Raw genomic sequence first — 72,089 nt, forward strand, 5'->3', positions numbered from 1 at the left:
GTTTAGGTACTCAAGTAAAGCTCAGCACGGCATTCCATCCGCAAACTGATGGGCAAGCCGAACGTACTATTTAGACCTTGGAAGATATGCTACGGGCATGTGTACTAGATTTCGGTGGTAGTTGGGATGACCACTTACCTCTTATTGAGTTTGCATACAACAATAGCTACCATTCCAGTATCCAAATGGCTCCGTATGAAGCTTTATATGGAAGAAAGTGTAGATCCCCTATTGATTGGTTTGAAACAGGAGAAGTATAGCTAATAGGCCCTGAGTTGATTCAGCAAGCGGTAGAAAAAGTCAAGGTGATCCGAGATCGATTATTGACAGCCCAAAGTCGCCAAAAATCTTATGCGAACAACCGCCGGAGAGACTTAGAATTTCAAGTTGATGATTGGGTATTCTTAAAGGTGTCACCAATGAAAGGTGTGATGAGATTTGTCAAGAAAGGAAAGCTAAGTCCTCGATACATTGGACCCTATAAGATTATCCGCAAGGTGAGTCAAGTAGCTTACGAATTGGACTTGCCTCCAGAACTTGAATCAGTCCATCCAGTTTTCCATGTCTCAATGCTCCGCAAGTGTGTTGGAGACCCTACAAGGTTTGTTTTATAGATGATGTCCAAGTGACATAAAAGCTAGTCTATGAAGAAGTGTCCATTGCCATATTAGACAGGCAAATACGAAGACTTCGAAATAAGGAAGTAGCCTCAGTTAAAGTTATATGGAGAAATAACAACTGAGAAGAAACAACTTGGGAAGCAGAAGAGAGTATGAAATCCAAATACCCCCACTTATTTCATCCCTCAGAAGAGATCCACGATGAAACATCGAGATTGTGAGGTATGTATGTTTCTTTTTATGCATTTGGGTCGTGTGTGGCCAACTTATATTGTTATTGTGTTATGGCCCTGTGAGGCAATGTTAGTATGGGCTGTTGTGACAAGGATGGTAGTGCCATATTACAAGGGAAACTCTGGCGAAATTTTCGTAGAATTCCCGAGTGCATAACATTCGAGGACGAATGTTCTAAAAGGGGGGAAGAGTGTTACACCTTGGAAATTTCATGTCGTCGTGTAGTGAATGAACCAATGCGAGCTTAAGGATAATAGGAAGTTCTTAAGACTATAAGACGGAAATTTAGTAGTCTTAGAATGCATACGTTAAGATTTTGAAGTCATATGAATTGACGAAATAAGGATTTATAAGGACAAGTGGAGTAGAAGTGGGGTTTAGGAAAGGTTTCATAAATTATTGCGTTAAGAATTGTTTGGTAAGGCCTTGAGGGCGAGTTATAGGTATTTTTAGATCATTAATGAAGTATTAAACAAGTGTTAAGAAGGTTGTGTAAGGATTGGAGATCAAACGAAACGACGAGGACAACTTCGGAAAAGCTCTGAGTTACACGACCACCTTACACGGACCGTGGAATTTTATACGGACCGTATAACCCAACAGCAAGAATTGTTTCCCTGGTGGTGAACCACGGACACTTATATGGACCGTACAATGTTATACGGACCGTATAAGTGGTCCGTATAATGCCCGACGGACTGATTAGTTGCAAGTATAAATACATGTTCCCACATTTATTTTCTCATTATTTCCACTTCTCCACTTCTCACCAAACTTCTAGCCTATTCTATACACATCTTCAACATAAAATCAAGGGAAACCAAAGATCAAACACCAATATTCAAGGGAAATCAAGCATATGGAAGCTTGCTAGGGTTATGGAAGTTAGAAATTTCCTTTGGAATTGAAGCAAGGTTTTCTCCAAGTGAAGCAACCTCAACCAAAACCCATTCCTGCACATTCAAAGGTGAGTTTTATGATTATTCCATGTTGTTTAAGGTATTGAAAAGTTAAAACACTTGGATTATGGAAGAAGATGGAAAATGGGTTACAAAATATGAGATTAGTGGCAATTGTGAATAGTAGATTAATATGAATCATGATTATTGATATGTTGTGATTGTAATTACGTTATGAATGATGTTAAGAGCATGAGAGAAACATTAGATGAGAATTAATGTAATGTTGTATTATGATCATGATTATGGATGACCTTGAGAGGAAATTGTGGGGATTGGGTAATGATGAATTTGACAAAAGTTATTGATGATGATATTATGAATGTTATTATTGACGTTTAGGAGTTGATATATGGTATGGAGAAAGTAGTGGAAACAAAGGAGATGCTGCCAAATTTTCTATAGCTTTAGTACAAACACGCTTGTATTATCGATTATCTAATATGAGTATGAACTCTCTTGAAGGTAGAAACGTGAATATTGGAGAGGAACGTTCAAGCGATAGAGTAGCTAAACGAAAAGGTATGTAAGGCTAGTCCCTTCCTTCTAAGGCATGATTCTTATGACATGATATTCCCTATCTCTTCGTGACTTTCCTACATCCCGAAAATTATGAGTCAATCTTAATAAAGAGCTTCATATGAGATAAGATAAGAGATATGTTACAAGCATGATAATGATGATGATGAGTCTAAGTCTAAAGAGTCTAAGGCCCATGATATTATGTTTCTACAAAGCTAATGATTCTTATTATGATCCATTGATGTTGTTCATTGTATACACTCACCTTATATGCTAATTCCTTCAAGGTGAGGCAGAATACTTATGCGTGCTCCATAACGGAATCGGGGGTTCACGACCTTATGTCACCTCGATAGATGTACAGTCTGTCTTGAGTCTTATGCATGATTCATGATAAGTATGTGATGATGATATTACACCGTGCCTACATGGCCAGGCATACACCACTAAGGCGGGCAGCGTATACACCATGTCTAGATAGCATGGGCAGACACCACTAGTAGGCGGCATGAGATGGTACCCCGGACGCGGGAGGCCTGGACGCGGGCTAATGATTATCACACCGTACCTATATGGTCGGGCTGCTTATACATATATGCATACATCATATGATGATGAATATGGAGTAAGCCAGCATGCATTATTTCTTTTATAATTGATAGTCAGTTACAGGTTGTTCCTCATTTGATGCTTCATTATTTCATTGATGTGTTGTTATTGTTGATGTCTTACATACTCAGTACAATGTTCGTACTGACGTCCGTTTTCTTTGGACACTGTGTTCATGCCCACAGGTAGACAGGGAGGTGATCCAGACTCATAGGAACTACTAGCTGACTTGAGAGCACTACATTGTTCCGGAGGTGCCGTTGACTTATTATTTTGTGTGTGTGTATATATATATATATATATATATATATATATATATATATATATATATATATATATATGTATTTTGGGCACGACGGGGTCCTGTCCTGTCCATATGTCTAGTACTCTAGTAGAGGCTCGTAGATACGTATGTGTGGGTATTATGGTCTCACGATGTCCTTATTGTATATATGTATATATTATTTTGAAAGCCGAAGGGCTTATGTATAAAGATAATTATGTTTCAAATGAAAATGGTTTTCCTATGATTATGAGCACAAGAATAACGAAGAATCGTATAATGAGTATGATGAGTAATAGGATGAGTAGTGCTCGGTGGTCAGCTCTCAATTTTAAGGGATACAAGCATTCCTTTAATAAGTATTCATTGTTTTCTAAATGCAAAGGGACTAATATCACAATCTTGGTTGTCTGTGTTGACTACATTGTTTTAACAGGTAATGATATGGAAGAAATACATGCTATTATGGGTTTTTTGGATGCTGAGTTTAAAATTAAAGACCTTGGACACTTACATTATTTCTTGGGGATGGAGGTGGTTTGTGAATCTCATGGTCTGATCTTGACTCAGCGCAAAGAGGTGCTATCAGAATTTCAATGCCTTGATCTTCGTCCAGTATCCTCCCTTAGATCCTTCACACAAATTGAAAATAGTGGATGATGAATTGATGGAGGATGAAGCATGTCGACCTCGACTGCTATTTTGTTTGGCAACAATTTTTAGCTGATTTAATCTCTCTTTCTTTTGTTCCCTCACACTCTCAACTAGCAGATCTCTTTACCAAATCACTTGGCTGACCCTCTCACTGGAAAATATTAGACAAACTGGGTCTGCTTTTATCACCCTCCACCTTGACGAGGGGTACTAGACAAAAGTATGGAACAAATGTTTGTATCTCCGATGAAGGTGAAGAAGATGGAACTCAAAGAAGAGAGGTGGAAAATTCAAAGAAGGATAAAGGCCAATAAGATCAGGCCCAAGCATGCAATCAACGAATTGGGCCTCATATGGAACGTTTGCACAAGAGGGCCCAAACGAATTCCTCTTCAGTCGCAACACAAGTTCAACCTGATGGCTCACAAATATTAGAAGCTTCCAATATTCCTTTATGTACAACTCAATGTAGTTTGTTAGAGGCAACAAGTAATTATTAGACAAGTTTACAAATTGGTTAGTATTTATTTCTATATAAACATTGCATTTGTACACCTGCAAGATTCATTCAATACACAGCAGAAAATCTAAAATTATATTTTGCTCTTCTTTATTTCCAATATGAAACAAGAGTTATATTCGCCAATAAATATTTTATTATAAGTAAGGACTACAAACTCAAAGTCGGATCCAAAATTTTGAGTTTATAGATTCTAGATTCAAGAAAAGGCAGGCTACTGGATTGAAGATAATTTATTTATACATATTAAGTAGATTTTTAACACAAATACAGAATTTCTGCCAAAGCTATTGGGTTCTGCCGAACCTATAACCGATACTCTAGCTCTGTATCTGCTTAAACCCTCTTCCTGATAACGAAGAAGGAAACAAGCAAACAAAGGATGCTGATGAGTGCCACTGGAGAAGAATTGACATAAGCCAAATTAGTCATTGGAGTAGGGCCATCAGCCATGCCAGGCATATTCGGCATGCCAGTACTGCTACCAGGATCATCGCCATATTGGGCTGCAACAGTAATAATTAAAATTGCTAAACATGCAACAAACACAGCAAGTGAGAAATGTAGAGCCATTATGACCAATTCTGAATTCAAGTGCTTTGGATAAAGATCGAGAAGATGCTTTCTTGTTTTTGCTTGAACGTTATGGCAACTTTGCTATGTATTTATATTGTAAAGATTTTTTATTTCTGATGTTGAAACAATGCGGTCGTTGGTTTTAATGTTGGAGAACCTAGACGATGTTTTGTTGTCGATGTTTGTCACGAATTTTTTATTTATATGTATATAGCTAGCTAGCAAAATGATTGAACGATGAATTCGATGTGAAATGTGAAAATAGCTCGCTGTTTGCAATTGGCGGTTTTACTTTCATAAGCGTTATTACTTTGTTTAGGCATAGACGACAAGGACTAAAATGTTAAACATTGTCAAACAAATGAAGGAATGATGTAAAATCAACCTAAAAGAGTTAGTACAATATATTAAAAGATGAAAGCAAGAACAATAAAGAGATAAGAGAGGAGACCATTTCTTATTCTCTTCCAAGCATCAAGTATATGTACCTCATCTATCATACCTAGGGATGTGAAAAACCAGTTTTAACCGATAAACTGAATCAATAAAAACGCGATTGGTTTACCGATATCAGGTTATTGGGTTAATGATTTGTAAACGGTTTTGTATTTTTTTTTATTGGGTTATCCATTCGGTCTCCGATTTAAGGGTTTAGTTAAGGGTTAAATCGATAACCCAACAAGCTTATATTAAAGTTACATTTTCATCCCTAATTATATATTAGTGGCTTTAAATTTTAATTTTTAAATACAAATCCTATTTCTAAGTTACTTACCGCAGGCACGCTTATTCTAATTAATATTCTCTCAATTCTCAATCCTCATATGAACTAGGGCTTGCGATGCCTCTCGCCCTCACTTCTTAAACGAAACTAGGGCTTGTGAGATCTCTCAGTTTTGAATCTTTTATAGTTTGTCTTGTTGCTGGTGTTTTCCTACTAAAAAGGTTGGTCTCGTTTATGAACAAATGAACTAAGAACTGCCTTTGTTTTGTTTTTGAAAGATTGTTATAGTGCATTATAGTTTTTGCCTTGTAATTTGTGTAGACTTTATGCATGAAGCCAGTGTATATATGAACAAATAAAAATAAGAAAAAGCAAAAAAAAGAAAAAAAGTTAGTGCAACATTTTCTTATTGGTTAAACCTAAAACTGAACCGTTAAGGACCAAAAACCGATAAAACGAAAATCGATAACAAATATCTTATCGGTTTGGTTTTGGTTTAGCGTATTTTCAAATCCAAAACCGATAAACCGAACCGATAATTCACAAAACCGAACCGAACCGAACCAATTGATAAGCATGCACCCCTAATCATACCCCTATCTATACTATTATATAGAGGGTAGTCGGAAGATGGCTATAAATATTGCAATAACTATGAAGGTTATGGGGGAAGATCACGGAGGTGTGGGAGTTAATATTTACATCATGGAGAAAAGTAGTGGGAGTTAATTCTTTAGTAGTTGGAAATCCACCATAATATTCCAATATTTCACAACACTTCCCCTTGGATGTTCATATAGTTATGTGCCTCGTTAAAATCTTACTGGGACAAAACCCCGTGGGAAAAAATACTAGTAAAGGAAAAAGAGTACACATATCTTGTAATAAGTATTATTTGTTACCTCGTTAAAAACCTTGACAGGAAAACCTAATGGGACAAAACCTTGACTGAGGAAAAAAGAGTGCAGCACGTATTTTGCTCCCCTTGATGAAAAATCACTTTATTTCTCGGAGACGACACATCCCTATCTTGTATATCGGTTTCTCAAATGTTGAGATTGATAATACCTTAGTTAATAAATCTGCTAACTTGTCACTTGAATTTCTTGAATATATTTTCACCATTCTTTGACGATTATGTGTGAAAATAATTTTCCGCGAAACATATCCCGTTCTGCTTCACCTTCAATGTATGATCCTTTCAATTGAATTATGTTCAAGCAACATTGTCTTCACATAATGTAGTGGAACAATTACTAGGTTCTTGGAGCTACCAATCTAATATTTGGAAACCAAGGCCCCATAGCAAATGATAAACAGAAGTAATATTTAGCAAGCTCATAATTTCATCTAGTAAGTCACAAGAGCAATCTCTCATCTTTTTTTGAATTCTTTCTTCTTTTCGTTATGGTAATTTCCAACTCTCCGCTGGTAAATCTAGTTTAGCGCTACAATGTCGATATAGTCAATCATTGTTGTATCACTAATATGTCTGCAGAAGATGTAGAGAACTTTTACGGTTAGATAAATGAAAAAGCGAGGATTCATAGCTTTAAAATTGAGGCTTGATTCTTGTTGTAGTAATAGTAATATTAGCTTGCAATTTTATCAATCAAAGAAATAGGTAATCATGGATGTTGTGTGATACACTTCAATGTCTATTGAAACCTTATTAATGCTGAAGCTCCAGAGAATTCAAGTATAATGTTTTATTGAATTGAATGGAAACTGGATGCTCATATCAACAAACGCAAGGAATCTGTACAGTCTGCGTATCAAAATTTTAACGAATAATGGATGAATGATATTCTCAGATAGTTGCATTTTTCAACAATAGTTTATCTTAAACCAGAATCATATAACCTGCATCAACAAAAATCTACTACGCCCTCCAACCCAAAATACTTGTCACGTTTTGATTCTCAAGAGTTAAACTACATGAACTTTGATTAATATTTTTATAATATATTTTCACCATATTAAGATGAAAAGAATTACAACTAATAGTAATCTTTGTATAATTTTTTAATATCTAACTTTTAATTTTATAATATTAAATCAATCTAATTTAATTTCGCTTCAAAAATTAGTCATATCAACTCTTGAGAAATGATACGTGACAACTATTTTGGGAGAGAGGGAGTATCGATCAGCTTATGCTCAAAAGAACCGTACAATAAATGCAATGCAACCATGAAATTGCATTAATTAAGAAGACGCAAACTTATCATATTGATAGAAAGAAATTAAACATGGGATATTGGGATACAAATAATTAACGTGTCTCCGCAGTAGATTAAGGAGTGAAAGATGAGAAAACAATTGTTCTGTTACAATAATGACAAATCACATATTATGACTTGAATCAATTGTTTTGCACTTGATTAAAAGAGCCAACGATTAGTAACATTTGGTGCTGGTGCCAGTTATGATCCCATCCCTAATTAAATTTACATAGTTCACAATTGCAATAACATTAATCCATTAAACAATGAACAATATTAGTATACTCCTTTAAGGTTGGTGGTATTGGCAAAATAGGAAATTTTTACCCTGAGAAACTATGAATCTTAGTGGTTAGCACGTAGAATTCGTTGTCTGTACCATTACTACATTTTCCTGCCATAGACTTTGAAGTCATTTTCAAGTGCCTTTTTGTCATTTCTCTATGATCTCCTCCTGAATTTGACCATCTGCATTAACACATGAAGTTAGATAAAACACCGATGACAGACATGAAATGACCGAGTCCAGGTCTACAATGAAGTTTTAACTCTCACCAGCAAGTGCAACACCCAAGTTCGCCTGAGCATCTGCATCGGAGTTTGACTCCTATTAAAAGAGAGTTTGCAATGTGTTAAATCCTCAAAAACCGGCAAGGTAATACTCAGGTAATTCCAAAAGAATAATAAGGCATGTAATATGCTGTTTGGGCTTTTACTTTTACAGAAAGCATGTGACTCATATATATGGACAACAATATAGAATGAAAAAGGGTCTCTTTTCACTTTTGGCCTGTTGTTACAGGCACTGACCAAAATATACAAAACCTATACCCTGATTATGTATATTTTTGTATATAACATGTATATTATATGTATGTTTATAATTAATATACAAAGCCTATACATTTGCTCTCTATTATTCTTTTGAGCGGTCCAAAAATGGTATCATCCCATGAAAATTTATGCAGATCATGAGGAAAGAAAAGAGATGATTTACAGAATTACCCGAAGGACATGAATGATCCGGAAAGAAAGAAACCTATCTTTCAGTTGTTTTGCCTGCTCATACAAAGTGGAGATGTTTTGATTTTTAACCTTCCATAGGCCCTGGATCTGTTTGACAAAAGACACTTTGATGAATTCAAATATCAAACGGATTTTTAAAAAAGAGAGAATGAAACTAAGAAATCATACTGCTTAGAATAAACTTGTAAATAGAAAAACCAAGTTCAAAACTAACCTGCATACAAACAAGTTTGGAGTCACCCTGAACGCGAATACTTGTAAACCCTTTGCTAAGTGCATAGTTCAATCCCAAAATAATGCCTCGATATTCAGCAGCATTGTTTGTTGCTACTCCTAAACCTTCACGTAGCCTACAGATCTTTTATTTGGAAGGATGTAAATCACAAGTTTGAAGAAAAAAAAAGAGACAAAATCCCAAAGTTAGTGACTTACAAAACTGCCATCATCAGCCCGCAGTACAGCTCCTGCACCAGCTAGTCCGGGATTTCCTTTTGAAGCACCATCAAATTCAAGAGTACACGATCGCTGCTGACAATAACAATGATAAGGTTCTTTGCACACAATACCATAAACCATCTAATATTCACAATTAATTTAGTAAATTAAGATTTTTGCATTTGATAGCCCAGTTTGCTTTGTTAATTTAATTACAGAAAGCATTTATGTTTTACAATCAGCCATCATCTTAACAGCCACTCACACCAGATGGTAGAGCTAGAACTTGGTCACCCTTATGATCATCTAACTTGACATGCTTTCTTACGGAATCATTTGAAATAGCTGCTGATCCAACAGCATCCTGCAAACGAACATGGCCAAATAAACAAGTAGTTTCCAAACACATTAAGAAGGGCAGAGAATACAGCAAACCATTATTGTACTACTTTAAGCCAAACATGTATAAACTACCTTTCTACAACGTGGATAGAAGAACACAGTTCACTATGACTAGAAGAGTTTACAAATAAGCATCAATCAACAATTGCAACTCTATGTACTTCATGTACAAAATACTAAGCCTTCCTTTTGATGGATGGCAAGTACATACAAAATCTTTTAGCTAAATCCCTGCTCTTCAACTCTAATTAAAGAGAAGTAACAACAATCTCCCTACAGTTACCAGTTTCAAAAAGAAAAAACGTAACAACAATCTCCCATGGTCGTTAAAAACTACCCTCCCCATCCCGGTATCAAGGATCACTAAAGCTCCTAATTTTCTTAAATCCCTGTTTCTCAACATCAGCCACAGAAATATACAATCTCCAGTGATTTATATAGCTTAATCTTGAATGGTCCAATTTTTAAATTTTCTTAGACAACAAAAAGAGAGATAGACAAACTAAGCAAGCATGACCTTCTAACATCGCAACGCTGTGCAAATCTTAGTTAGGCCCTTAAAAATAGAAAGAAAGAAATAAACATGTTTTATCAACCTTCATAAAAACATTTCTCTTATCAACAGAAGAAAACAACAGGCTCATGCACATATAACCTCAAAAATAAAATATTTAACATGTACCATAACAGTATCCATTTGTAATAATCTTCCTCATAACTAGAGCTGGCTTGCTGGATATATTCAACCACATGGCACTACCACTTGTCTCTTAAAAGGTGTCCCAGGTATAACAGAATGATACCAAAATTTTTAACTTTAAAAGGCAAAGCTACTTATAAGAGAAAAAATACCGAATATTCTGACCACATTACATCCTGTGACCTCTTCTTTGACATATGTTCAGGCATCCCACTTTTTGAAGAAGAAGGTTGCTGCAAGTAATGAAATGCTAATAAATTAGTATGACCAATCAAAAAAGAAAGGAAAAAATAAAAGAGGAAGGATGTGTAATTTTCTGGCAATTGTACCCTTTACGATCACAAGCAGCTCACCTGACTGACCATCATGTGCTTATTATTGCCAAAGAGTGACGTGAGGAACATACACACAGAAAGAAGATAAGAGAATATTAAATAGAGGATTGGAGAAAGTTTAGGATCTTTTCTGCCAATGTTTATTGAATTACCACATGAAACAGGAATGTCACATCATACAGGAAATTAACCTGGGTAGAGTACAAACCTACAATGAATGCATCAAGTGCATGTAGAGATGATCTATCTTGATTATGTTAACATAGACGAAGAAGAAATTAAATATGTATACCAAGCATAACGTAATGCAATGAAACTCAGTTTTTTTTTTCCCCTTTTTGAGAGTACCATTTGTTGATCAAGCGAAGTGCAGTATAAAATTTGGAAACTATCACTGTTCTTATTCCTAACTCTTTGGTCCAGTGTTTTGGACGGCGCGCGGCGACAAGGGCCTGCCTCGCCTTAGCGCTCGCCTTTTTGAAGTGCGGCACCAATAAATACCAAAAAATTAAAATATTTAATTGCATATATAAATAATCAAAATCTCACTAGCAATAACATATTAGCAAATATTTCAATTCAAAAATTAAAAGTAGATAGTAGATACTAAAAGTCTAGAACTTGAATGACTCAATAATTCATAAGTGATAAGACAAGCACTACTAAAATTCAAGCAATAGTGCATTACTAGAAGTCTATTCAAATTCAAGATCTTCAATAGAAAAAGAAAAAAAAAACAGAGGAGAAAATACGTACAGAAAAAGAAGAAGAGAATAGAAGAAGGAAAAAAAATGCAGAAGTCGCCGGAAACAAAGGAGGAGTCGCCGGAAAAAAAGAAGAAGCAGAAGTCGAAAACAGAGGAGGAAGAAAGAAGAAGAACTAAAGAAGAAGAGAAAGAGAGAGCGTACCTGAAAAGCTTGAAGGAGAAGAGAGGAGGAGGCAAAAAAAAACCCTAGCCGCTGTTTTTGTTTTGATAATAAGTTTCATTTAAAGTCTTCAGCTTCTTTTAATTGCTTTTTTTTTTCAAAAAAACCCACTGGCGCCTCGCCTCGGCGCCATTAGTGCCTTTGGCGCGCCTTTTGAAGGTGGCGTCGCCACAGCCCTAAAAGGCGGCAGAGCCACGCCTCGCCACGCCTATCGCCTTTGGCGAGAAGGCGCTCGCCTTTCACAACACTGCTTTGGACACAAGATACAAAATCAGCTACGCGTATCGTGGACTTTTTTCCAGATCTTGGTTTCCATAAATACACGAGAGTTCCAGGGATTCTTCAACTAACTGCTTTTGCCTTTATTTGAAGTTCCAGCAGCCAACATAGGAGAGTTTCAGCTTTTTAGGATTGTATGGTCAGTGATGATCTGAATAATCAAGTGGAAACGAAATTTTCTAGTATCAAGTAGTTCTGACAAGGAAACTTGCACATTAAGATCTTTTTCACATCAACCTCACAACAGAATTCGTTAATCAAAATATAGATCAGATTGATCTTGGTGGAAACCTCGTAAAATGAATACTTAACCATTAAAAATAAATGGTAGATCTCAGGAATTGGGTTACCTGAAAAGGGCATGGTACTAGGGCTCCAAAGAGATCTTCAGTGAGATCAGCAGCTCTGATAGAGTAAAGAGCGTTTTTAAGCCCACAAGAGAGCAGATATTCTTCTGTGTCCTTAGGCATCGCATAGCCTTTATACACACTTACAGGGGGATCACATATCTGCCAGAAAAACAACTGATTAGTTCATTGCAAGTGAACACATTCAACTCACTTAAACTATCTTTCATGATTTCATTGATACTTGAAAGACCAATGTTTACAGCACTAATTAGACCAAAGAATGACGTCCTGGAGACATATTAGTTTAATTGTCATACACTCACGAGGGATTTCCTAGACTGTTATCAAAGTAGTGCAAACACACTTGGCTGAAGTTTTGGTAAATAATTCAGGTTAATTATGGATAAACAAGGTTCACAGAAAGAAAGAACCACTAGCTTTACTTCATCAAAATAAAATAAAAAAATAAAAAGAAAGAAAGAACCACTAGCTTTACTATAGCAGGGTATTTATATGTATTTTCTGCAAATTAGCAATCCTCCAAGAACAATAGAAACATTCAATAAATGAGAGAGATAATAGTGGTTACCGAGGATCCGACTTGAGTTTGGCAATCACTCAAGTTTTTGTAGACTCCAACAAGATCTCCTTTCCTAACAACAAAGAAACCATCTCTATCTTCCTTCATTTTTGGAGTAGGATCAGACTTCTGTGAGCTAGAAGAACTATCCCCACTAGACTTTTTGGATGAATAGCAGCGAACGCAAATTCGCTTAAAAAACAAGTCGAAATCAACTTTTCTATGTCCAACACCTGTCTTCCATGAAAGAACTGAAAATGCACCAATTGAACTCTTCACAGCACAACTGCTAGTCCTTGTTAATACTGCAGCAGAACATGCATTAAACAAGATGTTCATTACACAGGGCCTCCCTCAGACTCTACGAGTTTCTGGAAAAAAAAAATCATTTTGTTCATTCAACTGATACATATGTATGCATTTGACTTCCTAAACCATTCATTTTGTGAGCAGAGAATAGAGGAAAGAAAATGCTGAATTATTCAGCCAGTTTCTTCTGTATTCCGCTTCTATAAACACATTACAAAGTGAGAATTCCAGTACACAGCTCACCAAGAGTTAGGAAAATATTTACCTCATACAAGTTTTTTTTTTTTTTTTTTTGAACATTTCCTCACACAAGTTTAGTTAAATTTAACTAAAAAATCTTACTCACAAATTAAGGAGAGTTAAGTTTATTTATTACTGTTTTCTTTCTGAGATTATGAGTCCTTGCTACTCCCTCTGGTATATGATTTTTTATTTTATTTTATAAAGTAAGATGTTTCATTAGAAAAGCATCAAGTAGATGCATAATTACAAGTACTCCCTCTGGTATATGATGTTTTTAGCTTTTACATTTTGTCCAAATAAATGATTTTTTCGATAAACAAGAAGGTATTAATTTTATTTTATTTTCAAATTTACCCTTATTTAGATAAGTGATTTTTTACATAAGCAAGAAGCCATGTTAAACAGGTACTTTTTAATTAAGGGTAATTTAGTAAAAGCACCTCTTACTTTCTAGGGGTGTGCCCAAAGTAAAAGCACCATATAATATGGACCGGAGGGAGTATGAATTTTAAAGTGTTTAACTCTAATATTTTAAATATTGTTTTTCCTATTTTATGACGGATACGTAATACTACTTATTTACATGGGTCAAGGGTATAAAAATAAGTGAATAAATATTACTCCCTACGTTCCCTTTTACTTGTCCGGTATACTAAAAACTTGTCCACTTTAGTAAATCGAGAGAGAATTAATTTTTTTTTACAATTTTACTCCTATCACTAAATAACCATTTCTCAATCTAATTGGAGACAGTCAAATTTAGATTTAAAAAGTACCATTAATAAGGATAATTTAGTACAACAAACAATTAATTAATATTTTTTGCATGGAGTGTAAAACGTAAACGGGACAAGTAAAAGTGAACAGAGTATAGGGGTGTCAAATATGGCCCAAAAGATTGATTGCCCGCCCAACTTGCCCAAAATTTTATGGGTTGGGCTCAAGATAATTTTGTATTGGGCTCAGTTACTAGTTTCAAAAAAAAAATTGTTATTTTAGCCCAACCCAATATAACTCATTTTAAAGTGATCTCCAACTTAACCCAGTACTAGCCCATTTTTAAGATTTATTTTAATTTGAGTTTATTGTTTGAGATTTACTTTATTTTTTCTATGTATTCACTTTCCTTGTATAATGGATGTTACTCCTATTAGTTTGGGGATTGTTTGATATGAAGGAAAATATTTTCCACGAAAAATGTTTTTCTCGAAAATATTTTCTATGGAAAATGTATTCCTCGAAAATAATTTCCACGAAAAATGTTTTCCGCGAAAATATTTTCCAGAAAAATGTTTTCCTAGAAAATAAACCCTTCAAGAAACTGGGTCAAGTTGGGCAGGTCATGACCCAGCCCATTTCAGCCCAAATAACTTTTGGGCTAATCGTAGCCCAATCCATTTATGAACTCGGCCCATTTTGACTTGCCCAATCTCAGCCTATGTTACTTGGACTCTTCGAAAATGGACACGGGTGGGTGTCGAATTCTCCAAAAGTAGTGTATTTTTTAAGGATCCGACACGGGTGCGGCATCATTTTTGGAGAGTCCGAGCGACATATTCTCAACCCAACCCGCCCATTTGACACCCCTAACAAAGTAATTAGTTAATATCATGTGCAAAAAACATTTTAATTAACCAGTATTGGATTAAAAGTTTTTAAGTTTTAAAAAAAAAAAAAAAAAAACATCTACTATAATTATTTATTTTTTTGGTTTCTGACCCGATGTTCAATACTCGCATAGGGACCTTGACTAATCCGAATTCGCGCCGCGTAAGGCCCATTTAAAGTGAAAACGCTTCCTAACATGATTTTTTTCATACCCAGGACTAAAACATGAGACCTTTGATTAAGGGTGGAGGGATCTTATCCATCCCGACACAAGGCCACAACCCTTGTTGGTCATCTTCTATATTTATTGACGTGGCGTAAAGACCATGTGCATATACTTTTTCTAAAGGTTTATGTATTACATACAACAGCTTAGTTTTCATTGTTTGAAGCAATATATATATAGAACACCCTTTTCATTCTGTTTTTATATTACTCCAGTTCTTTTCCCTTCTGAAAACATACAGAACATTTTTTTCTTTTACAGCCTTAAGTTTAAACAAAGAAATAGCAAAACACAGCTTAATAGTTGAATTTAGGAAGAATATTATTCCATCACTAGAAAGCTATCTTTTCCCACATTCTAATTCTCAAAACACGTGGATCTTAACTACAAAGACATAGAAAAGTTCTAAGAGTGAAAGTTCCAATCTTTCCATCAAATTGGAAAAGCCAAAAGGTGTTATTTGGTATTGATGGAAAATGTTTTCCTCATAAGAGAAAATGTTTTTCTTCAAAATTTAACGAAAAATATCTTCTGAATAAATAAAAACACGTCAAACGCATCCGACCCACCCCCCTATCCACCCCACCCCTACCATTAACCACGCACCCCCACCTTCCCACCCATCACATCTACACACCACCCACCCACCCAACCCCTCCACCCCGACCAACCCACACCACCCAATTTCCCAACCCCCCCCCCAGCAGCCTACCCCAATTTCTCATCCCACTTACCCCACCACTAGAAGTTCCACTCCTAATTCAAAAATCCCGGTGTTTATTTTGAATATATGTAAATACTTTTGACACTTTCCAACTTGCATACCAAATACAAGAAAATGAGCAGGAAAATTACTTATTTTTGAGAAAATATTTTCTTAAAACATTTTCTGTCATACCAAACACACCCAAAGAGAAAGCTCTAAATGGGTTCAGTTACATTGACAAGTGGAAAATGATAAACGAAATTACAACCCTAATTTTCAGGAAAAAAATCAAATTGGGGTCAGTAAAATTGGAGTCTTTAACTAACAAATACAAGCATACCGTAAATTTCAAGATGAAAATGCACCAATCTTGGGTAGCCAGACCTTCGGGTAGGGAGCGTGAGAGAAGGGGGGTTGGAGTTGGGGTTAGGGTTGGGGGTGGGTTAATGGGTTGGGTGGGTAGATAGCCTTTAGTGTAGGGTGTGGTTAATGGGGTGGGTGGTTATGCCGGGGTGGGTAGATAGTCTTTTAATTTTCAACAAGTAAGTAATGTTGAGTGCGTGTTACCGGTTTGTGGAAACTGACTCCGGTCCGGTCCAAGTTCATGTTTTTCTTTTTCTTTCTTGTAGAACAAAAATATTGTTCTATCTATTTTAGTTGTGTTTGGCACGTTGTAAAATGTGTCCTGGAAATATTTTTTCTTCAAAAAAAAAAAATGTGATTCAGTTAACATGAATTGTGAAAAAGATATGGTTATTTGATGGTATATAGTTATAATCGATATATGAGGAGACGTCAATAGCTATTTTGAACAGATAGGTCGATCTGTTGAGGTTGAAGAAGATTCCTTTAGTCAAAGTATTGTGGGGGAACCATTCGAGTAAGAAAACTACTTGGAAAGCGTACGAGGACATTCAGAACAGATACCCACAACTTTTTGAGACCTCAGGTACATTTTTGGACTCGCTCGAGGATGAACTTTAGTTTAATTAGGGAGAATGTAACAACTTAACCTCTCATTTTGAACATTTGTATTTCAATTCATATTTTGAGGCCTTCTGTAAGTCAACAATATCGTTTTGAACTTGTTGGTATGATTTGGGATTGAGACCTCAATGGCACAAGTGAGTTTCTGCACCATCTCACCATATTTTATATCGCACTTTTTCAGGTGCAAGTATCCTTCGATATGATTGCGCAGTTGTTATCATGATCGCAATGTAAAAGATATAAAGGTATCATTGTATAGGGTAAAAACGGACATGACATGTGGCAAGATCTGGTGTTGACAAGTGGCAAGCGAAATCGGTTACTGAAGAGGTCGAGTCGAGAACTCGAAGAAAGTTTCCTACGCGCAACCGAAGGAAAGAGTCCAGATGAATTGTTGCGAACAATTATGGGTATCAGACGTTACGTATCCGGTCCAGATACTCAACCTCACGTTATGCCATTTCAATTAAAGGCCATTTACTGATCATTAATGTACATTAAGAAGGAGCGATTCACGGCCTTGGGCTCCTAAATTCACACCTATAAAAGGAGCCTAACCTTTGTGTTAGAGGGCATCAAATTCTAGCTTAACAAGTTATTCTAACTTAACAATTTACACTTTATCATTTTAGCAAAATATAAGCTTGTTCTCTTACTTTTGTTTTGGCTTACGCTCTGTTCTTCAAGGCATGAAGTCGATCTGGAAACATCCTCACTGAGAGATTCCTCCAAGCACAGGCTACCCAGGCTAATTTTGTTATATTATTACTTTCTATTTACCTAATTTCATTCTTGTTCTTCTTTGACGTTTATATTATCATTATTATTCATACAAATCAATCCACGTATCCTTTAAACTATTATACAAATTCAACTGTACCTTTTGAGGGTAAACAGTTTGGCGTCCACCGTAAGGCTAAGGATAATTGTGATATTGCTTTGTTACTTTCAATTACTTCACTAATCGCTTCAAAGTTTGTGAATCGGGTGACGCATGGGCACCGAACTGCAGATTGTCGACACCTCCAAGATGAAGTGGCTCGGTTAATAAAAAGTTGGCACCCAAGGATATTCTTGAGTGATCGTGCCAAAGACAATTACAACAAAAACAGTGAAGTAAACAAATAGGTAGAGCCGATCGCATCGCATCATGTAATAAACATGATCATAGGTGGTACGGAGATTGCAGGAGAAGCTTTCACGAGGGCGAAAAAAACTAAGTTGACCATATCCAGGGAGAAAAGGTCTCAGGAATTTTTTCCTGAAGAGGCGATCATGTTCACTAATGAATATGCGAAGGGCGTCACTCTCCCTCATAGTGACGCCCTAGTAATTACTGTAACTATTGATTACTTTCAGATTAAATGTATTTTGATTGATCCAAGTAGCTCAACCAACATCGTTCGGTGGAAGGTTATAGAGCAATTGGAGATGCTAGACAAAATGACACCATCATCTAGAGTTCTCAACGGATTCAACATGGCAAGTGAAACGACAAAAAGGTGAGATCGTGCTACTAATTAATGCAGGTGGAATGATCAAACAAACAAAGTTTTATGTCATAGATGGTGTCATGAGATATAACGCGATCTTCAAAAGGCCTTGGATACATGACATGAAGGATGTGCCTTTGACGCTTCATCTGCTATTGAAGTTTCCAACCCCGAAAAGAATCATACAGATCTGAGGTGAGCAGCCGGTGGCGAAGGAACTGTTTGCCATAGAAACACCGGTAGGAGAGAAAAAAAGTCGAAAGAAGAGAAACAGTAATCAGGGGAAGGAAAGAAGAAAGAAAAGGATAAATAACAATTATAGGAATTAGGGCCAGGTGAAGTTGAAGCACCAAATTTCATTGACAATCGGATCCAGAGAAGGAACGTTTAGAAGAGGAGGTTGAAGAAGAAACAGATTCACATGAAGTTCCGAGGACATTCATGGTACCAAATGATTCAGGCACCACAAATTCCACCATATAGGAGCTTGAACAAGTAGTCTTGTTCATTCACTGTCCTGAAAGGAATATATCTGGGCCTAGATTATCTTCGGGGCTCAGACTTAAATTAATTGAATTTCTTAAAGCTAATATTGATTGCTTTGCATGGTCCCGCTTAGATATGCCAGGTATTCCATTGAAGATTACAACCCAAAATTTTAGTTTGGATCCAAGGCTTACACCGGTGTAGCAAAAAAAAAGGTTTATGAAAGAAGAGACAACCAAGTTACTAAACATAGGATCCATTTGGGAAGTTGAATACCCCAAATGGTTAGTAAATGTAGTAGTATTAACTAAAAAATGAAATAATTTACGAATGTGGATAGATTTTCAAGATTTGAATAAGGCATGTCGAAAGATTCGTTCCTTTGCCACACATTGATCGAATGATCGATGCTACGGCTAGGCACGAAACGCTGAGTTTTCTTGACACATATTTCGGATACAACCAAATTAGGATGAATCCAGAAGATCAAGAGAAAACTTCGTTTATCATCAAATATGGAATTTATTGTTATAATTTTATGCCATTTGGTTTAAGAAACACCGGTGCACTTGTCAACGTTTAGTTAATCACATGTTTGAAGAACAAGTAGAAAAAGCAACGGAAGTTTATATTGACGATATGTTTCTCAAGTCTCTGGATTCATAGAACCATTTGAATCATTTGCAAGAAACATTCGAAATACTTCAAAAGTATAACATGAAGTTGAACCCAAAAAAATGCGCTTTCAGAGTTGGTTCTGGTAAGTTTCTTGGCTTTCTGATTTCAAACAGGGGATCAAAGTTAATACGGCTGAGATTAAAGCTATAGAGGATGTCTCGTAAGTGTCACAAGGAGTAAAAGTCGTGCAGAGGTGATACAAGAACGGATACGCGGAAACAAGAAATTAAGAATAAAGTAAAGATAAATAGGATGATACAATGAGAGACACTAATTGGAAACCGAAGTTCTATAATAACTAAGACCTCAAATTATCATACAAACAAGCATCAATCCTCTTAGGATGACCTCAAAAGAATATAAGTTCCCAAGTAACCAATCCTCTCTACAATCACACAATTAATTGCTTCAACAAGCCCTCAAACTCTCAATAGAGTATCAAAATATCTTTCATAAAAAAATAGTCTAAGTCTAATGAAATGTTTATCCTACTACTTATACTAGGAAAATAAGGAAGTGTTACACCCCGTACTTTTATACGTTAAGTTCCTCGTGAGTTGGTTGTTATAGATTTGGGATATAGAATTATTTTTGAGATTTCATAAGATTAGACATGTTCATCTCGAGTATACAAGTGTTTAAGTCCATGCTTAGTATGTGTTGAGAGGATTAGAGGTTAAATGAATCGACGAGATTATGTTTCGAAAAAGTTGGGTTTTACGGTTAGGATACGAACCGTATGATTTTTACGGACCATATATTTGATTGACCCCCCACCGTAAATTGATAACAGTGGGGGTGAGCCACTGATTGGATTTTACAGTCCAATTATACGAATCGTATAATTTTTACGGTCCGTCAATGTAGACCGTAGATTTAAGTCAGTACCAACCTTCTTTTTATATATATTTCGTACCCCTCATCTTTATCTCATTTCCTCAGACCCCAAACACTTCTAGAACCCTCTCCAACATATGTAATCAACCCCCAAGTGAAATCAAGGATTAAAAGTGAGAATCAAGTGCTAAAGGTTTTCAAAGTATTGTTGAAGCTTGTTTCTCCTTCTTATAGAAGCTTTGGAGGAGGATACTTCAAGGTGAAGTAATCTTGGAATTGAAGTTTTTTTGAGTTCTTGAGGTAAGATTCCAGCTTATTTCCATGTTTATGAGTTTATATAATGGTTATGCTAGGTTTAGAAGGAAAGGAGTTGGAAGAAAGGTTCAAATATGAATTTGAGTTCATGTTGAGATGTAATCTAACTTGAGTCATGTTGTAAATATGTTTTTAAGGTAAAACCTTGTTGTAAGGATAGTAGTTAGTGTTGATATTGTATTGAGGATGTTATATTTGGTATAATTAGAAGAAGAAAGTGTATAAGTGACTTACGCAAAGCGTATATAGGCTGCTCTATTGTATATTTCTAAATGTTGATGATATGAGTTTAAAGAACATCGTATGAGGTTGTTGTGTTGATTGTTGACTGTTGGATGTGTTGTGGTGATTAAGAAATACGAGAAATGTTGTCCGTTTCGTTTTAGAATCAATTTATTATTTGATATATGTGATATACTAGTACCATCTAAGCTTGCAAATACCTTCCTTTGTTATAGGATTGGAGCACTAGTTGGATAACTTTCCTTCTTTTGGCATGATCCCTATGAACGAAACGTAAACGTAACGCCACCCCATAATGATCATGTTGATTCATGTTCAAGAATGTTGTTTTCAATAATTCTTTCTTCAGATTCTATATGATTCATAGAGTCACTTGTTGATGAAAATGCTATCTCATAACGATGTTCGGAGATATAACGACCTTACGTCACTACGATAGGTTCAGGATGTACTATTATCATATTCACGTATATATATATATATCACTTGTTGATGAAAATGCCATCTCATAACGATGTTCGGAGATATAACGACCTTACGTCACTACGATAGGTTCAAGATGTACTCTTATCATATTCACGCATTGCATATATATATATGTATATGTACACACCTATGACCCTGTAACGACCCATTTGATTGTTATAGTCTTTTCGATACTTTTGACCCTTCCCCGAGCTTATTTAGCTCACGTTTGACCCGAGGGGACCATTGATATGCTTCTCGAGGTATTTGGATATGTTTTGGTGATTTTTTGGAAACTTCGGGCTTAAAGTGAAAAAGAGTTGACTCAAAGTTGACTTTTGGTAAAACGAACCTTTTTCGGGGAATCTGTCTATTCTGAGAGGTCCGAATGGTCCTTTAGAACTTGTGTGTATATTTGGTTCGGTTCCCAATGTGCTCGGGTGTATTTTATGACTTGGGTTGGGAAGTTGGTTTTGAGGTATCGGGACTTAACTAGGTCAACGAGACCTCCGTTGGGAATTTCGAGGCCACGAGCTCGTTCGTAGCGTGTTTTTATGTATTTCTGCATATATGTTATATGAGCAGATGTCCTCGAGTGATAGTCCAAATTTCAGGTTGAGATTGTGAAACTTGGTGGAATTCTGGTGTCTGGTGCCCGCTATGGCGGCACCGATACCGTGGCAGCGGTACCCCTATAGCGGTTACCCTACTGCTGTAACGCCCAAGTGATTTGAGGCAGGACTGTTGTAGCAGTCAGAGGACCTTCACAGCAGCACCACCGAAGTGGTAGAGTGTGCGCGGAAGCTGTGTCGGGCAGTTAGATTCATTAAACGAATGTTAAAAGCCCTAAGTCCCTCATTCATTACTATTCGGAAAACTGAGTTATTGGGAGCATTTCAATGCATTTCTTGGGGGAAAATCATTGTAGTAAGTCCTTTCACTTTCCTTTCCATTCCATGATTACTTTATCACCTTAGGAATCCATTATCATGCTAGTTTCATTAAGAGCTTGAGGATTAAAAGAGGGTTCAATGGGTACTTCATTTGAGGCTATTAAATCTTGATTTTTTTATTAGATTAGTTTCATTAAGCATGGAATTGATGATTAGAATCTATTATTGCATGATTCCTTCCTAATTAGTGGCTAATTTATGGAATTGGAAGTTCGGGTTCATACCCAAATTTGGGGGTTTTGCCTAGAATCCAAATTTAAGTGATTTGTTAGTTGCCCTAGCTTATAATTGATGGGAATTGATCACCTAGAACATTAATTTCATGTTGATACCTATAGATTTCGTATTCCATCCAGTGTTTTAAAAGGCGGGGGCGTAAGGCGGGGCGTTTTACATACGCCTCGACGAGGCGTAAGCCTCGAGGCACGGGGTGTAAGCCCCATGGGTATTTAATTTTTAGTATTTCTTAAAATAATATAATTACAATAAATATTTTTAAATATGTAAAATTACATAAAAAAAATAAAAGAAAACTGTAAATAAATGAAATATATATATATATATATCTGTGTGTGTGTGTGTGTGTGTGTGTCTATGTGCGCGCGCGCGTGCTTGATCCTCACAAAAAAATAATCAAAGCAATCCATTATACACCGCTTATAACTTGTAATTATATATAACATAATTTTACAAGTATAAACAATACGATGAAATAAAAGCTATTATGAAATGCAAATCAATTCTAACATTTTAACTTTCAAACACGGTAAAAAACATAGTTTCTTAAAAACACTATTACTATCATACTATTCATTTTATCTCTCTATGAGCAAATAATCAATAAAATTTATCAATATTACAATTAAAACATAACTTCTTCATGAACCAAAAATAAAATTATATGATAATTCTGATACACAGGACTTATGACCAATGACAAGTGAAAATGTACAATTCCGCTATGTGTTTTTTTTTTTAAAATTAAGTGATATTCACCCTCACGATATTCTCAAATAGTAAATATCCAATACTACGACTTGTTATATGAGTTACACCCAATCTTCTATTTCTATAGATGAAAAACTATTAAGTATCATTATTTTGTTAAACAATTATGAGGGTGAATGATTTTAATTAAGGAATTTGAAATATAATTTTGTAAGAACTGTTAGGCGAGCCCCGGGCGTTGGGCGTTAGGCGTGTTTAGGGCGTACGATTGGGCGCTTAGGGCTTTCGGTTGGGCGCTTAGGGCGTAAGCCTCATAGGTACTAAGCCCCGCACGTTAGCCCCAGGACGTTTTGCCATTGCCCTGCCCCGAGGCGAGCCTCGGGGCGAGTCCTGACACTGCCTTTTAAAACAATGATTCCATCTTACTACTACATAAACCCCATTTCATAGGTTGGGATTTGGGTTTTGAACAGAAATAAGGCTTGAATGATGTTCTTCTTTATTCTAATTTCATGATTAGGATATGTTTAGAATTCTATTATCTCGTAGCTCAAAGGAAGGGAAAGACTAAGATTTGATTATTGGAGACTTTGCTGTTCGGCTCTCCAGGTAGGTTATGGTTTACCTTATGGTGCGACTTTGATTAGCGAAGCGTATGTTTAGGTGATATTGTTGGAGAATTCATGTAAATATTTTAGTATGAAGTTGGGTTGGATATTGTCTTAGGTTCGGCCTTGTTGTATGATTTGAGGGCTAGCCAACCCGTTGTATTGATTTACTTATCTTGTTCTATTTATTTATTGGCTCGTTGCCACGTTGAGACGTTGGGTAATTATGACTAGTGATATATCATGACTATGATATTGTGGTACTTTATTTGATCGGCATTGAGATGAGATTGTAATTTCATTGTGGCTTATTGTGTGACCTTATTATTGATATTACTTGTGTGTCCTGAGTGGTACTATTTAGGATAGAATTAGTTGTTGATATTACATTGCATCGTATTCATACTCATTTCCATGATTCATTGATATTGCATGGTTATGGTACTGATGATGGAAGTGAGGGAGTGTAGACTCTGAGGTTTCTACCGGAGAGCGTAAAAGAAAGATGAGAGTCTGTGATCCGAGGTCATTTACCAGAGCGAACTGAGTGTACGTTGCCTGAGGTTTCTTTTCGGGAACAAATGAGTGTACGATGCCCGAGGTTTCTTGCTGAGATCGAGAGGGTGCTCGTGATCCGAGGTCACTTTTCGGAGCGAGTAGTATATAGACTTCGCGGGTCCCCCATGGGTTGTGCTGCCGAGATGTGATGTTCCATCATCGGAGTACATGTGTACGGTGCATATGCATTGCATTCATCATACATACATTGTTGCATTGCATTGTACCTTTGATTCTGGTGACTTGTTGTGATACTATTGTGATGTACTGGTTCAGATTGATTACACTGAGACTTGGCACAGTTGAGCTTAGATGCTATAACATAGGTGATGACTTGTTGTGATACTATTGTGATGTACTGGTTCAGATTGATTACACTGAGACTTGACACAGTTGGGCTTAGATGTTATAACATAGGTGATGACTTGTTGTGATACTATTGTGATGTACTGGTTCGGATTGATTACACTGAGATTTGGCACAGTTAGGCTTAGATGCTATAACATAGATGATGACTTATTGTGATACTATTATGATGTACTGGTTTGGATTAATTACACTAAGGCTTGGCACAGTTTGGTTTATATGCTATAACATAGGTGATAACTTGTATTATGGATACGGATTCGTGTTGACTTGTATTTGTTAGTTTATGTGTTTATCTTGCTTTGTTATCTTTACATACGTTAGCTAGTCTTAGTTGTCTTATGATACCTATAGTACTTGTTGTTGGTACTGACCTGCACTTGTTGCATTCTTTTATGAATGTAGATTACCAGGTGGGATAGACTTCTACTCCTTGTGGCTGATCTTCGAGGTTGCTGATTCGAGTCTTTCAGGGTGAGCACGAGGATGGTCGCTGCCCGAAGATTCGTCCTTTATTATGCCTTTATTTCCATTCCCGAGACATGATTTTTGAGACTATTTGTTGACACCTAATTTTTTATCTCCTGTAATTTATTTTAATTACTCAGAGTCCTTGGATAACAAATAAAATGAGCTGTGCATCTTAAAGGATTCTAAATATTTTTTATAAAATTATTCAGGATAATATTTTACCTCTTTAAATTGATAAAAGTGATTTTCAGGGCATTATAAATTATGTGAAAATTAATTCATATTTTATGACATTTATGGAATATTTCATTTGAATTAATCAAAACCAAAACAATTTTGAATAATTGTTTACTTAATTGTTGAATCAAGGAAAAATAGATTAATAAATTATTTATTTTTATCCAAGGTAATTTGAGTAATTAAATGAATTGACCACTTTACCACTCAACCTTTGATTCTGTGTGTTTACATAATTGTTTAACTAATAGATTGTTTTGGTAATTAGTTTGGTTAACTAGAGGAGTCGTTTTGCAAATTGGTTTTGATTACTTAATTATTTTTACATAAATGACCACATTTTAATTGACCAATTCATAGTTTAAGGTGATTGGGGTCATTTTTGCAAATTTAGCCTCCTAGTGGCTTTAATTGAGAGGACCAAATCCATTGGCAAACCAATTAAGGTCATTAGCTCAAATTAGCTTTAATGGGCTAATTAATACCAAAGTAAGGCTATATTTGAAATAATTAATCAGATTAAAGTTAATCAAGGATATATTTGCAAAATAGCCAGATACAAGGTTATAATTGCAAAAAATCCTCTAGTTTTAAAGCCAATTGAGGCCATATCTGCAAAAATGGTTTTAATAGTCGTGTTTTAAATTAACTGCGTCCTAATTTGATCATGCTTAAAATGTCATGGTTAATAACTGATATTTTTAGCTTGGACAATTTATGGGACTGCATCTTTGGTCCTTCATATATACCTACATATACACTATGTATACGTATGTATACAGTTGTGTGTGTGTATATATATATATATATATATATATATATATATATATATATATGTCAAAAAGAGGCCCCTTCATTTTTTTTTAAAATAGGACCGAGCCCAGTCTATAATGGACCAGACCCGGCCCACATAACGTTTAAAGGGGAGGATATACGTATATCCTCCCCTCTTTTCCCCACTGCACAGACCCTAGGGGTCTTGGTGTAAAAGAAAAGAGGCGAGGCGGCTAGGGCAAAACCCTAGCGCCGCCTCTACCACTGCCCCACCTCCATCTTTTCTTGGTCCTATCCGAGCGTAGATAGAGTGTAGAATGTAAGAAATTAGAGGAGAGGATGAAGCATTAATGGCTTCGTCTTTTTCCATACGCCTTCTCCACAAAATCCGTCCAAACGCTCCCTTAAGGTACAATCCTTGCAATTTCTTTATTTATCGTCGATTTAAAGTGATTTTAAGGTGAAAATGAGCTGTTGATTGTAGTTTCCTTTCGATTTGGACAGTATACGGTCGAATTCAACTGAAGACTTGTGGAAAACCCACAAGTCCCACATCGTTTTTGTAAGATTTGAGACAAGTTTTGGGGTTCTATAAATAGAACCCCATCCCTCACCATTAAAACAAGTTGGATAACCTTAAGATGCTTGAACTTTGAGTTTTACTTGAAATTTAGGCTTCACTAGTGTTATTTAGACTTTAACTAAAAGGGTCTGAGTCTTTTCTAGTTCTAAAATTTTGTATCTTTTCCGTGTCCTGTATTTTGTGTGGCTAAGTTTGATTTTGGAAGCATAAAGGAGGCTCCAAGTCCATTCTTGCTCCGTTTGCACTAAAGAAAAGGTAACAATTTATTATTTTATTGCTTTTATTTAAAGTTCCTGCCTATGTTAGTGATAACTTGGTGTGGTTGAGTACTATATGTGTAGTTAAATGTAGTATAATATTAGTATTATGCTTAGTTTGATGTTTAAGCAATGATTTTTGCCTTGAGTTATGCTAAAGGTTTATCAATCCCATACTTGTTGATGGTTTATTATTATGACAGCTTGGATAAGATATGTGACTATTATGACCTGTTTTGAATTGATCTCTCATGATATTGTTTGAATGAAAGTGCATTTGGGTAGTTTGAAAGGTCTTTTGACACTGTTAATGAAAGGTGGATCTAGGGCAGCCTTAAGATGATCTTTGCTTTTGTCTAAAATGGCCAATTAACTAGTAAAACAGGTTTGTTAAGTGTTGACAGTAGTTATACTTGATTTAACTCAATGATGAGATGCCAGATTCTCAAAATGACATTAAGAAAGAACTTCAAAGGTTGGCAGGTTAACATAAAATATGTGTGTGCTAAAGATTGATCATGTGTGATTCTGTCTTGCTTTATCATGTATGAATTAGTCTATGTGTGTGCTATATGTAGAGAAATTATCTTTCCCAAGATTAATCACCTAAAACTTGAGAATTAAAAAGATAAAAGAAGAAGGGAAATAATGGGAAGTCTTGGTGCAAGTCTGTCCAGGTCCCTTTGTATAGCTGTTTTATACTGTTTTGAATGTTGTGCTTTAAATTTTAAAATGAATAAGTAGTCATGGCCAAGAAGAATACTAATGGTGATGTCTAGGATTTTCTACAAAGTTAAAGAGAGTTGTATTTGATTCTGTCTTGCTTTATTATATGTGAATTAGTCCTGAAGGAGAACCTATATGCTTTGAGGTGATGTGTGATGTAAAGAACAAAATCATTTCATGATTAGAGTTTTGGATTGAGATTGTCTTGAACATTAATCTGTGTCACTGTCATCTAAGTATTTGTGGTGGGATTGTTTTGGTGATCATGCTTGTTACTTAGCCATAAGACCTTAAAGGTTTAACTAGGGCTTAATGAGTTAATTATGGTAGACTTGTGATATTGATAAGCCATTCTAAACCATCCCAAGGCTTTCGGTGGTTGTCACTTGGGTATGGGGATGAGGTTAGAAGAGGGAAAGGTCTTGGGAGAGTAAAAGGTGAGCCTTGGCATGAACTGGAGGTAGTGACCAGTGGAACCCAGGATCCTTTTTTACTGAAAGGAGATTTAGGAAAAGTAAATGGGGAGGTGACAACCCCACCCTATCTTGCTTTCCTTTCAGGACCCTGAGGCCTTCTTCTCATGGTTCTGGACACACAAGGACCTCAGGTGGATTAGGAAAGCTTAGTTATATCTGGGGAAGGGATACACCTAGAGTTAAATAATGTTTTGCCAGTACTTGTAGAGCTTAAATCATGTATTTTCACTATGTCTTCTAAAAAGATTTTAATCTAGTGTGATTGGTTGTCTGTGTTGTTGATGTTTGAGGTAGGTGTTTGGTAAGGAAGTAGGATTGAGGAGTGTACTAGTGATGATCCAAGCCAATATAGAGGGACTGAGTAATAACCTTGTTGCTTGGCACTTGCTTTGACTTATGATCATGTGGATTCTAATTTCTTCTTAACTTATGCATCTGTACTTTGCACCTTGGAACTTGCCTCCTTGTGATGATGATTGAAGTCTTTGATTGTGAGGACCTGACTATGCTAGAAATTTTTGTTTGAAAGATTTGCTTAGATTAAATAGTTGAAGAACCATTACTAGGAACTAAGATTGATCCAAGACTGTTTTAACTGATTACTCACATAATATGCTTCTGTAATCCATCTTAATGAAGGCCTTAAGTGTATATTATGTGTGGATTGACATTTTCCTAGTTAGAGATGTGTTTGTTATATGCTGTGATTTGTAAAAGAGATGTGAGCTAAAATCACTAAGTCTAAATGTGTGCCTTAAGTCACCAATTCTTCCAAGGCTCTTTTTCTGAAATGAATTAGTGTAATGCCCCAAGGTGGAAACCTGCCTGCTGTGTCCTCTCTCAACTTGTTTTGTACCTCTGATTTGAAATTCTGATGACTTGCTTATATGGTTAATGTCATTACTTGATGGTTTGGCTTTTCTACATCTATGAGAATACTCTGTCTGTGTGTTGAACTACTATTGCTTGCTAATTTGGTTGTGTGCATCCCTAGGGCTGTTTTGAATTGGGGCTTATGACATGGCATTACTTATAGGGAGTGTAGACCTATTTGTGGTGAGTCTGTGAAGTCAAAAAGGCCTGAGTAATATGTTAATGGTGAGTTGACTCATGCTATGACTCTGAACTATCATAGTGATGCCTAGAGGAGTTCGAGAAATGGTCATGACCTTAGTTTAAATGATTATGTCTACTTAGATGCACATATATACCTGAAACCTTTTTGAATTGGACTCTGAGTTGTGAATAATTTGAGAAACAAGTCTCCATATGATCACAAGGGGGATGAAAGTGAGCTAAGGCCACATGACCTAAGATGAGCCTTTTTAAAGGTGCCTTGGAGAAAGGAGAAAGGGAAAACCAGGCCTAGCTTGGTTAATGACACCTTTCCTTCAGATAAAGGGCCCCATGGCACTTCTACGGCCTGTGGGGTGCATGTTCATTGTAAAGAACCTTGGGACTACATGGATTTTGTTCCTAGACCAAATGAGGCCCCAGGTTAAAGTTAAGTGTACTGTTAGGGTGATGGATGACTTGACTAAATAAAGAGCAACTGTGCATATATGTTGAAGTAGGCACAAAGGGAAGGGATTAGCAGAAGTGTGAAACTGGGATGTCAAATTATCTTGACCATGTCTTGTTTGCTTGTCCTAACTGTATTAACTACCTCTATATGATACAATGTTTTAAACATGACAACTCAGACACAAAAGGGTCCTAATGCTGCCTCTGCCTCTGTCCCTGCCATGTCCACATACCTTAACTTGCTTTGATGCCTCTTATCTGCAAGATGTAATCTTCTTTAGTCTATTTCATGGTTATGTGCTTTAACACTTGCTTACCTCCCTTGTGTGTTATAGTTTTGTGTGTGTCCCTCTATGGTTAGGTTCTTTGATTTCTTGTTCTTGTCCACCCCACATATGTATATCACAGCCCATGTTGTCTCATCTATGACCATATGCCTTGTTCCTTGTTTTTATCTGCCCTACATTGGTGTGCTGCAGTTTGCATTGTTTCCCCCATGACTGCATTTTTTGTCCTTATTTCCTATTTATTCCAGTTTGCTCTTGGCTCATACCATTGAGTGCATACTTGGTTCTGCTCCTGCTATTTCATGTCCATGTCTTGAAATTTCGCTCTTGATTAACTTGTGGTCATATGTTCTTGACTTGCATTTATTTATACTATACTCATTAGAGCCAGTCTGCTTCTGGTTATCTTGTGTTTATATACATGGCCAACTATGTTGTGTTATGGTCCTGGGATATGCCTATTATCTTGAGGCTACATTGGTGGGGGATGAGATAATTTTGGGAGGGGCCTGGTCTTAGCCTTCCCCCGGAGTCCAACCATGCCTGGGGTTCACGAAACCTCTTGGAACTTGTGCGGCATCGGAAATACGGGGGACAACGACTCTCCCCTCCCCCTTGTTATCAAAATCCCTGCCAGTAGGGCCTCGTATGTCACACCTTAACCTCGGGGGGTGTGGCCGGCACCCAGCACCCGAAGGGCCGAGTGAACCAACTGTGATATCTGAACTCTGTAACGTGAATCATAGGTTGACAAGGCCGCTGAATAAAAATTGTAAGAAGTATATCATGATAGCCTGCAAGCAGAAAAAGCCCAACAACACATATATGTACTACAAGGGCCAACAAGGCCATAACCAAGAAAGACAACCAATCAGAAGGCCGGCAAGGCCAAACACAATACATGTACACTGACTGATAGTCTGTAAGCCTCTAAGAGCACTAATATGCATCAACTGGTCGGGACAGTCCCCTCGACGTACCCATAGCCATACTCTGTATATATATATATATATATATATATATATATATATATGCATGCATCCTATTTAATGACTCTGACCAGCAACTCCGGAGAATGGAGTGCGAACATCCCTGCTGAACTTTGGTATCCTACTGAGAAAGGTATAACAATCCGTCTATCATACCTGTGGGCATGATCACAGCGCAAAAAATGCGTCAGTACGAAATATGTACCGAGTATGTAAGGCAGTAAGCATAAACGTAACATAAGCATAAGAGATACAGATAACTTGGGAAAATATGTAGAGACAACTTGAAACTCTGAACGAGGCCACTGAGGGCGACCATAATCATGGTATAGATGTAAATGCATGCCCGTAAAATCATTCCTCACCGTGGAGGCATATATCATATCATATAACAATAATAAATCCCTCTGTGGGGTGAGCTCATCATCATAACATCATCTCTGCCCAACTGATCAGTGGCAATGCACAGCTACGTGCCCGCCCGGCCGCCTACAACACGGCTCGGTAAAGAAAGAAACATGTCTAGGTGCACATATAAGTGCCTACCCAGCCGACTATAGCGCGACTCGGTAATGAAAATAAATACATATATATAAGTACAATGAAAGACTGACCTCAGAAGAAATATCATGGACAGAGTCGGAGTGACCTATCGTCGTTATCCTCTGACTATCATTATTGTCGCTACGATTATCATTATTTGATCATTAGGCCAAATAAGTAAAAGTACAAGGAAACATCTTGTTCTGAATTATTCACGAAGCCAAAGTTAGCCAAACTCTTATGAAATATGATCGACACAACTTTTATCGGAAAGAGTGTGCCAATGAGAGGTTCATCACCTTGGAGCAATAGACAAAAAGATGAGGTTTAACACAATTAAAGGAAGTACAATCAACTCAAATTTGATGTGAAGAGTACCATAACTAATATCATTCTTCATTCGATAAACAAAAGAGACACGAAATGTGAAAGGTGCTTCAATACAAGCTATTCATGAGAAAAAGGTAAACTTAACCATTTTGGGACATAATCGACACAAGTTGAACGAAAAGTCTTTTCATCGATAGCCAAAAGGAGATGTGGACCATAATTTGGTACAAGTCATAGATGAGTATGTGTCAGCTCAATTATCATGGAACGCGATCGATCCAAGTTAGCGGAACAACTTTTCAATGAGAGGTCATTTGAATTCTAGTCATGCCACAAAGAGAATAGAAAGCCCTACATACCTCGTTGATGGAATTATATATGTTTCCCGAGTCCTCGAACGCCTTACGAATGATCTCCTACATAATACGTACTATTCAAGATCAAAACCAAGGTCATAGCTTATAGAAATCGTCATTTAGACATTTAATCGAGCAACTCATGGGCGTGAATTTATAGGCCCTTTTGTAGTGAAATTTTCCCGTAAAACGCTACCAAATTCTACTTTTATACTTATCCTCTTCAATATGATCCCATCTATATCACCATAACTCCAAAAAACACAACAATATCATATAAAACAGCCCAACAAATAAGCTAAGTTCATGAAAGTTTCATAAGAATATATAAGAGCTTGTTCTATGGGGGTTTTCACTAATTTCTATGATTAATTACTTGTATAAGTTCAAATAGATCAAAAGGAAGTTAAAATATACCTTAGATCATGAAAATCACTTCAAACCCCAAGTTACTTCAAAGCAAGGTTTTCCTCCGAAAGGTGAAATAGTGAAGAAATCACAATTTCGAAGTTGCCATGTTGTTCTTCATGTTAAAGTTGATATATTTGCTCTTGGTTTGGATTGAGATTGATGGAGGATTAATTGGACAGATTTTGAGGGTTTTCTAGGTTGGGGATGGTGAGAAAATGGAAGAAAAATTCGTGCAAGGGCCTATATATACTTGGGCAATTTAAAGCAGCAAACTGTTCCCGTGACAATTTATGTCCCTGGACGGAAATGCGAATATCTCTCTACTCCGATGTTATATCGATGAACAGTAAAATTCTATGGAAACTATAATCGTAGACCTTCGATTTGGTAGGTGGATCACCCTGTAAATCCAAGTAGATTGAGAGAACAGCTCTGAGACATCTGACCCAAATTTCAGTAAAATTTACAAACTTAACTTGCGACTCCCTTTGTCGACTTTTGTATTACAACTCGTTTGACTTCCAAACTTAACAAAGACCATTATACGATTAAAAACTTCATATTATTATTTTCTTAGCATGTGAAGAACTCCTAATCTCACCCAAAAGTACAAGTTATCATATTCCCAACTTGTCGACTTTTGACGAAATTCATGCTTCTTTGATTCATTCACCCTCCAAATCTTCCGCCACTTACTAATATTATTTATACACTCTTGTAACCATTTATATTAATAAGCTCAATCCTTTTTAACTTCAAGATAATTTCTTTTTGAACTTGCGTCGACTAACTCATGGTGCGACTTTAATGTGCGAAAATCTGAGGTGTAACATCGTAGTGTACATATATATCCATGTGTAGATACTTTACTCTATAACTTGTGAACGTGTTTGATACATATATACATATTTGATACATATGTTTTATAGTTATAAGTGTGACAAGTTCAGTATCCTTAAACTAACCGGGTTCCTTTTTCCTTTTCCCCCTCCTCTACCACATGGCCACTTGGGCCGGGTCTGAAGCTAACCTGTTAGGCCAAGGCCCAACAGGCAATTCCTACATATTTATCGAGTCCGAGAAAAAATAAAAAGAGAAGCTGCTATCAAAGAGAACGCGTAGAAGGCCCAGCCATGGGTGAAAATGGCTAACTAGGAGCTTGGTACGCCCCTAGCCTTCCCCTTCCTTTTATTTAATTATTTGTGTTTTCCTTTTGTTTATAATTTTGTTGTAATTGTATTTGTAAACTTGTAAAAAAGCTCAAGTTATATTGGAATCATTTATGATTAGAATTAGATGTCCTAGGACAATGGTAATTACGCCGTTTAGTTGACTTTAGGTCCCCCATTTTTTTTTTTTTTCAAAATCCGGATTTAGCATAACAATTTTGTCAAAAATTAAATGGATAATCAGCCAAACTATTTTGACACAGTTTAAGTTAACAAAAAATAAGAAGTTATTTCAAAGTCAAATGTTGCAATATTATTTCTGAACAAAAACGAACTGGTTTTTCAAAAACTGAAGCCTACATTCTTTATAAAAATTAACTAAGTTTTATTTCCAAACCAAGGCTAAGGATAAATTGTTTTGGACCAGATCCAAATAAACAAATTTGGCAAAAGTTTTAGGCCAAAGGTCCCCGCTGATCTCCTCTTTTTTTTTTTCCCAGAAAAATGACTAAACCCCAAAACAGGCCAAGTCCAACAAAAACAAAGAAAGATTTTGGTTAGAAACCTACTTTGATAAAAGAGTTTGTGATATTAGGCTTTTGACAAGATTTCATACATGAGTTTATCTGGGCCACGCCTAGAAAAATGGACGGACCCTTTAAATGGAGAACTATAATTTTTTCGGCTATAAGCCCAAATCCAAGACCAATTTTATAGACTTATAGGAAAAGGATGTATATTTTAAATATGCTTTCAAACAAAGCATTCTTATACACAAGTTCTTAGATAAGGCGTTCCAAACGTATTGAACGGATCGATCCAAATAGAGTATGAGTTAAAGCATGAACAAAATTATGTACTTAAACATAACAATTTTATATTCTTTATAAATGACATGTATAAAAGTATGAAAACTTGTATATACTCTCTTTACGAACAAAATATACCATCCTTATATATAAAGGGAGACTATTTTATCCGGATATTATACATCCAAGTCTAAGTACTCTATATATGAAGAGAACATGTCCAAACTCTTTTTCTCAAAATGATATGCAAATGACAAGATTTCGCAGGAATAAACCCTAAATAAACAGTGCATGCAAATACTCATACATTGAAATTCGAAGGTCAACCGTATAGTACGGATCCTTAATACTGGGGTGCCTAACACCTTTCACAGGGGATCATCAGCACCTTTACCTAGAACTCTGAATTTCGAAGGATTTTTCACGGTATTTGAATAAACCCTTCACCCTCGGTTTTCCTAATTTCCTAAAAATTAGGTGGCGACTCTTTTGAAACAAAGTCCGAAAGAGCATCAACGAGTTCGTAGTAACTTTTATGCACCTGCGTAAATGCGAATTGTTACACTATTAATGTATTACTATCATTCAGACTTGTAGTATTTAGTTAGTTACTCTTGTATGACCAGACCAGATACTGGAGTGTATTTCTCTTGTTTCCACATTTTTCTTATATTATTATCGTGAGACTTACGTTATTCTACCTTCTTCCGCTTTATTTATGTTTTATGACTGTTGGGATAAGGATTCACTTACCGAGGTGGGAAAGGTAGGTGCCCGTTGTTACACCTTGGAAATTTCGTGTCGTCGCATAGTGAATGAACCAATGCGAGCTTAAGGGTAACAGGAGGTTCTTAAGGCTATAAGATGAATATTTGGTGGTCTTAGAGTGCGTACGTTAAGATCTTGAAGTTATATGAATTGATGGAATAAGGATTGATAAGGATAAGTGGAGTATAAGTGAGGCTTAGGAAAGATTCCATAAATTATTGTGTTAAGGATTGTTTGGTAAGGTCTTGAGGACGAGTTATAGGGATGTTTAGATTATTAATGAAGTATTAAGCAAGTGTTAAGAAGGTTGTATAAGGATTGAAGATCAAACGAAATGATGAGAACAACTTCGGAAAAACTGTGAGTTACACGACTATGTTATACGGCCCATGGAATGTTATACGGACTGTATAATGGTCCGTATAACTCAACAGCAACTAAGTATTCCATGGTGGTGAACCACGACCACTTTCACGGACCGTGCCATGTTCCACGGACCCTATAAGTCCCGACGGGCTGAGTTATTCCAAGTATTTAAATGTGATCCCACTTCATTTTATTCATTATCCTCACTTCACCACTTCTTTCTAAGCTTCTAGAGTGTTCCATACACACTTCATACACAAGAATTCAAAGGAAAGCAAAGATCAATATCAAGAATTCAAGTGAATCAAGTGTAAGAAGCTCACTAGGGTTCCTCCAAGTCAAGAATTCTCTTAGGAGTGAAGTTAGGGTTTTCTCCAAGTGAAGTATTGTCAACCAAAACCCGTTCCTACGCATTCAAAGGTGAGTTTCATGATTACTCCATGTTGTTTAAGGTATGGAAAAGTTGAAACACTTGGATCATGGGAGAAAATGGAAAATGGATTACAAAAGATGAGCTTAGTGGCAATTGTGAATAGTAGATTAATATGAATCATGACTAATGATATGTTAAGATTGTAAGCACGTTATGAATTATGTTAGGAGTATGAAAGAAACATTAGATGAGAATGAATGTAACATTGTAGTATGATTATGACTATGGATGACCATGAGAGGAAATTGTAGGAATTGGATAATAATGAATTTGACCAAAGTCATTGATGATGATATTATGAATGTTATCATTGACGTTTGGGAGTTGAAATATGATATGGGGAAAGTAGTATAAATAAAGGGAATGTTGCCCAATTTTCTTTAGCTTTAGTAAGTACGTTTAAGTAATCGATTAACTAATGTTAATGCGAATTCTCTTGAAGGTAGAAACGCGAATATTGAAGAGGAACGTTCAAGCGATAGAGTAGCTAAAAGAAGAGGTATGTGAGTCTAGTCCTTTCTTTCTATGGCATGAATCCTATAGCGTGACATTTCCTTCCTTTCATAACTCTCCTACATTCCGGAAAAGCTAATAGCCTATGTTCATGAATAGCCATATGAGATGAGATATGTTATGAGCCAATAATGATGATAATGAGCTTAAGTCAAAAGATTCCAGAGTTCATAACATGATGTTCTATAAAGATAATGATGTCGTTTATTGTATACACTCACCTTATGTACTATTTCCTTCAAGGTGAGGCAGAATACTTATAAATGTCCATAATGGAATCGGGGGTTCACGACCTTATGTCACCTTGATAAAGTATCGCTATCTTTGAGTTATTATGCATGCATTAAGATGAGTAGATGTTGATGATATTACACCGCGCCTATATGGCCGGGCAGATACTGCTAAGGCGGGCAACTATATGTATACACCATGTCTAGGCGACATGGGCAGACACCACTAGTGGGCGGCATGAGATGATACCCCGGACGCGGGAGGCCTAGACGCAGGCTAATGATTATCACACCGTACCTATATGGTCGGACATCTTATACATTTATGCATATATGATATGATGATGATTATGAAGTAAGTTAGCATGTGTTATTCTCTTTATAAGTGACAGTCATATACAGTTACTCCCTATTGATGTTTCCTTTATCTCATTGACGTATTTTCATTACTTATGCCTCTCATACTCAGCACAATGTTTGTACTGACGTCCGTTTTCTTTGGACGCTGTGTTCATGCCCATAGGTAGACAGAGAGGTGATCTTGATCCAGACTCGTAGGAGCCAGTAGCTGATTTGAGAGCACCCCATTATTCCGGAGGTGCCTTGATTATTCTTTTGTGTATATATGTATATTTTGGGCACGACGGGGTCCTGTCCCGTCCATATGTCTAGTACTCTAGTAGAGGCTCGTAGATACGCAGTTGTGGGTTATATGGTCTCACGAGGTTACTATTATATATATATATATATATATATATATATATATATATATATATATATATATATATTTGTTTTTTGATGGCCGAAAGGCTTATGTATATAAAATTAATTATGTTTTCAAATGAAAAAAATGGTTTTCTTATGATTATAAGTATATGAATGATAAAGAATTGCATAATGACTATGACGAGTAAGGAAGTGAGTGGTGCTCGGTGGTTAGTCCCGGGTACCCGTCACGGCCCCTAGTCGGGTCGTGACACCCGTACGACTTAGTGAAATTGGGTCATGACAAGTTGGTATTGTTGACACCCAATTTTTGCCCTCCAAAAATTCAAATTAACTTGTCAAGCTTGTTGAATTGCAAACGAAGTAGAATAATTATTCAGAAGATCAAAAATACTTTCTAAAATATCTTTTAGTGTTATTTTGCCATTTCATTGGCAAAAATACCCTAATAAATATTATGTATATCTTTACATATAACTTTAAGTATAAAATTATGTCGATTTTACCGATTTAAAAATCAAATTGCATAAAAAGAAAGTATTTTAATTAAGTACGTATTTTTAATTAAAGCAATTACTATAATTAGTCCATTATTGAAAAAATAAGTATTTTTTACTTTGTTGAAATCAAGAAGCTTAATTAATTAATTGGATAATAATTTCACCTCAATTTTATATCAAACAAGAACATTTTAAGTATGGGGTTTTTGAATTGGTATCTCTATTAAACTTTGGTTACAATAGAAACCAAAATGGCTATGATTTAAGCTCATTTTTAGTCATCTTTTAACTTCAAAATCAGCCTAATTCATTGAGCCCAAACGTTTATAGACCCGGCCAATTTCCCTTTTAATCTCCCCAAAACACAAAACTCTCTTCATTTTACACAAATCAGAAGAACCAAACGAACCTTAAGCAAAACTAGCGAGTTCATAGCTGACAATATGCCATTTTCGGTTATATTCCAAAGGGCCTAAGCTTCCTCAGTGTTTGTTTCACCATTTCCGGCAAAGAATTTATGGCTTTGTTGTCTTCTTCTCTAAAATGAATGATAAAATTGCTTTTCTCCAATTCTTTTCAATTCGATCTTTTCTTTTCAAAAAGAATTCAAATTTCTTTAAGAAGATTCGGATTTCAAAGGGATTATGAACAAATTTCAGATTTTGAGATATCCCACATCAAAATTTATAGCTAAACCCTAGCATTTGGGGTTCTATTTATGGGCTTTTATAAATAGAACCCCATTTTCTTCATTCAAGGGGATTGGTTTTCACACTACAAAAATGGGTTTTTACACCTTAAATGGATTTTTACACTCGCGAGAGTAGAAACTCGGCGAAGCCTTGAGTTTCGAGGAAGTTTCTTGCTCGTAGTTAAATTTTTGAAGTCTTTCGATTCATCGGGACAGTCGATTTTGGGTGAAAGAGTGTTCGTCGTCGACTCTCATCGCCCCCGTCGCTGTTCGGCAAAAAGGTAATTTTCTTCTTAATTTGATTTTCGTTTCTTTAGTTTTTTTTTTTTTTATTGTTTTTGAATTTGTGTAGATTAGTTAGTTTTAATGTTGTTTCAGATAGGTAAATAATCTTCAGTTCATGTGATTTAGCATTTTCGTTTATCTTCCAGTTCTGCCTTTACTTGTTCATGAATATAGTATATTTTAACTTCAATATGGAAAGATCAGTTTAGTTTTCTTTAAATGCTGTTAGAATTAGAAAATTAATTCTCCAAATATCCCTCTTTTATTTCTCTCTATTTCATTTTTTTTGCAATAGTGTAGCATTTTGTGTTCTTCATATGTTCTGTTCGATATGTTTTAACCCTGGTTAGATTTAATTATGTAGAGCAGCATCAAGGTAGTCTTATCAGTTGCTTTAGTTTAAGCTTTAGGGATTGACAATGCCCTAGGCTTAAGTTGAATATTATTTTATGAGTAGTTGTTGATATTAATTCAAGTTCAGTGTTCTTTCCTTGTGGTTAGTTTATGTTAAGACTATGGGAAATCTGATTGATAAGTTGATGCATGATTAAGTTAATATGAATACTGTTTAGTCTGTTAAGTTGAGTTAAGCAGAAGTCCATGCTGGTATAAGTCTGCTTTAGGTTTCAGCAATTGCCAAATGTTTCTTTAGGAGTTTTTAGATGTCCTATAGCTATGATGTGCATATATGGGATTCAATTTGATAAGTAAGCTCTATGTTTGGTTCTGTTTCCTTGTTTTAGGAGACTGATTGATGTTGTACACTTGATAAATAAATTGTGTGTTTTTGTGTGTATGAAACTTGCGGGTGTTAAAACCCCAATTATTTTTAGCATCTATATTCAAAAGAGAAAAACTAATTTTAGAAAGGATAGAAAGAACCATGAGTTACCTTTCCTCTCTACTTTTTTTTTTTTGATTAAGCACCGGGTGTCCGGGTCTCCCTTTCCTCTCTACTTATAAACTAAAATATTCAATAAACTGCTTCCACCTGGTTGTCACATAGACCAATTTACTTTTCATCTAGACAAGTTCTTGGTCTTTTTCCTTTACATTATTTGTTCTTTATTTTGAATTGATGTGAGTCGACAGAGGAGGTGTCTTAGCTAGGAGTTATTTCCCTTTAAGTAAATGAAGTCTGAAATAGTGTCCTTCCTGTTTATGCTCACATTGAGGCTACTGAAATACAACCCATTAACAAACTGAGTATTAAAAGATGATTTAGCTAAATGTTTAACTTATCTATGCTTAAAGCAGTTCCATTTGTGATGACTGTGTTCCAAATGAAATATGTGAATCTGTATTATTTACGAGTGATTAAGCTGACCAAGTTTATCTTTTCCCCTCCCCTTAGGTTATGAAGCAAGACTGAATTTCATCTTTAGGGACTGAAAATAGCCTGTGTGTAAAAACTCATTACTAAAAACCCGAGTTGATCAAGTTGCTAATTCTGTGTTTCTGTTAATAGAGGTGTGTTTTCTGTTACTAAACTAATTATATAAACATCAAAGTAAATGATACTTCCAAGCTTAAGTATTTGTTTTCCAGATGTATACTTAGCTCAACCTGATCCCCTTTTTTTAAAACCAACAAAATTCTGTTCTCAGTTTGTGCTTGAAAAACAATTGACTTGTAAGCCTGAAGTCGATTTTCAATAAATGAAAGTGTTCCAATATCTCTCTGCCTTTCACTGTCACTTGTTGTTTGCCAACTTTTCCGTGTTTTAGTTTAAAGTTTGGAGCTTTAAACACCCTTTGTGTTTCAAGTGGCAGAGAGAGTTTGAAGGGTTTTTAGAATGTGCATTTAGTCCTATTTTTGAGGGAAACATACCTGCTGCCTTTGCATCATTTTGTGTTTGTTGGATACTCATTCTTCACCCCTCTTCTCTTTGCATGACTTGGGGACTTTCAAATCCCAAATGTCCTTGAGCTGTTGTTACATTGATGTTGTTGCTGCACTTTGGAGGCTCTCAAAATGCCTTACTTTGGGATAAATTTATTGCATTCTGGGGGAGAAAAAATGCCATACTTTGAGTAAATTTATTGCTGCATACTGGAGCAAATAGCTGCCATACTTTGGTGTTGTTGCGAACTGGTTGCTGCTGTATTTAGTCTTTGTTGTTGTTGTTTGAGCTGCTGTGTTGCCACTGCTATTTGCTGTCTTGCTACACTTGAAACCAATTGTTTGTGTCCTTTGAGCTAGATGTCGTGCTTAGTTGCAGCACTTTGGTACAATTTTGCTGCATTTTTGGGGTTTGAAAGATGCCACATTTTTAGTGAAACCGCCGCTGCATTTTGGGCTGCGTTTAAGGCAATTTGTTGCTGCTATCTATTGCTATGATTAACTGCTGTACTGATTGCGCTAAGGAGCTGCTATGTTCTAACCTCTTTGAGCCAAATACTGCTGTGCTTCTGGGCTAAAATTCTTGCTGCACTGTGGGCAGACTTGAGCCAAAAAGCTGCTGTACTTTTGAGTTAAATTGTTGCTGCCTTTCGGGCAGACTTGTGCCAAGCTACTGCTGCATATTTGATGTATGCCGCTGCCGAACATGAACAGATAGCTGTACTTGGTAAAGGATCACTGATTTAAACACGACACTACACTTGTGGGCCGATGAGAACATTTAATTTGAGGCCATGCCTTGTCCGGAAAGGTTATCCCTCGGTTTAGGCGATGATGACCTCATAATAATATCACGAGGTAGGAACCAACATGCGTTTGGCGAGGCAACTAGAATCGCCACTAGTTTGCAGCCAAGACATGTTTTGGGTTTCTTTGCCATTCGGAAACATGAGTCTGAGCCTCCGTAATCAAAGCTCTCAAAGTTTGATACGAGTCCGAGGGATACTATTTTTATGTTCATAAACGTCACCCTATGGGGTGGCACACCATTTTGACTAACGAATTTTCTTTTCATTATGTGAGGTACAAATAAAATAAGTATGGAGAACAAAGCTCAAAGATGAAGTAAAAGGATCGGATTCTTAGAGCTTCGGACGAAGAACTAGAAGAGCATGGATTGCTAAGGATTTGGGTCCAAGGCCGAAAAAGTTAAATCTTCTTCCCCTTTCTTTTATTTTTGTATAAAAATGCTAATTTTATATGTTTAAATTCATTTTGAATGAACATGTATACTTGCAAATATTTGTGTATTATTGAAACTCTTTAGAACTTAGTTGAAACCGTGCATAAGAAAAACGATTCAAGTTGTTTTCAAAAAACGTTTTAGGCCTTGGCCCACATAAAGATAATAATACAAAAGAAATCCCACTTAAACCGAAGTTGGGGGAGATGGATTTGGTATGGAATATGATTGACCCTAAATGAGCTAAAATGGTTAAATAAGTGAAATCCTTTTCTTTATTTATGCTTATAATATTTATGCTATGCTTATAATATTTATGCTATTTTCTAAAAAGGGGATATATACTCCATTTTTTACAACACACACACACGTGTGTGTGTGTGTATAAACTTATAACGATAGAATCATAATATTGGACCAAATTAGTGGAAACTCTACTTAAGAAAAATCTTAAATGTGTTTTGGTCCGGAAATGAAGTGAATTTAATCCATTATAAACATTTTCTCAAAGAAAAATTAACTTTTCTTCCTTAAAGATAATTTTGCCAAAAAGTGGAGTTTTATGATTAGCATGACAGTTTTAGCAATAACGTAAACAATTTTAGCAAATAATCACATTAATCACACATTGAAGTTCGTCGGTCAACAGTATTCTATGGATTCTTAATAATAGGGTGCTTAAAACCTTTCCTAGGACATCACCAGAATTCTTACCTTGAACTCTGGTCCAAAAAAGATTTTTCTCTTGCTTGATAGATCCTTTTATCCGGTTTTCCTAATTTTCCTTAATAAATTAGGTGGCACCTCTAAAAAAAAATTATAAAATCCATTTAGAGAACCAACAACCTCATAGTAGCTTTCATGCACTTGCGTAAAAGTAAATCGTAACAAGTATCAGAGCCTTAGGTTGCCCGATTTATAATACAAGAGCGTGTCTAATAGAGTCTCGTGGATCGGTATGATGAGCTTTATACTTATCTGCGAGAGGCTATAGGACATTTAGGAAACTTTACTTTCTTTCATTCTTTCGTGCTACTTTATTCTAATTGGTATCTGGAACAATCGATTTGGTATCTGATTCTTATCTCTTCTCTCACAGATGGTGAGGACTCAAGCCACGATAGCCCAAGACAGGTGCCGGAGCCTGCAACTACGGCTAGCACTAGGGGACAAGCAACAACTAGAGGATGCGGTACGGCTAGAGGCCGCGGGGTTGCCCCAGCCAGGGGCGGGGCTGCCCAGTGTGAGAGATCTCCCTCTCCAGAGCCTGAGGTCCAGCAGTTTCGAGACTAGGTCGTCGGGGATGATGTGGCTCCAGCACGGGCACACCCTAAGGCCACTTCAGAGCAGATGATGCAGGATACTATGGCTCATGTTCTACTTCACTTGGATGCACAGTAGGCTGCCGCTAGTGTTACTTCTCCAGGTGGAGGATCTCAGACTAGAGATGGGGTGCAGACCCCCGAGCAGAGGCAGACCCGTGCAGCACATCCTGTTGCTGTTGTAGCTCTACGTATGGATGCAGTGCTGACCCTGAGGGATGACTTTAGAACCGTGGTAGGCCCTGTTATGACCTTGACCGATCAAGAGCTAGTAAAGAGATTCAGGAAGATGGAGTCGCCGAGATTTGCTGGTACTTTTGGAGAGGATGCATATGAGTTTATATTGGATATGCATGAGTTGTTGCACAGGATGGGGATTGTTGAGACCCATGGGGTCGATTATGTGTCATATCAGTTTCACAGAGATGCGAAGACTTGGTGGAGTTACTATATTTCTTACAGATCAGAGGGTTCTCCTCCACTTACTTAGACACAGTTTTATCGGGCCTTCCTTGAGAAGTATGCGCCCCGGGCTTTGAGAGAGGCACGTAGAGATGAGGTCCTCTACTTGTAGTAGAGGGAATTGTCCGTTGATGCATATGTGACTCGCTATTTATATTTGGCCCTTTATTCAGCATCTCTAATTCCTACTGAGCCCGACAGGATTCGACGATTTATTGGTGGGCTCTCTACTGCTCTTCAGATTCTATGCCTTCAGCTTGAGGCCATGGGTGCTTCCTTCCAGTCCATTGTTGAGTATGCTTCTTTAGTTGAGGCCGCTAAGGCCCCCGCATTTGGAGGGATTAGTGAGAAGAGATAGCAACAGTTTGGGGGTTATGGTGATTCCAGCTTGAGGGGCACCAGACAGTCTTCGAGACATTATCAGTCCTATTCCAGCCGCCTTGTGCAATCAGCATTGCAGGCTTTTTCTAGTGGGCTATCCAAGTAGAGGGCTTCTGAGAGCTCATATTCTCGACCAGCAGGCAAAGTTGCACTAGCTGGGTCTTCAGTTTTGCTTCATCAGACATCGCCATCTAAGGCGTGTTTTACGTGCGGAGCACTTGGTCATTTTGCTCGAGATTGTTAGCGACCTAGGCAGGGTTATCAGCCCTAGAGGACCCCAGTAGCTTCAGGTAGCCGAGGTGGTGCTTTTTCGAGAGGCGGCGCTCAGTTTGGCCGTAGTGGTAGAGGTGGGTCCCAGAGTTCGAGAGGTGGATCACAGTCTTGTCGTGGTAGGGCCTAGTATTATTCGTTCCCAGGTAAACCCGAAATGAAGGCCTCATGCTGTCATTTCAATTACCGTTTCTATTCGACTTAGAGCAACGTCTGTATTATTTCATCTTAGATCCACTTATTTGTATATGTCTGCATATCATGCTGTTGGTTGAGACTTGACTTGTGATAGCATAGTGGTACCTATTCATATGTCTTGTCACGACCCAGCCCCGGGGCCATGACTAGTGTCGAGCTGGACACTCGTATACGTACCTGTTAGACATAGTCAAGCTGACACTATAGACAATATGGGAATTGACAAAGACCCAAAAGTTCAGATTATCATGATAATCTGTCTTCTGAGGAGTCACAACCAATACGCAAGCCGACAAGGCTGCCACTACATATCATTATAATACGCAAGTCGACAAGGCTGCCACTACATGTTAATATACTACGCAAACCGACAAGGCTGTCACTACATATCGATACCATATGCAAGCCGGTAAGGCTGCCACAATAAACAGAAATATCCACAACAAACCATATAGGCATAGCTGATCATAATCTATATACAACCCACACATATGTCTACAGACCTCTAAGAGTATCAACAGTGAAACATGACGGGACAGGGCCACGCCGTACCCCTGGACAAACATATATATATATATATATCAAAAGATCTGTACCAAAAGTCTAGGCTCCGGAACAACGGAGCTCTCCAAGACAGCTGAGTGGGAATCCTAAGCTGGAGGATCACCGAATCGAGTATCTGTACTTGCGGGCATGAAACGCAACCCCCCGAAGAAAGGGGGTCAGTACGAGATATGTACTGAGTATGTAAAGTATGAAATACAATAAAGAGGATCTTGACTGAATAGGGATTACAGGAGACAAGTATAATATCCAGAATACCAAAACACTTGCCTTATGAAACATAAATCATGCATGTCAATATCATATATCATACCCGGCCCATTACGGGACTCGGTGAATAAAGTCATCATATGCCATCCTTGGCGCCATAATCACATCATCATATCATCATCATATATATGTATATACCGTACCCGGCCCTCTAGTGAGGGACTCGGTGAACAATGCAGTGAAACTGTGCACGATAACATACCTGGCCCGGGACTCGGTGAAAGACATATTGAGGCATGCACGAGCAGAGTAGTGAGCAACTATATACAAACTAAATCATCATCAGAGACTCAATAGAATAAGTAGAATGAATTAACACTTGAGTATCAATGGCGACAGTCATATCAAGTATCCCTCGAACGTCATTATGAATTATGTCAAAGGGAACTTCAGGAATCATAGACACGTACCAAAATCATATGAAATAGCTTATGGAAATCAAGAACATTAACCATCCTAGTGTCTCTAAGAATAGGAACTTATACATTCGTCGTTTGTTCGTTTCATATGAATCATGCCAAAAGGAAGAAAGGATAACTTTACATACCTGTTATAGGTTAACCGTAACCAAGTTCGCTTCGTCGCCCCTTTAGCCTATTTAATATGAATGTAACGCTATCGTTAGTAAACTATACTTTCTAGCTTATAAATCTACAACCAATCGCTTATAGGTATCATTCTTTAGTTCATACTTTCCTGATTAGGATTTTCGTTAGTTAAGAACTTAACGGAATTCAGGAAGCATTTACCCTATATAACTTGCCTAACCCGAACTTCTAATTAATCTCCTGTTATCACAGCAATTCCAACAACAACAGTAATAGTAATATTCATATCAAATCCTTACAATCCAGCCCATAAACAACTCAAACAACCCAATAACCTTTCTTAATCCTTTTCCAATCCAAATCATTAACATTTAAGATTATACACCAAACAGATCAACATACGTTTTGTATACAATACATTATACACTTCTTTTTCCAAATTTAGAGGCCATATCAATGACAACACGAACAACAACATATGAACATAAACCACACTTTTAATCTTTCAACTCAACAATTCTATATAACAACTACAACTCCTAATACCAACGAATTCATGCAATTTCTTACTCCCAATTTCATCTAATACAATTTTAATCTTTCCATTACAACACCATTAATCCAATTATACCATAAAATGAGAAGATCTTACCTTAATTTAATCAGAGCAAATTCTACACTCACTTGCACCAATTGCACTATTTCCTCTTCCTCAATTCGATCCCTTATGTTGCTATCACTTCCTTGGACGTGCAAACTATCTTGGAATTTAATCTAAGAAAGATTTTTTTTTTAAATAACAAGCTGGCCGTGAGTAGTGGCTGCCATGGCTGCTCAAGCTCTAGCTTCAATTGAGCAAAATTTGCAAATGAAATGAAAATAGCCAACATTAGTCATCTATATGACTATATATATTTTGTCCACCTATAGGACACGTGCCCCCCCCCCCCCCCCCCCCCATCCCCTAATGACTCGTCAGTTTTTATTGTTTTGTATTATATATTTTTTAAAGTCGGTGGGGCCCACTTAATTATCTAATTAGCTAACTTAATTAATCTTAATTAATCCCTAATCTCCATTAATATTTCTATACTAATTGAAATTAATAAACAAATCGTGCACTAATTAAAATCGAGGATTAAAAGTCCTTATTTCATATCCCAAAAGTAATTTCGTCCTTAACTTATGTAAATTGGCTTACGAATAATCCAATGTACAAAAAGACGAGATATAACATGTCTACTCCAATCGGAGATTCTATTGTGGTTGATCGAGTCTATCGATCGTGCTTGGTTACTTTTATGGGTTATGACACGTGGGTAGACTTGATGATACTTGATATGGTGGATTTTGATAGTATTTTGGTTATGACCTGGCTTTCTCCTTATCATGAGATCTTGGACTGTGATGCCAAGACAATCACTTTAGCCATGCCGAGCATTTCTTGACTTGAGTGGAGGGGTACTCCTAGCCCCGCTCCGAAGAAGATTGTTTCCTTTCTCTAGGCAAAGAAATTAGTCAACAAGGGGTGTTTAGCTTATCTGGCTCATGTGTGTGACACTACTGCTGCATCTCCACCCCTTGAGTCCATTCCTATTATGAACAAGTTCGCAGTGGTATTCTTGTTCGATCTACCGGGTATACCACCTGATCGTGACGTTGATTTTTGTGTTTAATTGGATCCGAGCACCCGCCCTATTTCTATTCCACCATGTCGAAGGGCACCCACCGAGTTGAGAGAGCTTAAGGAGCAATTACAGAATTTATTGAGCAAGGGGTTCATTAGACCAAGTGTCTCCCCTTGGGGTGCTCGTGTGTTGTTAGTAAAGAAGAAAGATGGATCTATAAGGATGTGTATCGATTATTGCTAGCTGAACAAGGTTACTATTCTGAACAACTGCCCCATGCCTCGTATTATTTCTTTGACCAGCTTCAGGGTGCTTCAGTGTTCTCGAAGATTGACTTACGTTCAGGCTACCATCAGTTGAAGATCAGGGTTGAGGATATTTCGAAGACAGATTTTCGGATGAGATATGGGCATTATGAGTTTCTGGTGATGTCGTTTGGGCTTACCAATGCCCCAGCTGCATTCATGACTTTGATAAATGACATCTTTAGGCCATTGCTTGACTACTTTGTGATTGTGTTCATTGATGATATCTTGGTGTATTCCAAGAGGAGAGAGGAGCATGAGAACCATCTTCGCACTGTACTTGGGTTGTTGAAGAGAAATAGTTTGTTTGCTAAGTTTTTGAAGTGCGGGTTTTGGTTGGAGTCTATGGCATTCTTGGGCCACGTGGGTCTAAGGACGGGATCATGGTTGATCCTTAGAAGATTGAGGCTGTGCGGGATTAGGCGAGGCCCACTACTGTGATCGAGATCGTAGTTTGATGGGGTTGGCTAGTTAGTACTGCCAATTTGTGATTGGTTTTGCTTCTATTACTTTGTTGTTGACCATATTGACTTAGAGAGATGTTCCCTTCCAGTGGTCCGATGATTGTGAGGAGAGCTTTCAAAAGCTCAAGACTCTTTTGAATTCAGCCCTAATTCTAGCATTACCCGTGGAGGGTAAGGATTTCTCAGTCTATTGTGATGCATCCTGTGTAGGTTTGGGTGGTATGTTGATGTGGGAGGGTATAGTCACAGCCTATGCTTCCCATCAGTTAAAGATCCATAAAAAGAATTACCCTACCCATGCTTTGGTGTTTTTAGCTGCGGTCTTCGGTTTGAAGATCTGGAGGCATTACATGTATGGTGTCCATTGTGAAATTTTCACCGATCACCTTAGCTTTCGGCACGTGTTTACCCCGAGAGATCTTAACTCCAGGCAACGTCGATGGATGGAACTCTTGAAGGACTATGACATTTCTATTCTTTATCTCCCGGTAAAAGCCAATGTTGTTGCTGATGCTTTGAGTTGCAAGGTCATGAGTATGGGGAGTTTAGCCCGTTTGATTGTTTTCGAGCGTCCGTTGGCCATGGAGGTCCAGACTCTGGCCAACAGTTTCGTTTGTCTTGATATTTCAGCCCCAGGTAGAGTTTTAGCTTGTGTGGAGGTGAGATCATCCTTATTAGATTAGATCAAAACTCATCAGTTTGAGGATGCTCAATTGAGCAAGATTCGAGACAGGTTTTTGAGAGGTGAGGCCAAGGAGGCCATGATTGATTCTGAGGGTACTTTGAGGATTAAGGGGCACGTGTGCGTTCCTCGTATTGGTGACTTGATTAATTTGATTTTGACTGAAGTTCATAGCTCTCGATATTCCATTCATCCGGGAGCGATTAAGATGTATTAGGACTTGAGGCAGCAATACTAGTGGTGTCGTATAAAGAGGGATACAACTGATTTAGTGGCTAAGTGTGGTAATTGTCAACAAGTTAAGTATGAGCACCAGCGACCCGGTGGTGTACTTCAGAGGATGCCCATTCCCGAGTGGAAGTGGGAGGGGATTGCCATGGATTTCGCTGTGGGTCTTCCGAAGACCCTAGGTAAGTTTGATTCGATTTGGGTGATAGTTGATCAGATGAGTAAGTCCGCTCATTTCATTCCAGTTCAGGTTTCTTATTCTGCGGAGAAATTAGCCAAGTTGTACATTTGTGATATTATGAGATTGCATGGGATTCCCATTTCTATCATATCTGATCAGTTTACTATCTTCACTTCCCATTTCTGGAGAGCTTTTCATGATGAGTTAGGTACTCGAGTGGATCTTTGTATAGCTTTCTACCCCCAGACCAATGGACAGTCTAAGCAGACCATTCAGGTGCTCGAGGATAGGTTGAGGGCTTGCGTTATAGACTTTGGTGGTCATTGAGATCAGTACTTGCTGTTGGCAGAGTTTGCGTATAACAATAGTTATCACTCGAGTATCGATATGGCGCCTTTTGAGGCTTTGTATGGCAGGAGATGTAGATATCCGGTAAGTTAGTTCGATGCATTTGTGGTTCGACCTTGGGGTACAAATCTATTGAGAGAGTCTCTTGTGAAGGTGAGGTTCATTCAGGCCAAGCTTTTGGCAGCTCAGAGTCGACAGAAGATATATGCGGACCGAAAGGTCCGAGATTTAGAGTTCGTCGTTGGTAATCAGGTTCTATTGAAGATTTCAACCATGAAAGGTGTTATGAGATTTGGGAAGAAAGGTAAGTTGAGTCCGAGGTATATTGGGCCATTTGAGATCCTAAATTGTGTGGGGAATGTCGCTTATGAGTTGGCCTTGCCACCTGGCTCGGCAGGCGTTCATCTATTTTTTCATGTGTCTATGTTGAATAAATATCATGTCGATGGCACTTATATTGTTCGTTAGGACTCGGTGTTTCTTGATGAGAATCTGACTTATGAGGAGGAGCCTATTACGATTTTGGATAGGCTGGTTCGAAAGTTGAGGTGTAAGGAGATAGCTTCTATGAAGGTACAATGGAAGCATCATCCTATTGAGGAGGCCACTTGGGAGGCATTCAATATGCGTAGCTGATATCCTTATTTGTTTGCCGATTCAGGTACTTTTTCGTTCTTTTCCCTTTCGTCGCTCGAGGACGAGCGATGATTTAATTGGTCTCTGATGTAACGACCCGTCTTGTCGTTATAGTCTTTCCAGTACTTTTGACCCTTCCCTGAGCTTATTTAGCTTAGGCTTGATTTAAGGTGACCATTGGCACGCTTTCCGAGGTATTTGGATATGTTTTGGGTGATGTTTTGGGAAATTCAGGCTTAAAGCGAAAAAGAGTTGACTGAAAGTTGACTTTTGGGAAAATAGACCGTTTTTAGGAATCCATCGATTTCGAGAGGTCCGGATGGTCCTTTAGAACTTGTGTGTACATTTGGTTCAGTTCCCAATGCGCTGGGGTGCATTTTGGAACTTGGGTTGGGAAGTTGGTTTTGAGGTATCGAGAGTTGACTCAGTCAACGAGACCTCTGTTGGGAAGTTCGAGGCCACGAGCTCGTTCGTAGCGTGTTTTTATGTATGTCTGCATATATGGTATGTGAGCATATGGCCTCGGGTGATAGTTGGGATTTCTTGTTGAGATTGTGAAAATTGGGGGAATTCTGGTGTCTGGTGCCCGCTATGGCGGCACCAGCGGTACCGCTTTACCCGTTACCCTGCCGCTGTAGTGCCTAAGTGATTTGAGGCAGGACTGTTGTAGTGGTCAGGGGACCGTCACAGCGGCACTGCCGAAGAGGTATAGTATGCGCGGGAGCGGTGTCGGGCAGTTAGATTCCTTAAATGAGTGTTAAAAGCCCTAAGTTCCTCATTTATTACTATTTTGAAAACTGAGTTATTGGGATCATTTCAAGGCATTTCTTGCTGGAAAATCATTGTGGTAAGTCCTTTCACTTTTCTTTCCATTCCATGATTACTTTATCACCTTAGGAATCCATTATCATTCTAGTTTCATTAAGAGCTTGAGGATTAAAAGAGGGTTCAACGAGTTCTTCATTTTAGGCTATTAAATCTTGATTTATCGATTGAATTAGCTTCACTAAGCTTGAAATTGATGATTAGAATCTATTATTGCATGATTCCTTCCTAATTAGTGGCTAATTTATGAAATTGGAAGTTAGGGTTCATACCCAAATTTGGGGGTTTTGCCTAGAATCCGAATTTAAATGATTTGTTAGTTCTCCTAGCTTGTAATTAATGGAAATGGATCAACGAGAACATTAATTTCATGTTGAGAAATATAGATTCCTTATTCCATCTTTCTAGTTCATAAACCCTATTCCATAGGTTGGGATTTGGGTCTTGAATAGAAATAAGGCTTGAATGATGTTCTTCTTGATTCTAATTTCATGATTCGGATATGTTTAGACTTCCATGATTTCGAGGCTCAAAGGAAGGCAAAGACTAAGATTTGAGTATTGGAGACTTTGTTGTTTGGCTCTCCAGGTAGGTTATGGTTTACCTTATGGTGAGATTTTGATTAGCGAAGTGTATGTTTAGATGATATTGTCGGATAATGCATGTAAACCTTCGGGTATGAAGTTGAGTTGGATATTGTCTTAGGTTGGGTCTTGTTGTATGATTTGGGGGCTAGCCACCCTGTTGTGTTGATTTATTTATCTTGTTCTATTTATTTATTGGCTCGTTGCCACGTTGAGGCATTGGGTAATTGTGACTGGTTATATATCATGATTATGATATTGCGGTACTTTATTTGATCGGCATTGAGATGAGATTGTGATTCATTGTGGCTTATCGTGTAGCCTTATTATTAATATTACTTGTGTGCCCTGGGTGGTACTATTTAGGATTGAATTAGTTATTGATATTACATTGCATCGTATTCATATTCATTTTCATGATTCATTGATATTGCATGGTTATGGTACTGATGATTGAAATGAAGGAGTGTATCTTCCAAGGTTTCTGCCAGAGAGCGTAAAAGAAAAATGAGAGTCCGTGATCCGAGGTCATTGGAGTGGACTAAGTGTACGTTGCTCGAGGTTTCCTGCCTGGAATGAATGAGTGTACGATGCCTGAGGTTTCTTGCCGTGATCGAAAGAGTGCTCGTGATCCGAGATTACTTTCTGGAGCAAATGGTACATGGACTTCGCGGGTCCCTCATGAGTTGTGCTGCCGAGAAACGATGTTCCATCGTCGGAGTTCATGTGTACGGTGCATTTGCATTGCATTGTACCCTTGATTCTGGTGACTTGTTGTGATACTATTTTGATGTACTGGTTTGGATTGATTATACTGAGATTTGGCACAGTTGGTTTCAGATGCTATAACATAGGTGATGACTTGTTGTAATACTATTATGATGTACTGGTTTGGATTGGTTACACTAAGACTTGGCACAGTTGGGCTTAGATGTTATAACATAGGTGATGATGACTTGTTGTGATACTATTGTGATGAACTGGTTCAGATTGATTACACTGAGACTTGACACAGTTTGGCTTAGATGCTAGATGACTTGTTGTGATACTAATGTGATGTAGTGGGTCGGATTGATTACACTGAGACTTGACACAGTAAGGTTTAGTTGCTATAACATAGGTGATTACTTGTACTATGAATACACATTCGTGTTGACTTGTACTTGTTGGTTTATGTGTTTATTTTGCTTTGTTGTCTTTATATACATTAGCTTGTCTTAGTCGGCCTACGATACCTACCAGTACTTGTTGTTTGTATTGACCTGCACTTGATGTATTCTTTTGTGATTGCAGAGTACCAGGTGGGATAGACTTCTACTCTTCGTGGCTGATCTTTGAGGTTGCTGATTCGACTCTTTCAAGGTGAGCACGAGGAAGGTCGCTACCCGAAGACTCTTCCTTTATTATGTCTTTATTTCCATTCCCGAGACATAATTTTTGAGACTATTGATGTATTACTATCATTCATACTTGTAGTATTTAGTTAGTTTCTCTTGTATGACCAGATCGGATACTGGGGTGTATTTCTCTTATTTTCACATTTTTCTTATATTATTATCGTGAGACTTACGCTATTCTATCTTCTTCCGCTTTATTTATGTTTTATGACTGTTGGGATAAAGGTTCACTTTCCAAGGTGGGAAAGGTAGGTGCCCGCATGACTTAGTGAAATTGGGTCGTGACAGACTCCTCAGGCATTATACACACATATATTATGTATTATATATATATATATATATATATAGGGTATGGGGAAGGTGACAGCGTTATATATGCACTACCATCTGATCAACTGGTCACATCATGATGATGCCCATAGAGGCCGATATGATATGATGGGATGCCTACAGAGGCTTGACAAGCGTTATATACGCATATATATGTATGATCCCTATGCATGCATGCACAATAATTATGCATATTATGCATATCATTGTCCCTCAGAGGCAGTTCAAACATACAGGTTGCATTCATTTCATCCTATGTACTTTTATGTTGCTCTTATGCCTTACATACTGAGTACCGACGTCCCTTTTCTGGGGGCAGTGCATTTCATGCCCGTTGGTTCAGGTAGACAGGTTGACGATCTACCCCTGTAGGTTGCTATTCAGCTGATATTAGAGCATTTCTCTTGTTCCGGAATTGATGTTGTGTTTTTGGTACGTTATACTTTTGTTTGCATGCGGGTATGGCGGGGCCCTATCCCGACCTTATTATGTCATACACTCCGGTAGAGGCTTGTAGACAGTCATGATATTGATAGACGTTGTATGACCCTCTTGGCCTATATTTTTGCTGTATAGTATTTCATGATGGCCTTGTCGGCTTGCACAGTTTGTCCAGCATAGTTCTATAGTATGTCTTTTCGGGCTCATCTCTTTCTCAGCATATTTCTCTTATGATTCAGCAGATTTCCATCTGATAACCCTTGAGGTCCACTCTTGTTTATGATTATGATATGAAAGTATGGTTACTCAGTACTCGGCAGGTAGGGACCGGGTGCCCGTTATGAACGAATACACGGATGCAAGAATGGATACACAGAAACAAGAAATTAAGAAGAAAGTAAAGATAAATAGGACGACACAATGAGAGACACTAATTGGCAACCAAAGTTTTATAATAACTAAGACCTCCAATTAGCATACAAACAAACACCAATCCTCTTAGGATGACCTAATCTAAGTTCCCAAGCAATCAATCCTCTTAACAAACACACAATCTATGGCTTTAACAAGCCCTCAAACACTCAAACTCTTAATAGAGTATCAAAATATCATTGATAAAAAAATAGTCTAAGTGTAATGAAATATTTAGCCTACTACTTATACTAGGAAAACAAGGAAGACAACTAGCTCTATTATAATTATACCCTTAATGATGTTAGGGCCTTGTTTGGTTGGTATTTCTTTGTGAAATTATGGCTTTTCATTTAAGTAATATCTCCTTTTGCACTCATGGCCATCCTCTTCACTCATTTGGCCATCTTGATGCTCCCCTTTCTCCACTTCATCCTTCCATGCAATCATCCACACTGGGAAGGTTCTTGAAATGTCTTTGAGGAAACTCGGATTGCATCATTCTTCCCTTCTTGAAAAGGATTTGTCCTCGAATCTAGACCTTGCAAAATCATAAAGGAGACAAACAAAAACAAGGTCCTCAACACATGAGGGTTAGTGTAAGAATAAACCATTCTACCAATATGCCAAGGATGCACAAACTTGTGATATAGACAAGTATCAACTGCTTTTATGAAGAACAAGCTCGCACATAGAGCACTAAGAAATTGGCTATCCCAAAGATTATGAAATGAGGATGTCCTAAAGTGTCAAGACCCAAATAGCCGTGAGTGGCACCTACATAAATCGCCTAGTGGGCGAACCATTTCCTGACCAACTATCAAACCAATTACCAATTAATTAACCACGTTTTAGACAAGTCAAGGATATAACAAATATAATAATCACCCAAAACGTCTAGTCATGCCATAAATAAATAACGATTGCAGAAGTCTAACTATTACAACCCCAAAATCCGAAAGTCATCGTACAAGGACTCTAAAACATAAACTGTCTAAGGAAATAACAACTGTCTGAAATAACATAAGTAATGTCCGGAATAAACGTAGACATCAATAAGAGAAGATCTTCAGGCTGCCTGGCATTGATAGGAGCTCACTATCAAATCTGTCAGAAACTGGCCTCAAGATAAATATGAGGTCTGAATAGATGTCTCTGGATCACAATCTGCACTCAAAAGAATGCAGCAAGGTAGTATCAGTACATTCACTATGTACCGGTAGATATCAGAGGCCGACTAAGATTAGTATCATGCATAAAATCATAAAATCAATAGAATAGACAGATAGGCACACTAAGACATAACCATATGAATTTATCAACAAGAATCATCCAACACCGAAATAAGATAAGCCCACACAAACAACAATCAATAAAAGTAACTCAACCCATGTCATCACCAAAACAACCGTAACTCACAAATTTTCTCAACTCTGTCACATATCTGGACATACATGCTAAATGGTATTGTTTGCACAAATAGCTATGACCTACAGGGGACTCATTACCACTCGCTCCGGAACTGACCTCGGATCACGAGCCCATAACTAGGCCACTTCCCACCCCGGTCAAATGTGCCTTTTCTTATTTATATATTCTTTCTCATCTCGATGTATTTCTGTTCCCATCAATCAATAAGGAATATGAACAATCAATGATTCAATATCAAGGAACGTACGTCACTATGCCACAAGTCATATCGAGACTCAAGAATCAATTCATCAATATCATGAATAAGGGATTACTCCAAGTCAACAAGAACACTATTTATTGACTCAATTTTTTAACATATCATACTAGTGTCACACCCCAATCCTGATAGAGCATGATGGACACTCGACCCTTACTTAGAGCCGAGCAAACCTGCTGGTTCCCGTTATACTCATAGTCTTATTGGACTCTTACATCATGAGATGAAATGCCTGATGAAAGCTTTTTACAAACATTCTGTCTATCTTTCTCAAATCAAGTATAATTTGTAATCATATGAAATCTGTAAAGTAATGCATAATGATACATCGGCTTACATAGTTGCTTACAAGGCTAACGTACAGCATACATGACTCTGTCTGCAAAAGTCTCTAACGTAAGATATGACATCAAAACCTAAGTTGGGACAAGACCCTAACATACCCATAATGTATATGACTCAGCTCATAAGGGATTACTCCGACGCCACATCACTCCGAACCGAATGGAGTTTACCAATCCAGCTGATAGCCTGGAACATCCTACAGTCAAACTCCTGGATAACTTTTCTGCAAAGCAATATGGGGCTGCGTGGCATGCAACACAGCGCCCCCAGGCAAAGGGACATCAGTACGAATAATGTACTGAGTATGTAAAGCATGATCAATGACATAATGAAAGCATAAGAAATAGCATAAGAGGGATGAGTTGTGAAATGAAAGAGCTAGGTATACCTCTAGTGACGTTCGTTAAATTTACTTACCCTCTTTCTAATAGGAAACTTCTATTTCGTACATTTGTACATATAGTAGTATCATACCCGATCATAGAGGTTCGGTGTCTTACGTACCCGGCCATAATAAAGCTTGGTGTTATACGTACCTGACCCCACCAAGGCTCATTGTTATCTGTACCTGGCTCCACCAAGGCTCAGGGTTATCCGTACCCAACTGCAGAGGTGCGCGCGCGTTAGATATCGTACCCGGCCATCCAAGCTCGGTGTTATGCAATAGCCATACATAGTTATATATATATATATATATATATATATATATATACACAGAGGTGTGTTTAAGTCATGTCAACATCATCATCATCATCCTTGCCATTGTTACTATTATCATCATCACTTCGAAGAACTTTCACCGAAGGTATTTCAAAATATCGAGAGTCATGAACATTCTAACATTTCTAGGAATAGGACGTTTCAAATATCTTAGATGGAATCCCTAGAATTCACCTTGTCACCATAATCGTTATCATTATCATCACAAGAAACATTGTCAACAATATCAAGAGAATTTCAAGGGTTATGAGCTTACTGCATTTATAGGAATAGGAGTAGCGTAAATATCTCGTATAGACTAAAAGTGAGGAAAATATGCCTCTAGAAAGAAGGGCTATCCTTACATACCTCTTTGTCTTCTTAACTCTATCGACTAAATGGTTCCCTTTGAAGCCGACTATTCTACATTCAAGAGAATTCGTGCTAAGATTAGATAATCGCTAATATACTCAAGCTTAAGCTAAAGCTAATTAAAATTGGGCAGCATTTCCTTTGTTTTTACAACTTCCTCCATATGATATAACAACTCCCAAACATCAATAACAACATTCATAATATCATAATCAATAACTTCGTCAAGTTCGACATTATCCAATTCCCACAATTCCCTACAAATGATTCATGACCATAGCTATGGCATAACACCGTACTCGTTCTCATATATTATTTATTTAACATCATTTGTATCATATACAACAGGATTCCACTCATAACATCTCAAGAATCTTGATTCATGTCAAACTACTATTCAAGAATACCACTATTTTCATATTTGTAACCCATTTTCTACTTTCTTCCATCATACAAGTCTTTCAACCATTCAATACTCTTAATGACATGAAATAAACATAAAACTAACCTTTGATTATGTTGGAATGGGCTTTGGATGAAAATACATCACTTGGAGAAAACCCTAGCTTCAACTCCAAAGAGATTCTTGACTTCTAGCAACGCTAATGAGCACCCATACCCTTGATTCCACCAATTTTTGGTGTTTGATCTTTGATTTACCTTGGGTTTATGTTGGTGAAATATATGGAACCTTCTAGAGGTCTTGAGAGAAATGGAGAAGATGTAAAAATGAAAAATTAGAAGTGGGAACTTATATTTATACTTGGAAAAATGCTTAGCCCGATGGGACTTATACGGACCGCTATACGGTCCGTATAATATTATACGGTCCGTATAAGTGACCGTATTTCACCATCAGGGAAATTCCCTTTTCTGTAAGGTTATACGGACCCTTATACGGACCGTATAAAGTTATACGGACCGTATAAGTGGTCGTATAACTCCAATTTTCTGAAGTTAATCTCGTCGATTCGTTTGATCTCCAATCCTTATGGAAATTTCTTAGCACTTGTTTAACACTTCATTAACAATATAAAGAGCGATATAAATTTTCCTCAAGACTTTATTAAATCAACATTAGCACGGTACCTTGCCAACCCTTTTCAAACACGACTTATACTTTACATTCTTCAACGGACTTTCTTCTCTTGCCTCGAATGTCTTTGGGAATCTTAATTATAATCGTTTAATAACCCTTCTTACTTGTAGGGACATCATATACATCTTACCCTGTGTTATTTTATGTACCGTGCAATGGCATGAATTTAATTTTTCCGAGGTGTAACAATATTAGCTCAATCATGGCGAAAACCTTTCCGAACACGACTTGTATTTCACTTCCTTCAACAAACTAGATTTCACATAATCAGATGAATTCAAAATATTATAGTATTTACTTTAAACTATATGATACTTCCTTTAATCTTGTAAGTATTTCATAATCACCTTAATTTGACATTTGTATACTCACAAGGCAATAAATCCGGAATTTCCGAGGTGTAACATTCTTCCCCTCTTAGAACATTCGTCTTCGAATGTTAAACTGGTCTGGTATAAGTATGCTGGTTATCGTGATCTTATGACGAATCAATTACTCTCCTATTATGCTGTACCTCTCCTTGCTTAACTTAATACCATTCTCCACCTAACATCGATTATTATTGAATTCCCAAAAAAAAGTGGTCATAATTTCGCTACCTCCGTAATTGACTGCAACATACTATATCCATCTACGTTTGAAGCTTAGGTCGAGTTTTTCTTGTTTTGAAGTCATCTTTTGAGTAACACTGCAGGGTAGGAGCTGTTTTTCACTTGGGTAGGTTTTCCACCGCATATTGGTTCCTCTTGCTTTCTCTTCTAATTCCTATAGGTGTACTTCCACTCTTTATTTAGGTCGCATAGTCCACAACGTACCTCCTTCTTGGAGTCATCTTTTTAACCCTCTGACATGCACTATCTATAACATTCCCTTTGAATAGTTCAAAACGAGTTTTCTTCTTAGTAATAACTCTCGGTTGCAACCCTCCCTCGATTCCTCAGGAATATCATTTCAAGAGATATAAGTGAGTCACTTTCCTGATATGATCCTCCTTGATACTCGGATTCGTCGATCCTTTTTCTTGCTCAATAATGGTATTAAGTCTCACATGGTTTGCAAATCTCTTCCACTTCCTTTCTTCCATATGACCATGATAATGGTATTGTTTCGCATCTGTAGAGTCTAGATAAATTTGATCCGAGGTGTCCTGTCATAGGTGTCTATCATCGACTCATCAAAGGCCCCAAAATTCTCGAGAATTTCATAACCCTCCGGTAAACTGTTGGAAATTCGCTATAACCATAATGATACAAAAATGAAAGTTCCAAGGCGTAATATTCTTCTGGTAAAGCCCCCTTATTCAATGATCTTATCAAATTCGTACGTAATCTAACACATCCCAGGGCTATCGTAGGAAACGTATAACATATATTTATACCATATTCAGGGTAATTGTCCTATGTCCTTAATGACAATTCCAACTCAACATTATCAATTTACCATATATTTTCCCTCAACTGAACCGGAGTATCACCAACACACTATTCTTGCTTATCCACTCCTCTTTTTAAGTACCCAATTGGTTTCATTCTCGACATGTAAATACTTGCAGGTTACATAACCATTCTTGTGTGATTCATGTATGAACATCTAACCTTATTCGTAAACCTCCCTTCCTTTGGTTCGTTCTATTTTACATATCTCCTACATACCAAAACTCCTTTGTCTATCTGTTGTAACTTATTTCATCATACTCTTTTCTTTCCTTTATTTGTCCCTTGATTATCACATCTTATATTCTACTATAGAAAACTTTAAGTCCCTTCTTATTTGCGACTCATAAATCACAATATCATTAACAAACGACTCTACTGTCGATTCTTTTGTCTCTATTCCAGTATAGCATCGCTATCCTTTACCATATTCTTTGAGCTATTTGCCCTCAATGTCATGCTGTTCAAGGTCTCCATGAATGATTTTCAGTACAGTCTCAGATACCCGCTTGATTTTTGTTCATTTTTTTACTAGCTATTAGACTCATTTCTGCATATCTCTCACTTTTTCGTTTTAGAGTCTATATCTGTCACATCTTAGGGCTCATCATTTCAATCTCTACACTTGTATTTTCCTTACTCGCTTCCCCTCTTTAAGGGTTTTACTTATACCATTCTCAAATCCGTTGCCTCACTTCCAATCTTGAATTCATATATGCCTTTCCTCAATTCCCTTATTGTACCGCATCATATTCATGCCATTTCCCATAATTTATAGCTGCGGTAATTCATGTGTGAAGTCTTAACATACTCATCTTGCAGTTTTGTAATCAAGTAATGCCACTGACATAGCAATCCAAACAAGGATGTATTTTACTTAGCTCAACCGTTAGTTATGAGTCAATATCTACTTCCGCTCCAATTAACAACTTTTTGTCCCATAGGGATACTCGAATTAGTAGTATGTCTAGCTATCCATACCATCCATGTAATGTCACTTATCCCATTCTTCGATACTCAGAGTTCACTTATAGCGTCATATTTCCCTTTTCTTCCCATCTAAAGTTATTCCTCTCCTTCCCGTAATCGACTTATAGTAACCGTAAATGCATTTTCCCTTAAATCCACCATCTTTGTTTTCAAGGATCTAAGTCTCATGCGCAACTAATATCCCTTATGCCTCGTACTCTTTTACTCTTGTGTTGCACTCAACATTGATTTCAAAACTGATCATAATCATATCGTATTTGTCGTTGATGATAGCTTTGCTCTATCGCTTTATCGTCGTACGGTAAACTTATAACTCATGGCCACATTTTTTTTCCAACTCATTCCTTTATATACTTTGCTCGTTCTGTCTTGGCATAAGATATTCGTAGGATATGCATCTTCCTTTCATCATGATACGATAACTTCTTAAGCGCATGTACTTTGCATATTTCCTTTTCTTTCTATACCCATATTTATTCCTTTACATTCCTTCCTCCTCAATTTATCTTATTACTTCCCGTTTTATAATCAATCCTTTATCCCTCGCACAAGGAACCCTATTCTTAACTCAGTACCGCTTTGTCCTTTAGAATATATTACTTCTATACAATCCATTCTTCGCTTCCAAAACTTATTCTGTTCAATTTGATCATCCCCTCTCATCCTTATTATGCTGATCCTTTTCCTAATAATCATTCTATTTCGTTATTCATCTTTCCGTAGTTTTGGTCTTTTACATCTAGCCAAAGATATCACTCGTGATCTTGATTATACAAATCACAAACTGTTACTACTTTGCCATATCACTTTTCTCTGATTTCTTTTTCAAGTTGATTCCCTTTTTCCTTTTGCTTGCTATCATTTCTGTCATTGCGAAACCTCTACACTGGACTTCCCCTTAACAAGGCCTTATAAGCTTTCTTATCTACTGCCCCATGGTTCGCTTATTGGTTTCACACTTGCATTCACTCCTTATTCATATGGAATATGCTACATCTTTAGTCGTTTCCTTGTTATGCTTTACTTACCTTGTTTTACTGTTCTTGCTACATTTTTATTTTATCCTGATCATATCAACTCTATAGAGTGCCACTTCTAGATCTCATTCGCAAGCCTGCGTCTAAAATGGAATAAACCTCATGGAGTAAGCATACTTAACCTGTTATTCTTTCCGATCAGCCCTATACACTCACCACATAAGTCGCCTTACCAAGGTATTTACATTCGTTATAACCCTTCGTACTTCGTACCCCTATCTCAGTCATATTGTTACTCTATTTTGATAATAGACTTGCTATATCTTACTTGTGCTTATCCATCCAATCAATACTCCAGTATCACACTCTATTGGAGTTACCCTTTCTCTTCTATGCCGTGTTTTAGTACTACCAGTCTCTCTAATTTACTCTAGCATCTCTCACAAGCTTATAACTGAACTTATCATCAAGAGATACATTTAATCAATTCCTCTGTTTTACTTACACTGACTTACCTTTAGGACCACCAATCCATAATCATAAAAATACATATTCTGATAACGTAGCCTCGATGAAGTGACTTACCTCTGTAACTTCCAATATCATCACTCACTTTCTTCCGTTGATACTGTTCTTCTGCTGAAATCAAGGGTTAGTATTAAGGAATCTCATTTACTATGGGTTAGCTCTATCACACGATCTTATATATGAAAGAAGAGTAACCATTCTAGATGCCCTGTAGCCTCATGTTTATAAATGTGGTGCGCAACACACCATAAACGAACTGCTCTAACACTAGTTTGTCACACCCAATCCTGATACGGCATGATGGGCACCCGACCCTTACTTAGAGCTGAGCGAACCCGCTGGTTCCCGTTATACTCATAGTCTCACTGGACTCTTAAATCATAAGATGAAATGCCTGATGAAAACATTTCACAAATATTCTTTCTGTCTTTCTCAAATCAAGAATAATCTGTAATCATATGAAATCTGTAAAGTAATGCATAATGATACATCGGCTTACTTAGTTGCTTACAAGGCTAACGCACTGTATACATGACTCTGTCTGTAAAAGTCTCTAACGTAAGATATGACATCAAAACCTAAGTTGGGTAAGGACCCCAACATACCCATAATGTATATGACTCAGCTCATAAGGGATTACTCCGACGCGGTATCAATCTGAACCGAATGGAGTTTACCAATCCATCTGATAGCTTGGAACATCCTACAGTCAAACTCCTGGATAACTTTCCTGCAAAGCAATATCGGGCTGTGTGGCATACAACACAGCGCCCCCAGGCAAAGGGACATCAGTATGAATGATGTATTGATTATGTAAAGCATGATCAATAACATAATGAAAGCATAAGATGGACGAGTTGTGAAATGAAAGAGCTAGGTATACCTCTAGTGACGTTCGTTAAATTTACTTACCCTCTTTCTAATGGGAAACTTCCATTTCGTACATTTGTACATATAGTAGTATCATACCCGACCATAGAGGGTCGGTGTCTTACGTACCCGGCCATAATAAAGCTTGGTGTTATACGTACCTGGCCTTACCAAAGCTCAGTGTTATCCGTACCTGGCCCCACCAAGGCTCAGTGTTATCCGTACCTGGCCCCGCCAAGGCTCAGTGTTATTCGTACCCAACTGCAGAGGTGCGCGCGCGTTAGATATCGTACCCGACCATATAAGCTTGGTGTTATGCAATAGCCATACATACTTATATATATATATATATATATATATATATATATATATATATATAGACACACACACACACATATAGGTGTGCTTAAGTCATGTCAACATCATCATCATCATCCTTGCCATTGTTACTATTATCATCATCGTTATTATCATCGTCACTTCGAAGAACTTTCACCGACGGTATTTCAAAATATCGAGAGTCATGAACATTCTAACATTTCTAGGAATAGGACGTTTCGAATATCTTAGATGGCATCCCTAGAATTCAGCTTGTCACCACAATCGTTATCATTATCATCACAAAAAGCATTGTCAACAATATCAAGAGAATCGCGAGGGTCATGAGCTTACTGCATTTATAGGAATAGGAGTAGCGTAAATATCTTGTATAGACGTAAAGTGTGGAAAACATGCCTCTAGAAAGAAGGGTCAGCCTTACATACCTCTTTGTCTCCTTAACTCTATCGACTAAATTGTCACGACCCAACCTCGTAGGCCGTGACTAGTGTCCGTGCTGGACACCCAAACGTACCCAATAACCCAAACCAGCAGACTAGCAGATTATATAAATATAAAAGTCAGTCGACGTTACTAGTGTCACAGAGGAACATATATAGCACATGGAAGTCGATAAGGCTATCACAAATCATAGCAACCCAAAACATATACAGAACCCACATATATGTCTACAGACCTCTACAGAACATAACAGAATCATAAGACGAGACAGGGCCCCGTCGTACCCCTGAATAGCGTACATATATACAATAGCAGAAGACTGTACCAACATATAGGCTCTGGACAAAAGAGCACTCCCAAAATAGCAGAATAGATGTCCTAGGCAAACGGGTCAGCAAATCTGTCGTCTGTACCTGCGCGGCATGAAAACGCAGCCCCCGAAGGAAGGGGTTCAGTACGAAATATGTACTGAGTATGTAAAGTACGGAACGTAGTAAACAAAGTCATAATCGAAGCAGAAGATACAGAAAATGAACTGAATATCCAGATTAGCAAAATGCTGATCATATAGCATAAATAATATTCGCTGGAAACATATGTCGTACCTGGTCCCTTTACGGAACAAGATCATAACCGAAACAGAACTTACAGAGAAGTGAGTGTAACATCCGAAGTATCAAATGCATATTTTCGAAACATGAGGAGTGTGTACAGAAACATATACCATATCATATCCGACCCCTGCCAAGGGACTCGACAAACAGAACGTGGCCACCCCCCGACGCTGGTGCCACCACACATAAGGAGCAGAATAGGGGATAACCCCGTAACATAACATATCATATCAGATGGCCATATCAGATCATATCATATCAGAATGTGTGTACATGGCACAACATACTCCACAACCCATGTACATGTATACCTGCCCCCTCACATCGAGGCGCGGCGAACAATGCAGTGAAATACGCGTGATAACATATCCTGGCCCGGGCTCAGTGAAGGAAACATTGAGGCATCCACGAATGGAGTAGTGAGAAACTAATGCAAAATAAAATATAGCACATTTACGGAGACTCAGTAGCATAATTCAGATGACAAACCATATGACAGAAGCGGAGCAGTAATTATAGTGTATGCATTTCGGATATCCCAATAGCATATGTCAAAATAAGCTTTTTGTAATCATTTTCATGTTTCAAAATACATTATGGGGCTTATCAAAATAATTCAAACGAATGTCATATATTTCCAGAGACTCAATAAGACCTATCGGATGACAAATCGAAATAATGAAATCAGACAGAATCATAGTGAGTGTATTTCGGATGTCATAATGGATTACGGAGAAATAACCTTTCTACGATCGTTTCCATATTCCAAAATAGTTTATAAGACTTAAGGGAGCATTTAAAGCAATTTTTATTTAGTAGTTAGAAGAGTAGTTAAAATATTTCCTTTAGAACCTCTCGAAGACAAATCATAGATACAAAAGGGTAAAATCAGAAATAGTGGTCCACCTCGGGACAACCGAAGCGAAGGGCTCGAATTACGTATATTATGCCTATGGAATCATCTATAGAGGTCCTAGGGACATTCCATAACTTTCTATACAATTTGTAAAAGTTTACATAATTCTTTCAACCAAAATATCCTTAAAGGATTCAATTCCATTGAATGATAAAGGGATATTTTCACATGCGGATTCCGATGAACAAAGTACTTTCCGAGGCTCAAATCCGATCCTAGTACACCTAGGACATGCCAAAAGAAGAATCGGGATAGCTTTACATACCTTTTTCGCCCTTTACGCTAGTCCAAATTCAATTCCCGTTTCGCCAAAAATCTGCAATTGGTCACTTTTACCAATTATCAATTTCAAATTTTTAAGAATTCAATCTTAATTCATACTTGTCTACAGAAATTTGGGCAGCACCTCCCCTATACATATAGCATCCCCGAGAATTTAACTCGGCCAAAACAATCAACAACAACCCAACAACAACACCAACAACAACAACAATCACTACAAAACACAATATAGTATAACTAGTCTTCTTTCCGACATAATGCAAGAACTTTCATTCCGACTTTCCATTTCCAAACCAATCTCAATGTTTTCATATTCATTATTAATCTAGATTATCACAATATAATTTGGAAGCATTTCATATCATTTCCACAAAATATTCACAAGATATACAAAATATACAAACTTTCCACAAAAGTCATAATTCATCCAAAACTTCTAATATTCAACCTACATATCTATAACATATTTCCATCTTCCAATTTCATCAACCATAATCATAATTCACATCTTAACAACTTCATTTCCATAATATCACAAAATCATTCTAAAGTGACATAATCTTGTACATTCCAACTTCAACCAAAATTCATTCAACTTTCATTCCCAATATAATTTTCACCATAACCACAACTAGAATACAACATAAAATTCAACTCATGTATGTATACAACATATATACACCCATGGCTACATATATATATACATACCCACTTTGCAAACTTCCTTATTTCCATAATTTCTACTCATTTCCACATACCACAACATAAACAAACCTTCATAACATAAGAAAAAGGAATTGATTCTTACCTTTTTCTACAAACTCCTTCACTTGAACAAGTTGTCAACTTGAAGAAATAAGTGCTCCTTCTTCCAAAACAATTACACCAAGTTGTAAAGGACCCTTAAATTAGTAGGAATACCACAAGAAAATAATTTTTGGAGGAAGATTTTGAGGGTTGAATTTTCTATGGCCAAACTTGAAATGGTCCTTTTTTTTGCTCTTGTTTTGTTTGTTCTTTCTCCTTCTAAGTTTCTTGAATCATCTAAGGGATAATGATCCCTTTATAATTAATTTGCCACATGAAAATTAATTAATTTGGTGGGCTTGGACCAGGTATGGCCGGCCACCCTCTCACCTTGGGCCTAAATTTTTCTTTTCATTTTTTTGGGCCAACTCGGTTGGTCCCGAGTTGGGCCTAGCCCACTGACCTTTCGACCTTAAAACGTCCATATCTCCTTGTGCCGACGTTACCTTGGAACCCACGGCCTATGGATGGAAAGCTAATTCAATTATCTACAACTTCTATTTCTTGGGATTTTTCCAAATTCCAAACTTATAATACCGTTTTTGCCCCTCCAAGTCAGGTCATACGAAAACGTTTTCTTAAAAATATTCGTTTGGAGGGCTTCCACTTTGATTTGGACCAAGGGTACTTCATGAGTTGTGTTTAACTTCACATATGTGATTCATATAATTTGTCACATGTCCCAAAAAAAAAACTTGACGTGTGGGCCCCACCTCAACTTACAATTAATCCGACGTTCAAAAATACGGGTTGTAACATAAATGGTTCCCTTCGAAGCCGACGATTCTACATTCAAGAGAATTCGTGCCAAGATTAGATAATCGATAATATACTCAAGCTTAAGCTAAAGCTAATAAAAATGGGGAAGCATTTCCGTTATTTCTATAACTTCTTCCATATGATATAACAACTCCCAAACATCAATAACAACATTCATGATATCAGAACCAATAACTTCGTCAAGTTCGACATTATCCAATTCCCACAATTCCCTACCAAAATGATTCAAGACCATAACTATGGCATAACACCGTATTCGTTCCCATATAATACTTCTTTAACATCATTTGTATCATTTACAATAGGATTCCACGCATAACATCTCAAGATCATGATTCATGTCAAGCTACTATTCAAGAATACCACTATTTTCATATTTGTAACCCATTTTCTACTATCTTCCATCATACAAGTCTTTCAACCATTCAATACTCTTAATGGATTGAAATGAACATTAAACTCACCTTTGATTATGTAGGAATGGGCTTTGGATGAAAATACTTCCCTTGGAGAAAACCCTAGCTTCAACTCCAAAGAGATTCTTGACTTCTAGCAACCCTAATGAGCACCCATACCCTTGATTCCACCAATTTTTGGTGTTTGATCTTTGATTTACCTTGGGTTTTTGTTGGTGAAATATATGGAACCTTCTAGAGGTCTTGAGAGAAGTGGAGAAGATGTAAAAATGAAAAATTAGAAGTGGGAACTTATATTTATACTTGGAAAAATGCTCAGCCCGATGGGACTTATACGGTCCGTATAATATTATACGGTTTGTATAAGTGACCGTATTTCACCATCAGGGAAATTCCCTTTTCTGTAAGGTTATACGGACCCTTATACGGACCGTATAAAGTTATACGGACCGTATAAGTGGTTGTATAACTCCAATTTTCTGAAGTTAATCTCGTCGATTCGTTTGATCTCCAATCCTTATGGAACCTTCTTAGCACTTGTTTAACACTTCATTAACAATATAAAGAGAGGTATAAATTTTCCTCAAGACTTTATTAAATCAATATTAGCTCCGTACCTTGCAAACCCTTTTCAAACACGACTTATACTTTACATTCTTCAACAGACTTTCTTCTCTTGCCTCAAATGTCTTTGGAAATCTTAATTAGAATCGTTAAGTACCCCTTCTTACTTGTAGGGACATCATATACATCTTATCCTGCGTTAGTCTATGTACCGTGCAACGACATGAATTTTTCCGAGGTGTAACAATATTAGCTCAATCATGGCGAAATCCTTTTTGAAATAGATTTCACATAATCATATGACTTCAAAATATTATAGTATGCACTTTAAACTATCTAATGCTTCACTTAATCTTGTAAGGATTTCATAATCACCTTAAGTTCACATTTGTCTACTCACAAGGCAACAAATTCGTAATTTCCGAGGTGTAACAAATAGTTCATCACATAACAATCAATTAGTATGAAACTTAAGGATTTCCACCCGCCCTTTATGTCTGGAGGCCTAATCATGCTTTCTCCTATCAATTTCAGAACATATACATTCAACTAATCAAAATCTAACTCAAGTAGACCGTAACCTACCTCAATGCGGAACTGGAACAATGCAAGCTATTCTACGTGAGCCTTTCCCTTCCGCAACGCCTCAGAACGTTCAAAGTATAGAAATATAGCGCTACATGAGTATTCAAATCATCTACTCAAACAATACAATAATTTGAAAAGGGAAACCCACTTATTTCTATTCTTTAAAATTGGTTAAACGTTCACTTATGATGAACTCATCATTACCTCTCCCCAATGATCATACTATTCTAATTCATGGGTTTCTAATCAATTCAACCCTTTTACAAAAAGTTTTTATGCTAAAGTTACCATCTTTATGAAACTCTAAGTCTCAATACATCATTCTCATCCATTAGAACTTGAATTCCCACCCTAGGAATGATAGTCTATAACCTTAGATGAGTAAACACAATAAAATTACTAACCCATTCATTGTTCAAGGGTTTTCTTAAGTTCTAGGGTTTTAGTTCTTTCATTCACCATTAGAGAACCATAAACTAGTCATGGAACTTAAGATGATGATGGAATGAACAAAGCAAAAGGTTGATACTTACCTTTCAAGAGTATTTAAGCCCTAGCCTTATAAAATCGCCACAAGTGCTCTTGGAAACTGTTTTGGAATTATGTGGGGAATGGGTTTGGAATAAAGAATATAAAACGCTGATTCTGCTCCCGTTGACCGCTGAGCGGTCGACCTTTTCGCTACTGCAGTCCTGCTATGGCAGACCTCATTAACTTTTCCTGCCCCCGCGACGGCGGCCACCTACCCGCTACGACGGACTCGCTACAGCGATACCACCACCACTGCAACGGTCCATATTGACCAGTAGCTCGGGTTTTTCACTAGAACATAGCAGCAACAAACAAGTTTCAGTTTTTAGACTTCTACATCTTTGAGTCATTATTAGATCATTTCTATCTTCGGGAGGGTACTAGCTAGGGTAAAATGGTTAAGGCCCCCATAACGACCTAGCGGGTCTTTACATAAATATACTAATGGTTTCAAAATACCAAGTAGGCAATGTCACATTGGTTCTAGGAGACATAAAGCACAAATGATCGTCTAATTCCAAACTACACCAATCACATAAATTTAAGACTTGATCGGGGTCAAAAGGGAAAGATATCCACATATTATGGTCAAGGCAACAACTATATACCCCAATGGGACCCCGCCCAACATAAGATGCACTCATAACAAGAAAAGAATTTCATCATATGTAAATAGATAATAAATAAAGGTATCACGCAAAACAACTTCATCTATGATGTCCTCAAATATAGCCCCACTATTAGGTTCAAGAACAAAGTCTAGCATGCTACTACGATTTTGAACACACAAGGAAGAAGTAGCAATTTGTAAACAAGTATCACCTTCCTTTTCAAAACACTCCTTCCCCACAAGTGTAATAGAATCCTCCAAGGGAGGTTCTCCATCATAGGGAAGAGTGTCATCACTCCATAGTGGATTTTCAAACACCATGCAGTCCTCAAAAGTGGCTCTACTTTCAACATTACAGTAAATTCCACTAGATACTTCACTTTCAATAGTCATGCTAGCATTAAATTAAGATATTGTATTTTAAGAGAGAGTAATCCATGAATAATGAGGATTCGAAACATGAAATTTCATTCTCACAAAGACAAACATCATTTTTCAAAGTACTTTCATTCACATGACTATCTAGACGCACGTCACCTTTACAATCTTGAGTCTTATCACATGACACTAAACAAGATCAAGACACTCAATTTGACATGAAGCAAACAAAGGTGAGGTGTCACATTGTTTCAAAAGACCAACGACTTCAACATCATCACTAAGTAGAGGCTTATTAAGCACATCGCAAGATTCCCTAAGTAGTGAATCAACATTACAAGCAAGTCAATCAACACGAGTTGGTAACATGTCAAGCTCACAAGATTTACTAGCATGATTACCTCATGACAATGTACTACCATTGACCTCACAAGTGTTAACACTAGGTGGACACAAATCGATCTTACAAGAAGAATTAATTCGATAATCAAAAGGATGAACTAGTGTATGAGAACTTTTATCACCTGACAATGCACTATCACTTTTAGCACAAGTGTCAACACTAGGTGGACATAAATTGACCTCACAAAAAAATCAATTCGATTATCAAAGGATCAACTAGTGTAGGGACAATTTCAACAATGACATTATCATTACATGGCAAAGAATCATTAAGCTCACAAAAAGAAAAGCTACTACTCATACTCTCATCACACACTTGTTCATTCAAAGAGTTAGAAGTGTTGAGTTTAGATATTATACCTTGAAGTTCACACGAAGAATCTTATTTACCTTAAGCTTCCTAGGGCAAGCTC

The 72,089-nt window shown here is 37.2% G+C and overlaps 1 protein-coding gene and 1 long non-coding RNA gene across 4 annotated transcripts; one reads left to right on the top strand and one right to left on the bottom strand.

Annotated features, from left to right (window-relative positions):
* Positions 1-7,945: 7,945 nt before the first annotated feature.
* On the bottom strand, positions 7,946-16,680 carry LOC132614082 (uncharacterized). Of its 3 annotated transcripts, none has more exons than XM_060328439.1 (11): positions 16,392-16,680; positions 12,969-13,330; positions 12,380-12,538; positions 10,843-10,860; positions 10,642-10,722; positions 9,653-9,751; positions 9,385-9,477; positions 9,167-9,310; positions 8,932-9,039; positions 8,482-8,533; positions 7,946-8,394 (listed from the first exon to the last, which is right to left on the bottom strand). In XM_060328439.1, the coding sequence occupies exons 2-11, from the start codon at positions 13,296-13,298 to the stop codon at positions 8,360-8,362; spliced, it is 1,119 nt and encodes a 372-aa protein (XP_060184422.1). In that variant the 5' UTR covers positions 13,299-13,330; positions 16,392-16,680; the 3' UTR covers positions 7,946-8,359. The 3 variants fall into 3 exon arrangements, with proteins under 3 accessions (XP_060184422.1, XP_060184424.1, XP_060184423.1); XM_060328441.1 differs by having other exon boundaries at positions 12,969-13,264; positions 16,392-16,671; XM_060328440.1 differs by lacking the exon at positions 10,843-10,860 and having other exon boundaries at positions 16,392-16,677.
* A 22,041-nt stretch (positions 16,681-38,721) lies between these two features.
* On the top strand, positions 38,722-53,994 carry LOC132615883 (uncharacterized). Its single transcript, XR_009572879.1, has 3 exons — positions 38,722-51,864; positions 52,353-52,430; positions 53,720-53,994. It is a non-coding gene; the product is annotated as an uncharacterized LOC132615883 (long non-coding RNA).
* The last annotated feature ends 18,095 nt before the right edge of the window (positions 53,995-72,089 follow it).

Source organism: Lycium barbarum, chromosome 10, assembly GCF_019175385.1.
Source record: "Lycium barbarum isolate Lr01 chromosome 10, ASM1917538v2, whole genome shotgun sequence".
NCBI classification, from domain to species: domain Eukaryota; kingdom Viridiplantae; phylum Streptophyta; class Magnoliopsida; order Solanales; family Solanaceae; genus Lycium; species Lycium barbarum.

What these genes read in the sequence shown, in the direction of transcription:
- LOC132614082 (XM_060328439.1), bottom strand. Translation starts at nt 13,298, where the DNA reads ATGAACATCTTGTTTAATGCATGTTCTGCTGCAGTATTAACAAGGACT. An exon ending in TAATGTGGTCAGAATATTCG is followed by an intron (nt 9,752 to 10,641) that starts GTATTTTTTCTC and finishes GTTCGTTTGCAG; the next exon opens with GATGCTGTTGGATCAGCAGC. An exon ending in GGGCTGATGATGGCAGTTTT is followed by an intron (nt 9,311 to 9,384) that starts GTAAGTCACTAA and finishes TCCAAATAAAAG; the next exon opens with ATCTGTAGGCTACGTGAAGG.